This window comes from Sycon ciliatum, chromosome 2 (assembly GCF_964019385.1).
Source record: "Sycon ciliatum chromosome 2, ocSycCili1.1, whole genome shotgun sequence".
Lineage (NCBI taxonomy): Eukaryota > Metazoa > Porifera > Calcarea > Leucosolenida > Sycettidae > Sycon > Sycon ciliatum.
In genome coordinates, this window is record NC_088644.1 from 33208243 (window position 1) to 33280331 (window position 72089).

Below are 72089 nucleotides of genomic sequence, written 5' to 3' on the forward strand. Positions count from 1 at the left end.
AGCAGGACAAACTGAGTCTTGGACGGGTTTAACACCAGTCCCTTCTGATCTAGGTAGCGATCCAGAGCGGCAAGGTCAGCACTCAGCTGGGTTGTGATGATCTGGATGGACTTGTGCCTGATATAGAGTGTGATATCATCGGCATAAAGTTGATTTAATGCATGTTGGAAGCACTGTGGTGCATCACGGGTGTAAATGCAAAATAGCAATGGGCCGAGCACGGAGCCTTGTGGGACGCCTCTTGTGCAAGGGCGGGCCCCACTTAGCTGTTGTCCTACTCGTACTCGCTGGACGCGTCTGGTCAGGTAGCTTGCAAACCAAGCAAGTTAGAATAACCCCATAAGATAAATGAACAAAACGTAGCCTGCAGGACCTATCCAGAAAGGAGAATAAAGGGGAGGGCGGGTGGGAAACTACAACGAAAAGAGAAAGACCACGATGAAGAGAAACGTTTGAGAACATGATTCTACCATAATATCACTTTAATGTTCAGCGATGGAGCTTGCAATCACATTTTGAGCAAAGCCAAGGTGTTCATTGATCTCATTGACCACTTGGTCCATGTTCACACGTTCAGCTGCTTTGTGTCGTATCAAATAAAAAATCAGCTTGTTCGCAAAGTGGGGCAGGCTAGAAGTAGACAAGCCTATGAATTTGAGAGGCTCAATATATGAACGGCTCTTCATAAGGCCATTCACCAATATGAAATCCATGTACAATTCGTCATGCGGTACAGCTTCACTCCATAATGAGTGGAAGCTTCGCCGAGTCATTACTTCTAGAATGCACAGTCCAAACCTCCAGGAGTCTGCTGATGGATTTACCATCACCCAATCGTGTCCTGTGTGGGCTAGGTCCAGGCGTGGGAAGAGTTCAGGCGGACTATATGCAGGAGTATCATCCATATGGCACCTATTGATGAACTCGCCTGCAAATTTAGCAGAGCCTAGGTCGATCAACTTCGCGATCCTTGTGCCGTCGGCTCGCATGCTAACGCAGAAGTTTGAAGGCTTTACGTCAGAATGCATAATACCTAGAGAGTTGAGGAATTGAAGACCTTCAGCAGCATCCCGCAGTAAACCGAGTCGCTCATTATCATGCAGCAGAGTGCTGGGCATCTGCGCTAGTGAGCCTTCTGGAAAATATTCAAGTTCAAAACCATGGTAGCTATTGAACATATACCAATAAGGCTTGCAGGTTGCAATGAACCGATCTCGTTTGTTCTGTCGAATTTCTTCCTCGCATCTCTGTACATACTGGGTAATCCGCAGTTCTTTATACAACAATTTCCTTCTGTACCTCTCTCCAACACCAGGATAAATCTTGCGTAGTTTCAGTACCGTTGTAGTTCCGGCGCTTCCTGTTTCCACCTTGATGACACGTCTTCTTTCTGTAGCATAAATGCAGTAGCCTGGAACCTCCATTTCCTCCACATCATCAGTAGTTGCGATAGTAATAGTTGTGCCGAAGTGGCATATAGACTTCGCTCGTGCCAACTCATCCGCGTCTACAAAGTTCTTGCTAAACTTTGTGAAATATTCCTCGAAGAAGGACTCCTCCACTGTGCGCGGATCTTCCGTTGCCATTACTTCTACTGCTTGTATTCCTGCTGACATTGCCTGGTCGTTATTAACTCCTCAGAAATACTTTCCCTCCAACAGGAGCAGAAGGGAACAGCAGCACGTCACGTTTCAAACCCTATCTTCAAATCACGCTCGGGAGAGTTCGCAAAGGCTGCTGCGGCGTGACGGAATACTCAACAAGCGAAGAGAAAAACTCTGTCTCTCACCACTAACTCAAATGCAAAGCGAAGTGAAAGAGTTTTGTCTCGCTCGGTATTTATGCTACATCTTTGAAATGCTCCACCCTTCAGCGTGCAGTTGCAGCAACGGTGCAGACTAAAGGCAACGGTGCACACTTGCAGCCTCCACACCACGGTCGGCACGGAGGCAGGAGGAGTGACTGCCCACCTAACTGTGGACGCTAAGGACCTCACCCTAGTCATAACTGAGAATTATTATTTCTGGCCAAGGGCAAGGCCCCTGTACGCGAGGCCATGGCACAGCCAAGACTGGCTCCACAGCAGTCGAACGACACGTGCAGGCGAATATGCAGAGGACATGTGCCACATGGCATGAGGTCGTGGCCGAGGCAGGCCCAGAATGTTATGGCTTGAATGTTTTTTTTTTTTTTTTTTTTTTTTTTACGAGAAACCACGAACCTCGAGAACAGAATACTGCATGGTAGAGGTGGTTGCAGACGCAACTGTGGTGGTGAAAACTGGAGCATCTCCGCCGACCTGAGGTCTCGGCTTCAGCGACACTTCAGAGCACCAAAAACTGGGGAGGAGTAGGCACAGGGGGAGGGGAGGGGGGGGGGTACATTTATATAGAGGAAGGAAAAACGGAAAGTTGATACATGTGATAGAGGAAGAAAATAAAAAAAAAATAATAAAAAAATAAAATGATAAAAAAAAAAAAAAAAAAAGGGGGGAGCCAGGGTGCAAGCAGAGAGGGTGTTCAGGGAGTGTTCAGAGGGCATCTGTGGCTGAACGCCAGTCTCGGCTGCGGAGCGACTTGTAGGCGCCTTCCTTGAATGCCTGCATTCCCTTCTGCGTGGGAAGGTTGCGTAGCAGGGCAGATGGGAGACGATTCCAGTCTTGGATCGTGGCATGGGGGAATGATCGGAGAGCACTATTACGGGCTCCGGCGGGCAGTGTCGGTGCTAGTTGGTGCTGGTGCTGGTTCTTTTGCTGGTGGCGAGTGGAGCGCCGGTGCTGGTTTGCAACTGCCCTCGGTGGTGTCATGGTGGTCAGGATTGGGGGACCGTCGATCCAATGCAGCTTGTACAGGAATGTGAGTGCTGCGACTTGACGCCGAACAGTGAGGCTTGGGAGGTATGACCCTGGGCCGATGAGCTTTAGGGCTCGGTGCTGTACCCGGTCCAGCTGGTTCAGGGTGGACTGGGACGCACCCAACCATGAAAGCGGGCAGTACTCAAGTACTGGGCGGACGAAGCCGCGATACACTGCATACTTGGCCTTGCTGTCGAGAATGGGCAGGGCCTTCCTCATGAAGCCAAGACGTTGGTGACCACGGACTGCAACCTGTCGAATGTGGGAGCGAAAGGAGAGGCTCCGATCAAAGAGCACTCCGAGCAACTTCAGCTCCTCCACTTCCTCTATGGCCACCCCATTGAAAGTGGCTGGAGGAATCGGCCAGGGTTGACGGTGATGCGAAATTGTCAAGACTTGCGACTTTGTCGGCTCGAATGCGATCTTCCAGCTCTGGCCCCATTCAGCTAAGGCATCCACAGCAGTCTGGAGCTGCGCTAGGCCAACTGGGAGAGCGGTCAGGGATGGGATGCACTGATAAAACGTGGTGTCATCTGCATATATGGCGAGCTGGGTTGTGGCTGGGAGGTGGTCCTCCATGTCATTGACATATAGGAGGAACAGAGTGGGGCCCAGTATGCTCCCTTGCGGCACACCTGAGCTGATTCGGAATTTAGGTGAGGTTTGTCCACTCAAAACGGCCTGGATTCGTCTATCCGCCAGGTAGCTGTGGAGCCACTTGAGGAGGTTCCCGGACACTCCGTAAGCCTTTGCCTTGTGAAGGACACCTGCGTGGGAGACTTTATCGAAGGCCCCCGCAATGTCGACGGCAACAATACGTACAGCACCGCCAGCAGCTGCTATCTTGCTCCATTGGTGGTGTAGTCCTGTTAGGAGATCAGCAGGTCCTAACCCTCGACGAAAACCGAACTGGTGGTTTGAGAGTATATTATTTCGTTCGAGAAAGTTGGTGAGAGCACGGTTAACAACTGCTTCCATTGTCTTGGAGATGAGCGACAGGAGGGAAATGGGCCGATAGTTCGATGGGGCTGACTTTGACCGTTTCTTATGGACTGGGACGACACTTGCCACTTTCCAAGACTGTGGTTGTGTCCCCGACGTCATGCACTGGCGGAAGAGCAAGCATAGTGGCACTGCAAGGTGCTCAGCGTTGGCTTTGAGGACTCTGCCCGGAACTGCATCAGGGCCTGATGCTTTCGAAGGATCAAGGGCCCTCAGCAATTTACGGACCGGGGATGTTCGGTTAACGTAGGCGTTAACCGTTGTTAAAGGGAAACTGAACGCTAAAAATAAGTATGGCTTATCCGAAGGAGAATTGGGCACTGATTCCGATGAGCTATGTCTCGAGCCGATCAGAGAAGAGGAACCGTGTCAAATTTCATAAATAACACCTTCCATATTTGGAAATTGGGCTTGATGACGTGCGTACTGCTTAGCTGTCACCATGCTGTGCATGCTCACTTGCTCAGCAGTGTAATTGAATGGAAGAAACCAATTACTTTGGTGTTTTGCAGCTCTGTTTCGTTCGTTGTTAAAGGGAAACTGAACGCTAAAAATAAGTATGGCTTATCCGAAGGAGAATTGGGCACTGATTCCGATGAGCTATGTCTCGAGCCGATCAGAGAAGAGGAACCGTGTCAAATTTCATAAATAACACCTTCCATATTTGGAAATTGGGCTTGATGACGTGCGTACTGCTTAGCTGTCACCATGCTGTGCATGCTCACTTGCTCAGCAGTGTAATTGAATGGAAGAAACCAATTACTTTGGTGTTTTGCAGCTCTGTTTCGTTCCCTGACGGTAACCAAATCTAGATGTAGGAATCTGTTGAGCAGGAGAGTGACACATGTCTTCCCAAAGGCTGTCCAGGCTGCAGGGGTGATGAAGAAGACACGATCATCACCCCGAGATCGATTGTAGTGAATTGGAAAACTCATGGTGAATTTGCTTCCACTCCAAGGCAATGTCGAGGTATGAAGGGTGCTTGTACTGCCTTCCAAAGTGAAGAGGAGATGAACATGGCTTTGCATAGCTGTTGTTCTATGCCAACTTACCTACTCTTGCTGGTACCGTAGTGGCATATTGCAAATTTCGTGGACGAACAACTCTAGTCACTAGTGGCTAGTGAGCAACACTAACAGGTGAGATTTTTCAATTCGACAAAAAATGTTTTTGTTTGAGAACAGACAGTGGCAGTCATTAGACTCAGTAGGTGTCTCTCTGCTGCTTCTTTCCCTTCATCCGCGATTGGCCCATATGTTGTAGTCTTTTGGACGCTGAGTCGACTGGTTTTGGTCCGAAAAGGCTGCGATGCAGCGTTCCTCCTTTATTCCCAATCGAACATGGTGTAACGAGTGGTCACGTGCTCCTGCGTACACCAGTCAGCTGGTCACCGTGCCTGCAGGGTACAACTTACTAGCCTGTTTGACCTTTTTTGGGTGCAGTCCTGTCACTCGAGTTGAACTCGAGTTGAACCTTGGTGTGAAAGTTGTCGCCTGCTGGCGTGGTGACCAGGTGATTTGGGCACCCAGGAGCACGTGACCGCTTGTTCAACTATGTTCGATTGGGAATAAAGGAGGAACGCTGCATCGTAGCCTTTTCGGACCAAAACCAGTCGACTCAGCGTCCAAAAGACTACAACATATGGGCCAATCGCGGTCATCCGTGCTTTGATAAGAACGAAACGGCGCTTTTAGTGGCATTTTGCATACAAATCCCCATCTAGTAGGGCGCAGTCACCCAGTTTCGGTGGAAGTGCGCGAGTTAGATTGGGATTCAAGTAGGAAGGGAGCGTCTCAGCCTTCTCGGACCAAGACCATTCGACTCAGCACCCCGAAGACTACAACTGGTGAAATTTTAATTTTTGCCTTAACTTCCCCTTTAACAGTCACGTACCATTGCTTCGCTGTTGCAGTGTTGCATAACCCTCCTTAGTGGATTACGTATGTGCACAATCTTGCTCTCTCTACATACTGACTACATGCCCACGCTCTGCGCATGCGCAGATTTCCTGTGCGCACAACAGTCAACAGAGCTTGCTGTCTTTCCAGTTTCTTTGCCTGCAGAGTGCAGTCAGCTTTCAAATTCTGAACTCAAAAATTCTGATTTCTGATTTGAGTTTGCCCCCGTCCCGCTTCAGAGTGTCAGTCCTAGTTCTGCCGATTGGCTGCCGTCTTTAGTGTTCGCTTTCCTTGTTCTCTCTCAGCTCAGTCCCGTCACGCTACGTGTCTTCAGCGGCCAGAGATTATTTGAGTATTATATTCTCACGATGGCTCGTTTCTCGACCAGACAAAAGACGCCATCGGCCAAAGTGGCAGCTCAACCTTCGGATACAGGACGTAATGTGCGTGTGCGGCGAAATCCTGTTCATCTTCAACCGCCCAGAACTCCAATACCTCCCCACTCGGATTCTGTTGTCTCCGACGTGGCGCCGTCAGTTTCTTCTGCCGCCGCCTTGAATGTGGCCCCTGCACAGCGGTGGGCTTCGCCCGCCGCCGTGCAGCCCAATACGTGGCTAAAACACGTGATTTTTTAGGACTATTTGGACTTGGAGCAAAATTCTGCACACTTTCGCGTGTTTCCGTGATCCGACAAGTTGCGCACGGTCTGCTCAGATTCAAATACAGTGCTGCCAAGAAATGACAGCGTGCAACAAAAAAATCTTTCCTTGCAAGGGCACATTTTCGGCCATAACTCTTGAAAAGCGGTGTTTCGGGCAACATTACCAACGCAGGCCAAGACCAGCACGTCGATGGATAATTTTGTTGCCAAAATCTCTGCTCAATTATAGGTTTCATGTATATCCTGCTGGTTTGTCTCCTCCTTTGCCTTTATCACCTTTAGAACCTTTCTCACCCTCAACTTCTTTGGGTATGCCACTTTCTATGTAGAAAGTGCGCAATTGCGCCACTATACCCTATAAATATACTCACTCCTTTAACTTCTATTTATTCGTTATCTACCTCCACCGAGTAGCTCTTAATGAGCGAAACAGCTGTCTGGAGGAAATGGAACATCTACGGAAAGAACGAACTTCCTCGCTATGGAGTGTGTTGTGAATGAGGGCCAAGAGCGCAGCGTGGAGAGGTGGACGGTTAGGATTTATCGTCACTGTGAATGTAAAACCTCCCTTAACATCTTGGCTATAACATTGATTGTTTTGGTTTCCTAATTTAGTGACGACTTTCAACTGATAAGTGTCACGACATTTCTCGCTATACATATCCTGGCACACACTGAGACATAGACAGCATTAGCAACAACACACACTGTTTTTGCCAGCTAGCCGGCCTCTGCGTACACCACAGATAAACCCACACACAACAGAAAGATACAGATCACAGTAGTAGTGTGGTCTTTGTTCACTCACGGTGGAAGATGGAAGAGCTTAGCGTAGTGTATACATGAGCAAGAAGAAGGGCATGCCAGCTCACACATATATGTACAGGAATGTACCAGACCAACATGATGCAAAATGTGAATCACTGTGGTGAATGGGGCCGCCGGATAATTAACCAGCCCGAAGCTGGCGGAAAAAACCTCAGTACCCCGGCGGAGGCACAACCCTGAGGAAAAACCGGTTAGAATAACCCCATAAGATAAATGAACAAAACGTAGCCTGCAGGACCTATCCGGAAAGTGAGAATAGGGTGGGAAACTACAACGAAAAGAGAAAGACCACGATGAAGAGAAAAGTTTGAAAACACTGACAGAAAACCAGCTGACGCAATCCTGGTGCCGTAACTATGGTGAAAATGCTGGCAAAAAATACATTTTTCGTTTCATTCCCTACGCTCAGCCAACGAAAAATAACACTACATTGAAAAACACTTTAATGTTCAGGGATGGAAAAAATTAAGGAAGAATACAGTACAAAAGTCAAGGTAGGAGTTTACATGATTGTACCATAAAATCACTTTAATGTTCAGCGATGGAGCTTGCAATCACATTTTGAGCAAAGCCAAGGTGTTCATTGATCTCCTTGACCACTTGGTCCATGTTCACACGTTCAGCTGCTTTGCTTAGACAGCATTAGCAACAACACACACTGTTTTTGCCAGCTAGCCGGCCTCTGCGTACACCACAGATAAACCCACACACAACAGAAAGATACAGATCACAGTAGTAGTGTGGTCTTTGTTCACTCACGGTGGAAGATGGAAGAGCTTAGCGTAGTGTATACATGAGCAAGAAGAAGGGCATGCCAGGTCACACATATATGTACAGGAATGTACCAGACCAACATGATGCAAAATGTGAATCACTGTGGTGAATGGGGCCGCCGGATAATTAACCAGCCCGAAGCTGGCGGAAAAAACCTCAGTACCCCGGCGGAGGCACAACCCTGAGGAAAAACCGGTTAGAATAACCCCATAAGATAAATGAACAAAACGTAGCCTGCAGGACCTATCCGGAAAGTGAGAATAAGGTGGGAAACTACAACGAAAAGAGAAAGACCACGATGAAGAGAAAAGTTTGAAAACACTGACAGAAAACCAGCTGACGCAATCCTGGTGCCGTTACTATGGTGAAAATGCTGGCAAAAAATACATTTTTCGTTTCATTCCCTACGCTCAGCCAACGAAAAATAACACTACATTGAAAAACACTTTAATGTTCAGGGATGGAAAAAATTAAGGAAGAATACAGTACAAAAGTCTAGGTACGAGTTTACATGATTGTACACTAAAATCACTTTAATGTTCAGCGATGGAGCTTGCAATCACATTTTGAGCAAAGCCAAGGTGTTCATTAATCTCCTTGACCACTTGGTCCATGTTCACACGTTCAGCTGCTTTGTGTCGTATCAAATAAAAAATCAGCTTGTTCGCACAATGGGGCAGGCTAGAAGTACACAAGCCTATGAATTTGTGAGGCTCAATATATGAACGGCTCTTCATAAGGGGTCGTCCACAATTATCGAACTTTTTTCACGAAACGAAATAATTTCGTTATGGGGTGGGAGGGGGTTGACCAATTTCGTTTCAGAAAAGTTCGATACATGCACATGGCCATAGGAGAAGTGACACACTAGCGACTTTTGTTGTATATGCATGTATATGTCAACAATTTTTACGTTCTGAGGGGGAGGGAGGGAGGGGTTGGGTCTAAACTAAAATAATTCGTTTGGTGAAAAAAGTTCGATATTTACGGACGGCCCCTAAGGCCATTCACCAATATAAACTCCTTGTACAATTCGTCTTGCTGTGTAGCTTCACTCCATAATGAGTGGAAGCTTCGCCGAGTCATTACTTCTAGAATGCACAGTCCAAACCTCCAGGAGTCTGCTGATGGATTTACCATCACCCAATCGTGTCCTGTGTGGGCTAGGTCCAGGCGTGGGAAGAGTTCAGGCGGTCTATATGCAGAAGTATCATCCATGTGGCACCTATTGATGAACTCGCCCTCAAATTTAGCAGAACCTAGGTCGATCAACTTCGCGATCCTTGTACCGTTGGCTCGCATGCTTACGCAGAAGTTTGAAGTCTTTACGTCAGAATGCATAATACCTAGAGAGTTGAGGAATTGAAGACCTTGAGCAGCATCCCGCAGTAAACCGAGTCGCTCATTATCATGCAGCACAGTGCTGGGCATCTGCGCTAGTGAGCCTTCTGGAAAATATTCAAGTTCAAAACCATGGTAGCTATTGAACATATACCAATAAGGCTTGCAGGTTGCAATGAACCGATCTCGTTTGTTCTGTCGAATTTCTTCCTCGCATCTCTGTACATACTGGGTTATTAACAGTTCTTTATACAACAACTTCCTTTTGTACCTTTCCTCAATACCAGGATAAATCTTGCGTAGTTTCAGTACGCTTGTAGTTCCGGCGCTTCCTGTTTCCACCTTGATGACACGTCTTCTTTCTGTAGCATAAATGCAGTAGCCTGGAACCTCCATTTCCTCCACATCATCAGTAGTTGCGATAGTAATAGTTGTGCCGAAGTGGCATATAGACTTCGCTCGTGCCAACTTATCCGGGTCTACAAAGTTCTTGCTAAACTTTGTGAAATAGTCCTTGAAGAAGGACTCCTCCACTGTGCGCGGATCTTCCGTTGCCATTACTTCTACTGCTTGTATTCCTGCCGACATTGCCTGGTCGTTATTAACTCCTCAGAAATACTTTCCCTCCAACGGGAGCAGAAGGGAACAGCAGCACGTCACGTTTCTAAACCTATCTTCAAATCACGCTCGGGAGAGTTCGCAAAGGCTGCTGCAGCGTGACGGAATACTCAACAAGCGAAGAGAAAAACTCTCTCTCTCTCACCACTAACTCAAATGCAAAGCGAAGTGAAAGAGTTTTGTCGCACCTCGGTATTTATGCTACATCTTTGCGTGGCTATGCCGCGCTTAATTCAGCTACACCAGGTCATGACATGTTGGTTTTCTCGAATTGTACTAAGTCTTGACAAAGCAGTTGAAGTACAATTCGAATCAGCGCAACAGCTAATTGCTTTGGACGATGACGAGACCAGTAAGATACTTGACTATACCAACCAAAAGAATGGAAAAGCTGACAGGATTTTCTTTTCTACTTGACCCGAGCCGTACCTTCAAAGACAGCTAGCGTGATGTGTTTCTTGCCGGCCCTATGGCTCCCTACAGGCAAGGCTAAGGACCACTAGGGATGTTAAGTCGCACGTAATCCGTGTGTACTTGACGTGAGTGTACCACCGCTGAACCGAAGTCCAACCGAGCTTTGTTGATTGGCAATAGCCCACGTTACGTGCGACATCACAGTGGCGTGTCCAGGATTTGGCTGAGGGGGGGTTGCGGCCGGGATCAAGGCGGGATGGGGTGGGGGTAGATGACATCATGCTACTGTCCCAGGTCATTTTGAAAACCGATGTCAAGAAGCTCCTCCTGTAGCCCCCTTCTTCAACAGTTATTCACCCGAACGGCCCCAGAGACTGTTCCGGAGGATCAGCGCACCACACGGGGACAAGTGTCGAACTTTCTTCAAGTTCCCTTTCTTCGTGGGCCTGCGGGACGATCGACCATGATGTTTCGGGGAAGCATTCTCTGGAACGCTCTCCCCTCTGATTTTAGAGTGATACGTGTCCCTGGTCCCTTCCGAAAAGCTCTTTCTGCCATTGGTATACTTACTTTGTGAATATCCTCGTTAAACTTTTATTATCTGTCATAAATTCCAACCTTCTCATCTATCACATTTGTGCATGCATGTCTATAAAATCAACCACGTGTTCCTGACTCCATGAGATTGTCTTTCTATTCTTTGACTCCATGAAATTATTGTCTTTCTATTTCTGACTCCATGAAATTGTCTTCATATAAATTTTTCCTTTTCTTCTTTTGGTCCTTTCTGTCTTATAATTATTATAATATCATTTCTTGTTTTCCCTTGCATATCATCCCTTCATCATTCTGTGAGAACCTGTCCTATGGGCAGGTGAGAAGGCATCTCTGCCTGCTCATTTGGTGAAGTAAAATAAACAACAACAACAAGCCGTAAATCTCACACACCACGAGCAGTATTTCTGTACACGCAGCAACAATGTACATTGTAAACTTCAAATTTGCCGTTAGGTGAGCGAATCAACTGCAATTATTTATGCGAGTCCAACAATTTCTCACCGCTCTCAAAGAGTCAAAGCATCCTTTACATAGGCAGCGGCACTTGTCACTGTGCGCTGTTCTTCATGTTCTGGCTACTACCTGACAACAGATTCTTCCGCGTCTGGCGGAGTGTGACTGTCAGTCCGCTCCGAAAGTTCAACTGGAATAACAGCGACTTCATCACTCCCACTGTTTCCTGTTGGAGCGGCAGCAGGAGTTGCGCCGCCACAGGAACGCTTTACAAAAATTCCAGGCTCTGCTGGCTAGAGCTTGGCCTTTTGGGATGTCCCTGAGACATCGAAGAAAAGCCTTCGAGTCAACCAAAACACGATTCGAACGAGGATGATCGCCTGACCCCTCGGCATTCGAATCGTGTTTTGGTTGACTCGATCGAAGACTTTTCTTCGATGTTTGTACCGTTGAAGACGCGTCGAGCGCGTCCCAGCAGGGATCACACTGTACAACAGTACACAGTCAGGTCACCGTGTTTCTGTGGTAGGCGTTGGAGACTTCTGTGATGATCACAGAAGTCTCCAACGCCTACCACAGCATTGTACGTGACCCGTCCAGCACAGCTTCACATTCGTGTTGGTGCACAGCCCCAAGACTCTAGTCTATGCTGACCTTGCAGTCAACTACCTCAGATGACGTCAAGTTCCTTGGAGGCTCCTAGAACGGATAAATCCCTGCAAAGCCATATGCAGTGATGTCATCCCTGGATGTTTGCTAATGGCTTGCGCTGAGCAGTTGCCTTGGTTGGTTGGTTGGTTTATTTTAATTCGCACAATAAACGGGAACTAGGCCCAATGATAATCTAAAGGCGAATGGATAAAACCCATTTAGAAAAGAGAGGACAGGAATTAGAAAATTACGAAAGAAGAAGTATCTGACACAGGAGTCAAGTGGGTATCAGGGGTGACAGGGTGGTCGAGAAGAGCTAGAGGGAGGACTAGTCTGAGCAACAATATGGTAGGCAACTTATGCTAAACCTTTCCTGTCTAGCTATGGTCCGAACGTCATCCGGCAGCAGGTTCCAGTGTGCAGATCCTGCGACGGACGGCCGAGAAGCGCCAGAGCGAGTGGAGGATGGCTGACTGAGCAGACCACTGGACCTCTGATGACGGGTTCTTCTGCCAGCAGATCTGACGAACAGTACAGACAACGTGGCACTAGCTTTCCCATGAAGGCACCTCCAGGCAAACACTAGTAGTAGCTTGCGCTTGCCGAGTTCGCCTATCCGGTGCAAGCCGTGCTGCACCAGTAGGGGATGCACGGTTGTCTAGGGTGGATGGCCGTCGATAGTTGATAACATTTGGTGTACATTTGCAGAATGATTCATAGACCCTTTTCTCAGTTTCTCATTAAAAAAATCCGTTTGCGGGTTTTACGCCTCCCCACTTTGTAGGCCTACTATACTTGATGTCATAGGCACCTCAAAATTCACTTCCTCATCTTGTACTGTCGCAGATATACGAATCTCAAAATTGTTTCATCAAACTTCAACAAAACCGATATAGTGAAGAAAAAACATCTTTCAAGTACCATGCCCGGCGCCCGCATGGTGCCAAACATTTCACTGTAGCCTGGACTGGCAAAAAATATGGAATGCTTCACGAATTTGCGTGTCATCCTTGCGCAGGGGCCATGCTAATCTTCTCTGTATCGTTCCGATTTTAGTATATCTAACACCGAAGTGATACAACATTATTATCATCAGGGTTGGCTTATATACTGTCTACGCCTTTGCAAGTGGGTATGATCAGGAAACGCGTTACGGACAATACGAATGGACACTATAATTATAACCTAGGAATTTAGCGAATGCATGATCTGCAAACAAGAATGATTTCCTTGGCTTGTGGTGTCTCGCGTGGTGCCCGCCTACTGCGTCGTCATGGCAACTGCCAGTGTAAACCAATCACAGGTCAGAATGTTTTAAAAGTTGCTGTTGACTTAGGGCATGAATGGTGTATAATTATTTTGTAGACAGCATCCACGATTCTTGGTAGCAGCCTACCCAAAAATTTCATATGGCATTCAATTGACCGTAACTTTGGTGTCTCTCCATGGATTTGAGTGAATTTTCACCACACACTCCTACCACTATGCTGGCCCTCTGGACATGACTTACAAGTTCTTGCGCCTCACTAACAGGCTTTTGAGGCCGGAAAAAATTCCGGCATAGTGCGACGGTGTAGGCCTCGACCAAATATGCTAAAAAAAAGAGCATATTATGCTCGTCGCATTTCAGGGAAAACGTCCATAATATGCCAAAGATTTAGCAAGATATGCAAAAAGATATGCCAAAATATTCCAAAATATGCTCGACATAAGCAGGAAGTGTAGATCATTTCAGTAAAATTACAACCTTGGAATAGTCAATGGCTTCACGGCTATCATGCTTATGGTGCAAATCAAACCACATGCGGAATTGTATGGCTGGAATGTGTCCCCAGCAACAGTAGCGATAGTGTTCATCCATGCGGAAATGTAGCAAACGCCTCAACCATTCCAAATTCATCCATAAAAGGCATTTCTGAACGCATTTTGTTCATAATATGAATGTTTTGTCCTCATTTTCTTCAGAATATTTGAATTATATGCTGGCTTCATTCCAATATTCCCTTTGTCGCTCAATATGCCATATATGAACTGTCTCACAAAATATACTGAAATATGCGCAAGCATATTTGGTCGAGGCCTACCACGGTGTGTGAGCCACCCAGGAGCCAACAAAATGCATTCACAAGTTTTTTTCACATTTTCCTGCCCATTCTGTCCGTGCGCGGGACCCAAACCTAAAAAAAGGTCCAGAAGCAGCCATGGGTGGTGGGATAGGGCCCCTCAACGTGGCCCTGGAATCTGTCACTACAGCACAAGTGGGCGTTCTCTCACAGACTCCCACAGACCGAAGTCAATTTTTGAATTTTTGAAGGTTTAGGGCGTGCTACGAGATCGTACCTTTGACACAACATCCAGTGCTGGTATGGGACCTCCACAGCAAGCCATTTCCACAGCGCTGCAAACCAAATCCAGGATACCCTCCAAACTCGGCAAAGACTACCACTCACGTTCCACTACTGCCTAGTACTGACTCCTACCTGACTTCTTGACACGACTCAAACTTGCCAAAGTCACTAAATCAACGTCAACTACAATCATCAAGCCACATATCTGGAACGTCACGAGGGTGCTGGCAAAAGTCCTGCTACACCTAGTGAAGCATCGGCGAAGGTCCTACACGGGAAGTCTAAAACATAACAACCACGCACTCACAAGCAAGGAGAGTTCCAAGTTCTTTAACCTGACCGGTTTCTGTGACATGAGTCACTTCATCAGAGGAATGAGGATAAATGACAATGTGGAACTCAATATAACCAGCGAACTGGACAGACAGGCGTTGAGCACTGTCGAGTAATTAGCGCGAAAAAAAACAATTTAGCGATTTAGCGCGAAAGAAAGCGTGAACAAAACACGGGGTTGCTTGCGAGGCGAAAAAACAAACACGAGGTTGAGTGCAAGGCATGGCATGGAGGTAAAAAATACCTATACCCATCGTGAATGTGGTTTCCTAAAACATAAGTTAGCGCGAAAAGAATTTTGCAGGGTGCGTTGAAGGCTGAGGAGGCCAGGGTGATAGTCAGTAACAAAAACTGTGGGGCAAGATGCAGAAGCTTGCACAGAACTAGCTGGAGGTATGAGTTGACAGCTAGCTGGGGTATCACTGAACGCGTCGATCGTGGAGAAACCTAGGAGGGTAACCACGCTTGCGAAGCCTGGTCCAGAAAGCATCACGTATAGCGAGCAGCAGTGGCGGGTTTAGGGGGGGGGGGGCGCGGGGGGCGCGCGCCCCCCCCCCCCCCTCAAAAATTTCGACCTAGGTTTCGAAAAATAATACTAGGCAGGGCGCTATAGGGCGCCGGGTCGATCGAGCTACATGTACATTGTAGACTAGGCTCGTCGGGGCGCGCGCGGCCTGAAACGATTGTCCAAAAGCGGTTGCACGGTCGAGCTGGTGTTGATTGTACACACTACAGACTAGTACAGTACAGTCTTTTGAGTACGAGTCTACGTACAGTGAGCATGCACGGCGCGGCTACAGAAACACGGTGACCTGACTGTGTACTGTTGTACAGTGTGATCCCTGCTGGGAAGCGCTCGACGCGTCTTCAACGGTACAAACATCGAAGAAAAGTCTTCGATCGAGTCAACCAAAACACGATTCGAATGCCGAGGGCTCAGGCGATCATCCTCGTTCGAATCGTGTTTTGGTTGACTCGAAGGCTTTTCTTCGATGTCTCAGGGACATCCCAAAAGGCCAAGCTCTAGCCAGCAGAGCCTGGAATTTTTGTAAAGCGTTCCTGTGGCGGCGCAACTCCTGCTGCCGCTCCAACAGGAAACAGTGGGAGTGATGAAGTCGCTGTTATTCCAGTTGAACTTTCGGAGCGGACTGACAGTCACACTCCGCCAGACGCGGAAGAATCTGTTGTCAGGTAGTAGCCAGAACATGAAGAACAGCGCACAGTGACAAGTACCGCTGCCTATGTAAAGGATGCTTTGACTCTTTGAGAGCGGTGAGAAATTGTTGGACTCGCATAAATAATTGCAGTTGATTCGCTCACCTAACGGCAAATTTGAAGTTTACAATGTACATTGTTGCTGCGTGTACAGAAATACTGCTCGTGGTGTGTGAGATTTACGGCTTGTTGTTGTTGTTTATTTTACTTCACCAAATGAGCAGGCAGAGATGCCTTCTCACCTGCCCATAGGACAGGTTCTCACAGAATGATGAAGGGATGATATGCAAGGGAAAACAAGAAATGATATTATAATAATTATAAGACAGAAAGGACCAAAAGAAGAAAAGGAAAAATTTATATGAAGACAATTTCATGGAGTCAGAAATAGAAAGACAATAATTTCATGGAGTCAAAGAATAGAAAGACAATCTCATGGAGTCAGGAACATGTGGTTGATTTTATAGACATGCATGCACAAATGTGATAGATGAGAAGGTTGGAATTTATGGCAGATAATAAAAGTTTAACGAGGATATTCACAAAGTAAGTATACCAATGGCAGAAAGAGCTTTTCGGAAGGGACCAGGGACACGTATCACTCTAAAATCAGAGGGGAGAGCGTTCCAGAGAATGCTTCCCCGAAACATCATGGTCGATCGTCCCGCAGGCCCACGAAGAAAGGGAACTTGAAGCAAGTTCGACACTTGTCCCCGTGTGGTGCGCTGATCCTCCGGAACAGTCTCTGGGGCCGTGCTCGTCCGTCGCTCTCTGTACTACCTGATAAACTCCGTGGGCGAATTGAACGCCGCGAGTTTATTGATTTCGATGACCTCCTCCCCGACCGGCTGGGTGTGGAGCCCGATGTGGTCCAGCTAGCTGTGGGGGCTAACCGCTCTGTCCAACTTGTACAGAAGCCAACTCAGGCCCAGCGCCGCCATGTCCACGATGTAGCGTCATGGCTCGAGGCGTTTACTGTCTACACGAGAGTAATTGTGGCGGCGGCTCCAGATAGGGCAAATGATTTGCTGGCATATCAGGCCACTATTCTGGATGCAAATAACTCGTATCATGTGGACGCATGGCTAAGTTCTGACAGGCGTTTCCGGCGCGCCATAGCCTCCCAACCACTGTCGTACGACTGGGCTATCATCGACTCTAATTTGTGGCAGTCGTCATTCACCAGCCGTGGTCGCCCGCCATGTTCGCGCTGTTCTCTGGTGCACCCAGTGGCCCAGGCCCGATGTCCCTTTAGACCAGGGCCTCCATCCGACGGCGCTGGGAGTGGAGGTCCGCCGCAGTCCAGCGCACCAACCCATCTTGGGAAGCTTATCTGCCGCAACTTCAACAGGGACCAGTGCAACAACTCATTCTGTTATCGTGCCCACGTGTGCCTTCAATGCCGCGGGAAGCACCCAGAAGTCAAATGTGGCAGGGGACAGTCCGCCACCTCAGCGTCTGCTCCGTAAACATTCTGTGGATACCCCATCAATGTTAGCCGATTAGCCGGGCTCCTTAACCGTCATTCTGATCACTCCTTCTCTCACTTTGTGTTGCATGGGTTGTGTGACGGTTTCACGATAGGCCATTCTGCTGCTATATCTGGTTGCGTTCTCAAACGCGAACTCGCCTCACTCCTGGGCCACCTCTTGTTCGCTTCCAGAGCAATTCCGGCCGCCCGTACATTCTTCCGCCCCCTGTATGACCTCGACAAGGCCACATCTGAGATGTCATCTCACCGAATGCTGCATCTGTCAGCCTCAGCCAAGGGCGACCTGAGCTGGTGGCACCAGACTGTCAACATGGAACGGAAAGTCATTTTTCCTGCTAGAGAAGTGGATGCCCAGCGCTGACCTCCAGTCGCAAACCGACGCAAGTGGCACCATTGGATTTGGAGCCTTCTTCAATGGTCACTGGTTCAGAGGTGACTTGTCCCCGCAGCAACTGGAACTAAGCATTACCTACAAGGAGCTCTTCGCCATTGACGTGGCCTGCGCCACATGAGGGATCGAGTGGCTGCGCGTGGAGTTTCAGTGCGACAACCAAGCTGTCGTGGAGTGCCTGAAGACGGGCACGAGCCGGTCTCCTGCAGTCATGGCACTCATCCGCACCCTGTACTCAATCTGTGTGAAGCACAATTTCCTGATCCGAGCATCGCACCTGCCAAGAATTTCCAATACCATCGCTGATGCCCTGTCCCGGAACAAGATGGATGCTTTCAGGACCATTCCTCCTACAGCTGCGGAGCGGCCTGACACCATGGTCCAGCCGATCACTGAGTAAGTGCAAAGACATTCACTTAGGATGCAGATAGCGTTCTCTGTCGATCCTAATCCACAATATCAGTCTGACTTTATGCCTCTAGAACAACGCTCTTGTGCAATACATACTTACCATCTATATTGGCTGTTATCACCCGCTATCTCCTCTGGCCCTAATGGGAATGTCGGCATGGGCACTCCTCCGCAACTGGCCTCTCGCGCACTACTATTAAACTCGCATGGGCCATAAACCGCTCCTGCTCAACGCAGGCCGACCCACCAGCTCGCATGGGTCACAAACCGCTTCTGCTCAGCGCAGGCCGACCCACTTGGTCATATATAGCTCCTGCCCTCGGTAGGCCGACCACACGATTCGTTAACGCGCACTCAATTGAGGCCAGCTACTCTGCCCGACATTCCCAGTCTTCCAAACTCACTCTTGTGTCTTTTGGTGTGTCGCATCCCGCACACGTGTGTGTCTACTCTATACTCTAGCATGGGGAGTAGGATGTTAATCATATTATTTCATGGACTGCACCTGACGTGTAGTCCTTGCTAGCTGCTGCACGCGCTCGCTTGTTCATGCTTGCTCTGTGACGCCCCGACGGCCTTAGGGCTATGGGCTTGTGATGATGATGATGATGATGATGATGATGATGATGATGTGCCACATGTATGGGTTTGACCAGCTCGTCCATGAGCCAACTCGTGGTCGCAACACCTTGCACCTCGTGATGTCAGATTTACCAGGCAGAATCGTCACGCCTGCTGGGCATCTGCGCCAGTGAGCCTTCTGGCAAATATTCAAGTTCAAAACCATGGTAGCTATTGAACATATACCAATAAGGCTTGCAGGTTGCAATGAACCGATCTCGTTTGTTCTGTCGAATTTCTTCCTCGCATCTCTGTACATACTGGGTTATTAACAGTTCTTTATGCAAGAACTTCCTTTTGTACCTCTCTTCAATACCAGGATAAATCTTGCGTAGTTTCAGCACGCTTGTAGTTCCAGCTCTTCCTGTTTCCACCTTGATGACACGTCTTCTTTCTGTAGCATAAATGCAGTAGCCTGGAGCCTCCATTTCCTCCACATCATCAGTAGTTGCGATAGTAATAGTTGTGCCGAAGTGGCATATAGACTTCGCTCGTGCCAACTTATCCGGGTCTACAAAGTTCTTGCTCAACTTTGTGAAATATTCCTCGAAGAAGGACTTCTCCACTGCGCGGATCTTCCGCTGCCAGCTGCTGCAGCGTGATGGAATACTGAACAAGCCAAGAGAAAAATTCTCTCTCACACCACTAACTCAAATGCAAAGCGAAGTGAAAGAGTTTTGTCGCGCCTTGGTATTTATGCTACATCTTTGCGTGGCTTTGCCGAGCTTAATTCAGCTACACCAGGTCATGACATGGTTTTCTCGAATGGTACTAAGTCTTGACAAAGCAGTTGAAGTACAATTCGAATCAGCGCAACAGCTAATTGCTCTGGACGATGACGAGACCAGTAAGAATTAGATACTTGACTATACCAACAAAAAGAATGGAAAAGCTGACAGGATTTTCTTTTCTACTTGCCCCGAGCCGTACTTTCAAAGACAGCTAGCGTGATGTGTTTCTTGCCAGCCCTATGACTCCCTACAGTCAAGGCTAAGGACCACTAGGGAGGTTAAGTCGCACGTAATTCGTGTGTACCTGACGTATGTGTACCACCGCTGAACCAAAGTCCAACCGAGCTTTGTTGATTGGCAATAGCCGACGTTACGTGCGACATCACAGAAGTCTCCAACGCCTACCACAGCATTGTAAGTGACCCGTCAGCCACAGCTTCACATTCGTGTTGGTGCACAGCCGCAAGACTCTATGCTGACCTTGCAGTCAACCACCTCAGATGACGTCAAGCTCCTTGGAGGCTCCTAGAACTGATAAATAATTCCTGCGAAGCCATATGCAGTGATGTCATCCCTAGTTGTTTGCTACGTGCTTGCGCTGAGCAGTTGCCTTGGTTGGTTGGTTGGTTTATTTTAATTCGCACAATAAACGGGAACTAGGCCCAATGATAATCTAAAGGCGAATGGATAAAACCCATTTAGAAAAGAGAGGACTGGAATTAGAAAACTACGGAAGAAGAAGTATCTGACACAGGAGTCAAGCGGGTATCAGGGGTGACAGGGTGGTCGAGGAGAGCTAGGGGGAGGGCTAGTCTCAGCAAAAATTATGGTAGGCAACTTTTGCTAAACTTTTCCTGTCTTGCTATTGTCCGAACGTCATCCGGCAGCAGGTTCCAGTGTGCAGATCCTGCGACGGACGGCCGAGAAGCGCCAGAGCGAGTGGAGGATGGCTGACTGAGCAGACCACTGGACCTCTGATGGCGGGTTCTCCTGCCAGCAGATCTGACGAACAGTACAGACAACGTGGCACTAGCTTTCCCGTGAAGGCACCTCCAGGCAAACACTAGTAGTAGCTTGCGCTTGCCGAGTTCGCCTATCCGGTGCAAGCCGTGCTGCACCAGTAGGAGATGCACGGTTGTCTAGGGTGGATGGCAGTCGATAGTTGATAATATTTGGTGTACATTTGCAGAATGATTCATACTCATAGACCCTTTTCTCAGTTTCTCATTAAAAAAAATCCGTTTGCGGGTTTTACGCCTCCCCACTTTGTTGGCCTACTATACTTGATGTCATAGGCACCTCAAAATTCACTTCCTCATCTTGTACTGTCGCAGATATACGAATCTCAAAATTGTTTCATCAAACTTCAACAAAACCTATAATAGTGAAGAAAAAACATCTTTCAAGTACCATGCCCGGCGCCCGCATGGTGCCAAACACTTCACTGTAGCCTGGACTGGCAAAAATATGGAACGCTTCACGAATTTGCGTGTCATCCTTGCGCAGGGGCCATGCTAATCTTCTCTGTATCGTTCCAATTTTAGTATATGTAACACCGAAGTGATACAATATTATTATCATCGGGAGTGGCTTATATACTGCCTACGCCTTTGCAAGTGGGTATGATCATGAAACGCGTTACGGACAATACGAATGGACACTATAATTATTATAACCTAGGAATTTAGCGAATGCATGATCTGCGAACAAGAAAGATTTCCTTGGCTTGTGGTGTCTCGCGCGATGCCCGCCTACTGCGTCGTCATGGCAACTGCCAGTGTAAACCAATCACAGGTCAGAATGTTTTAAAAGTTGCTGTTGACTTAGGGCATGAATGGTGTATATTTTGTAGACAGCATCCACGATTCTTGGTAGCAGCCTACCCAAAAATTTCATATGTCATTCAATTGACCGTAACTTTGGTGTCTCCCCATGAATTTGAGTGAATTTTTCACCACACACTCCTGCCACTATGCTGGCCCTCTGGACATGACTTACAAGTTCTTGCGCCTCACTGACAGGCTTTTGAGGCCGGAAAAAATTCCGGCATAGTGCGACGGTGTAGGCCTCGACCAAATATGCTAAAAAAAGAGCATATTATGCTCGTCGCATATCAGGGAAAACGTCCATAATATGCCAAAGATTTAGCAAGATATGCAAAAAGATATGCCAATATATTCCAAAATATGCTCGACATAAGCAGGAAGTGTAGATCATTTCAGTAAAATTACAACCTTGGAATAGTCAATGGCTTCACGGCTATCATGCTTATGGTGCAAATCAAAACACATGCGGAATTGTATGGATGGGGTGTGTCCCCAGCAACAGTAGCGATAGTGTTCATCCATGGGGAAATGTAGCAAACGCCTCAACCATTCCCGGCAAATTTATCCATAAAAGGCATTTCTGAACGCATTTTGTTCATAATATGAATGTTTTGTCCTCATTTTCTTCAGAATATTTGAATTATATGCTGGCTTCATTCGAATATTCCCTTTGTCGCTCAATATGCCATATATGAACTGTCTCACAAAATATACTGAAATATGCGCAAGCATATTTGGTCGAGGCCTACCACGGTGTGTGAGCCACCCAGGAGCCAACAAAATGCATTCACAAGTTTTTTCACATTTTCTTGCCCATTCTGTCCGTGCGCGGGACCCAAACCTAAAAAAAAGGTCCAGAAGCAGCCATGGGTGGTGGGATAGGGCCCCTCAACGTGGCCCTGGAATCTGTCACTACAGCACAAGTGGGCGTTCTCTCACAGACTCCCACAGACCGAAGTCAATTTTTGAATTTTTGAAGGTTTAGGGCGTGCTACGAGATCGTACCTTTGATACAACATCCAGTGCTGGTATGGGACCTCCACAGCAAGCCATTTCCACAGCGCTGCAAACCAAATCCAGGATACCCTCAAAACTCGGCAAAGACTACCACTCACGTTCCACTACTGCCTAGTACTGACTCCTACCTGACTTCTTGACACGACTCAAACTTGCCAAAGTCACTAAATCAACGTCAACTACAATCATCAAGCCACATATCTGCAACGTCACGAGGGTGCTGGCAAAAGTCCTGCTACGGCGGTGGGCTTCGCCCGCCGCCGTGCAGCCCAGTACGTGGCTAAAGCGGGATTCACAGAAGCTTTTTTGCGATGCGACACGCGATGCGACGCGATCTGCGATGGATGCGTGCGATGCGAACTCGCGAAATACCATTCACAGAAGAAGTCAGCGATGCGACAAAGTTTTGCTGATTTGGGTACGTCACCATGATATTCGCGCGGTTTGACACAACTTGTAAAAATTTATAGGCAACTCTTGCACCTTTGTACAACTTTGCTGTAGAAAAGGTCAAAATCGTACACCAAATCGCTTGTAGCATCGCATCGCATCGCAAAAGTTGAGCCAAGCTCAACTTCTGCGATGGCCTGCGATGGCCCAGTTGCGGCAGTTGCGTGGGGTGCGACATGGCTGCGATTTGGGGTTTTCCCCGTTTCGCGTCTGTCGCATCGCAAAAAAGCTTCTGTGAATCCCGCTTAAAACACGTGATTATTTTGGACTTTTTTTGGACTTGGAGCAAAATTCTGCGCACATTCGCGTGTTTCCAAGAGCGCAGCGTGGAGAGGTGGACGGTTAAGATTTATCGTCACTGTGAATGTAAAAACTCCCTAAAAATTTTGGTTATAACATTGATTGTTTTGGTTTCCTAATTTAGTGACGACTTTCAACTGATAAGTGTCACGACATTTCTCGCTACACATATCCTGGCACACACTGAGACATAGACAGCATTAGCAACAACACACAATGTTTTTGCCAGCTAGCTGGCCTCTGCGTACACCACAGACACACCCACACACCACAGAAAGATACAGATCACAGTAGTAGTGTGGTCTTTTTCACTCACGGTGGAAGATGGAAGAAGAGCTTAGCATTGTGTATACTTGAGCAAGAAGAAGGGCATGCCACCTCACACATATACATGTATACATGTACACGTATGTACCAGACCAACATGATGCAAAAAGTGAACCGCTGTGGTGAATGGGGCCGCCGGATAATTAACCAGCCCGAAGCTGGCGGAAAAAACCTCAGGACCCCGGCGGAGGCACAACCCTGAGGAAAAACCGGTTAGAATAACCCCATAAGATAAATGAACAAAACGTAGCCTGCAGGACCTATCCAGAAAGGAGAATAAAGGGGAGGGCGGGTGGGAAACTACAACGAAAAGAGAAAGACCACGATGAAGAGAAAAGTTTGAGAACATGATTCTACCATAAAATCACTTTAATGTTCAGCGATGGAGCTTGCAATCACATTTTGAGCAAAGCCAAGGTGTTCATTGATCTCATTGACCACTTGGTCCATGTTCACACGTTCAGCTGCTTTGTGTCGTATCAAATAAAAAATCAGCTTGTTCGCACAATGGGGCAGGCTAGAAGTAGACAAGCCTATGAATTTGAGAGGCTCAATATATGAACGGCTCTTCATAAGGCCATTCACCAATATGAAATCCATGTACAATTCGTCATGCGGTACAGCTTCACTCCATAATGAGTGGAAGCTTCGCCGAGTCATTACTTCTAGAATGCACAGTCCAAACCTCCAGGAGTCTGCTGATGGATTTACCATCACCCAATCGTGTCCTGTGTGGGCTAGGTCCAAACGTGGGAAGAGTTCAGGCGGTCTATATGCAGGAGTATCATCCATATGGCACCTATTGATGAACTCGCCTGCAAATTTAGCAGAGCCTAGGTCGATCAACTTCGCGATCCTTGTGCCGTCGGCTCGCATGCTAACGCAGAAGTTTGAAGGCTTTACGTCAGAATGCATAATACCCAGAGAGTTGAGGAATTGAAGACCTTGAGCAGCATCCCGCAGTAAACCGAGTCGCTCATTATCATGCAGCAGAGTGCTGGGCATCTGCGCTAGTGAGCCTTCTGGAAAATATTCAAGTTCAAAACCATGGTAGCTATTGAACATATACCAATAAGGCTTGCAGGTTGCAATGAACCGATCTCGTTTGTTCTGTCGAATTTCTTCCTCGCATCTCTGTACATACTGGGTAATCCGCAGTTTTTTATACAACAATTTCCTTCTGTACCTCTCTCCAACACCAGGATAAATCTTGCGTAGTTTCAGAACGCTTGTAGTTACAGCTCTTCCTGTTTCCACCTTGATGACACGTCTTCTTTCTGTAGCATAAATGCAGTAGCCTGGAACCTCCATTTCCTCCACATCATCAGTAGTTGCGATAGTAATAGTTGTGCCGAAGTGGCATATAGACTTCGCTCGTGCCAACTTATCCGCGTCTACAAAGTTCTTGCTAAACTTTGTGAAATATTCCTCGAAGAAGGACTCCTCCACTGTGCGCGGATCTTCCGTTGCCATTACTTCTACTGCTTGTATTCCTGCTGACATTGCCTGGTCGTTATTAACTCCTCAGAAATACTTTCCCCTCCAACGGGAACAGAAGGGAACAGCAGCACGTCTCGTTTCAAAACCTATCTTCAAATCACGCTCGGGAGAGTTCGCAAAGGCTGCTGCAGCGTGACGGAATACTCAACAAGCGAAGAGAAAAACTCTGTCTCTCACCACTAACTCAAATGCAAAGCGAAGTGAAAGAGTTTGGTCGCGCCTCGGTATTTATGCTACATCTTTGAAATGCTCCACCCGGCAGCGTGCAGTTGCAGCAACGGTGCACACTTACAGCAACGGTGCGCACTTGCAGCCTCCACACCACGGTCGGCACGGAGGCAGGAGGAGTGACTGCCCACCTAACTGTGGACGCTAAGGACCTCACCCTTGTCACAACTGAGAATTATTATTTCTGGCCAACGCCCCTGTACGCGAGGCCATGGCACAGCCAAGACTGGCTCCACAGCAGTCGAACGACACGTGCAGGCGAATATGCAGAGGACATGTGCCACATGGCATGAGGTCGTGGCCGAGGCAGGCCCAGAATGTTATGGCTTGAATGTTCGGTTAACGTAGGAGTTAACCGTTGTTAAAGGGAAACTGAACGCTAAAAATAAGTATGGCTTATCCGAAGGAGAATTGGGCACTGATTCCGATGAGCTATGTCTCGAGCCGATCAGAGAAGAGGAACCGTGTCAAATTTCATAAATAACACCTTCCATATTTGGAAATTGGGCTTGATGACGTGCGTACTGCTTAGCTGTCACCATGCTGTGCATGCTCACTTGCTCAGCAGTGTAATTGAATGGAAGAAACCAATTACTTTGGTGTTTTGCAGCTCTGTTTCGTTCCCTGACGGTAACCAAATCTAGATGTAGGAATCTGTTGAGCAGGAGAGTGACACATGTCTTCCCAAAGGCTGTCCAGGCTGCAGGGGTGATGAAGAAGACACGATCATCACCCCGAGATCGATTGTAGTGAATTGGAAAACTCATGGTGAATTTGCTTCCACTCCAAGGCAATGTCGAGGTATGAAGGGTGCTTGTACTGCCTTCCAAAGTGAAGAGGAGATGAACATGGCTTTGCATAGCTGTTGTTCTATGCCAACTTACCTACTCTTGCTGGTACCGTAGTGGCATATTGCAAATTTCGTGGACGAAATTCCTCCTTTATTCCCAATCGAACATGGTGTAACGAGTGGTCAGTTGAACCTTGGTGTGAAAGTTGTCGCCTGCTGGCGTGGTGACCAGGTGATTTGGGCACCCAGGAGCACGTGACCGCTTCTTCAACTATGTTCGATTGGGAATAAAGGAGGAACGCTGCATCGTAGCCTTTTCGGACCAAAACCAGTCGACTCAGCGTCCAAAAGACCACAACATATGGGCCAATCGCGGTCATCCGTGCTTTGATAAGAACGAAACGGCGCTTTTAGTGGCATTTTGCATACAAATCCCCATCTAGTAGGGCGCAGTCACCCAGTTTCGGTGGAAGTGCGCGAGTTAGATTGGGATTCAAGTAGGAAGGGAGCGTCTCAGCCTTCTCGGACCAAGACCATTCGACTCAGCACCCCGAAGACTACAACTGGTGAAATTTTAATTTTTGCCTTAACTTCCCCTTTAACAGTCACGTACCATTGCTTCGCTGTTGCAGTGTTGCATAACCCTCCTTAGTGGATTACGTGTGTGCACAATCTTGCTCTCTCTACATACTGACTACATGCCCACGCTCTGCGCATGCGCAGATTTCCTGTGCGCACAACAGTCAACAGAGCTTGCTGTCTTTCCAGTTTCTTTGCCTGCAGAGTGTAGTCAGCTTTCAAATTCTGAACTCAAAAATTCTGATTTCTGATTTGAGTTTGCCCCCGTCCCGCTTCAGAGTGTCAGTCCTAGTTCTGCCGATTGGCTGCCGTCTTTAGTGTTCGCTTTCCTTGTTCTCTCTCAGCTCAGTCCCGTCACGCTACGTGTCTTCAGCGGCCAGAGATTATTTGAGTATTATATTCTCACGATGGCTCGTTTCTCGACCAGACAAAAGACGCCATCGGCCAAAGTGGCAGCTCAACCTTCGGATACAGGACGTAATGTGCGTGTGCGGCGAAATCCTGTTCATCTTGAACCGCCCAGAACTCCAATACCTCCCCACTCGGATTCTGTTGTCTCCGACGTGGCGCCGTCAGTTTCTTCTGCCGCCTTGAATGTGGCCCCTGCACAGCGGTGGGCTTCGCCCGCCGCCGTGCAGCCCAATACGTGGCTAAAACACGTGATTTTTTAGGACTATTTGGACTTGGAGCAAAAGCACACTTTCGCGTGTTTCCGTGATCCGACAAGTTGCGCACGGTCTGCTCAGATTCAAATACAGTGCTGCCAAGAAATGACAGCGTGCAACAAAAAAATCTTTCCTTGCAAGGGCACATTTTCGGCCATAACTCTTGAAAAGCGGTGTTTCGGGCAACATTACCAACGCAGGCCAAGACCAGCACGTCGATGGATAATTTTGTTGCCAAAATCTCTGCTCAATTATAGGTTTCATGTATATCCTGCTGGTTTGTCTCCTCCTTTGCCTTTATCACCTTTAGAACCTTTCTCACCCTCAACTTCTTTGGGTATGCCACTTTCTATGTAGAAAGTGCGCAATTGCGCCACTATACCCTATAAATATACTCACTCCTTTAACTTCTATTTATTCGTTATCTACCTCCACCGAGTAGCTCTTAATGAGCGAAACAGCTGTCTGGAGGAAATGGAACATCTACGGAAAGAACGAACTTCCTCGCTATGGAGTGTGTTGTGAATGAGGGCCAAGAGCGCAGCGTGGAGAGGTGGACGGTTAGGATTTATCGTCACTGTGAATGTAAAACCTCCCTTAACATCTTGGCTATAACATTGATTGTTTTGGTTTCCTAATTTAGTGACGACTTTCAACTGATAAGTGTCACGACATTTCTCGCTATACATATCCTGGCACACACTGAGACATAGACAGCATTAGCAACAACACACACTGTTTTTGCCAGCTAGCCGGCCTCTGCGTACACCACAGATAAACCCACACACAACAGAAAGATACAGATCACAGTAGTAGTGTGGTCTTTGTTCACTCACGGTGGAAGATGGAAGAGCTTAGCGTAGTGTATACATGAGCAAGAAGAAGGGCATGCCAGCTCACACATATATATGTACACGAATGTACCAGACCAACATGATGCAAAATGTGAATCACTGTGGTGAATGGGGCCGCCGGATAATTAACCAGCCCGAAGCTGGCGGAAAAAACCTCAGTACCCCGGCGGAGGCACAACCCTGAGGAAAAACCGGTTAGAATAACCCCATAAGATAAATGAACAAAACGTAGCCTGCAGGACCTATCCGGAAAGTGAGAATAGGGTGGGAAACTACAACGAAAAGAGAAAGACCACAATGAAGAGAAAAGTTTGAAAACACTGACAGAAAACCAGCTGACGCAATCCTGGTGCCGTTACTATGGTGAAAATGCTGGCAAAAAATACATTTTTCGTTTCATTCCCTACGCTCAGCCAACGAAAAATAACACTACATTGAAAAACACTTTAATGTTCAGGGATGGAAAAAATTAAGGAAGAATACAGTACAAAAGTCTAGGTACGAGTTTACATGATTGTACACTAAAATCACTTTAATGTTCAGCGATGGAGCTTGCAATCACATTTTGAGCAAAGCCAAGGTGTTCATTAATCTCCTTGACCACTTGGTCCATGTTCACACGTTCAGCTGCTTTGTGTCGTATCAAATAAAAAATCAGCTTGTTCGCACAATGGGGCAGGCTAGAAGTAGACAAGCCTATGAATTTGTGAGGCTCAATATATGAACGGCTCTTCATAAGGCCATTCACCAATATAAACGCCTTGTACAATTCGTCTTGCTGTGTAGCTTCACTCCATAATGAGTGGAAGCTTCGCCGAGTCATTACTTCTAGAATGCACAGTCCAAACCTCCAGGAGTCTGCTGATGGATTTACCATCACCCAATCGTGTCCTGTGTGGGCTAGGTCCAGGCGTGGGAAGAGTTCGGGCGGTCTATATGCAGAAGTATCATCCATATGGCACCTATTGATGAACTCGCCCTCAAATTTAGCAGAACCTAGGTCGATCAACTTCGCGATCCTTGTACCGTTGGCTCGCATGCTTACGCAGAAGTTTGAAGTCTTTACGTCAGAATGCATAATACCTAGAGAGTTGAGGAATTGAAGACCTTGAGCAGCATCCCGCAGTAAACCGAGTCGCTCATTATCATGCAGCAGAGTGCTGGGCATCTGCGCTAGTGAGCCTTCTGGAAAATATTCAAGTTCAAAACCATGGTAGCTATTGAACATATACCAATAAGGCTTGCAGGTTGCAATGAACCGATCTCGTTTGTTCTGTCGAATTTCTTCCTCACATCTCTGTACATACTGGGTAATTAACAGTTCTTTATACAAGAACTTCCTTTTGTACCTTTCTTCAATACCAGGATAAATCTTGCGTAGTTTCAGCACGCTTGTAGTTCCAGCTCTTCCTGTTTCCACCTTGATGACACGTCTTCTTTCTGTAGCATAAATGCAGTAGCCTGGAACCTCCATTTCCTCCACATCATCAGTAGTTGCGATAGTAATAGTTGTGCCGAAGTGGCATATAGACTTCGCTCGTGCCAACTTATCCGGGTCTACAAAGTTCTTGCTAAACTTTGTGAAATATTCCTCGAAGAAGGACTCCTCCACTTTGCGCGGATCTTCCGTTGCCATTACTTCTACTGCTTGTACACCTGCCGACATTGCCTGGTCGTTATTAACTCATCAGAAATACTTTCCCTCCAACGGGAGCAGAAGGGACCAGCAGCACTCACGTTTCAAAATCTATCTTCAAATCACGCCCGGGAGAGTTCGCAAAGGCTGCTGCAGCGTGATGGAATACTGAACAAGCGAAGAGAAAAACTCTCTCTCTCACCACTAACTCAAATGCAAAGCGAAGTGAAAGAGTTTTGTCGCGCCTCGGTTTTTATGCTACATCTTTGCGTGGCTTTGCCGCGCTTAATTCAGCTACACCAGGTGACATGTTGGTTTACTCGAATGGTGCTAAGTCTTGACAAAGCAGTTGAAGTACAATTCGAATCAGCGCAACACTAGCTAATTGCTCTGGACGATGACGACACCAGTAAGAATTAGATACTTGACTATACCAACCAAAAGAATGGAAAAGCTGACAGGATTTTCTTTTCTACTTGTCCCGAGCCGTACATTCAAAGACAGCTAGCGTGATGTGTTTCTTGCCGGCCCTTTGGCTCCCTACACTGGCTACAGTCAAGGCTAAGGTCTAATACTAAGGACCACTAGGGAGGTTAAGTCGCACGTAATCCGTGTGTACTTGACGTGTGTGTACCACCGCTGAACCGAAGTCCAACCGAGCTTTGTTGATTGGCAATAGCCGACGGCCGACGTTACGTGCCACATCACAGAAGTCTCCAACGCCTACCACGGCATTGTAAGTGACCCGTCCAGCACAGCTTCACATTCGTGTTGGTGCACAGCCGCAAGACTCTATGCTGACCTTGCAGTCAACCACCTCAGATGACGTCAAGTTACTTGGAGGCTCCTAGAACGGATAAATCCCTGCAAAGCCATATGCAGTGATGTCATCCCTGGGTGTTTGCTAAGGGCTTGCGCTGAGCAGTTGCCTTGGTTTTTTGGTTGGTTTATTTTAATTCGCACAATAAACGGGAACTAGGCCCAATGATATAAAGGCGAATGGATAAGACGCATTTAGAAAAGAGAGGACAGGAATTAGAAAATTACGAAAGAAGAAGTATCTGACACAGGAGCCAAGCGGGTATCAGGGGTGACAGGTTGGTCGAGAAGAGCTAGGTGGAGGGCTAGTCTAAGCAACAATATGGTAGGCAACTTATGCTAAACTTTTCCTGTCTTGCTATGGTCCGAACGTCATCCGGCAGCAGGTTCCAGAGTGCAGATCCTGCGACGGACGGCCGAGAAGCGCCAGAGCGAGTGGAGGATGGCTGACTGAGCAGACCACTGGACCTCTGATGACGGGTTCTCCTGCCAGCAGATCTGACGAACAGTACAGACAACGTGGCACTAGCTTTCCCGTGAAGGCACCTCCAGGCAAACACTAGTAGTAGCTTGCGCTTGAGGAGTTCGCCTATCAGGTACAAGCCGTGCTGCACCAGTAAGGGATGCACAGTTGTCTAGGGTGGATGGCAGTCGATAGTTGATAACATATGGTGTACATTTGCAGAATGATTCATAGGCCCTTTTCTCAGTTTCTCATTAAAAAATCCGTTTTCGGGTTTTACGCCTCCCCACTTTGTTGGCCTCCTATACTTGATGACGTCATAGGCACCTCAAAATTCACTTCCTCATCTTGTACTGTCGCAGATAAACGAATCTGAAAATTGTTTCATCAAACTTGAACAAAACCGATAATATAGTGAAGAAAAAGCATCTTTCAAGTACCATGCCCGGCGCCCGCATGGTGCCAAGCACTTCACTGTAGCCTGGACTGGCAAAAATTATGGAACGCTTCACGAATTTGCGTGTCATCCTTGCGCAGGGGCCATGCTAATCTTCTCTGTATCGTTCCAATTTTAGTATATGTAACACCGAAGTGATACAACATTATTATCATCGGGGGTGGCTTATATACTGCCTACGCCTTTGCAAGTGGGTATGATCAGGAAACGCGTTACGGACAATACGAATGGACACTATAATTATTATAACCTCGGAATTTAGCGAATGCATGATCTGCAAACAAGAAAGATTTCCTTGGCTTGTGGTGTCTCGCGTGGTGCCCGCCTACTGCGTCGTCATGGCAACTGCCAGTGTAAACCAATCACAGGTCAGAATGTTTTAAAGCTGCTGTTGACTAAGGGCATGAATGGTGTATAATTATTTCGTAGACAGCATCCACGATTCTTGGTAGCAGCCTACCCAAAAATTTCATATGGCATTCAATTGACCGTAACTTTGGTGTCTCTCCATGGATTTGAGTGAATTTTCACCACACACTCCTACCACTATGCTGGCCCTCTGGACATGATTTACAAGTTCTTGCGCCTCACTAACAGGCTTTTGAGGCCGGAAAAAATTCCGGCATAGTGCGACGGTGTAGGCCTCGACCAAATATGCTAAAAAAAGAGCATATGATGCTCGTCGCATATCAGGGAAAACGTCCATAATATGCCAAAGATTAAGCAAGATATGCAAAAAGATATGCCAAAATATTCCAAAATATGCTCAACATAAGCAGGAAATGTAGATCATTTCAGTAAAATTACAACCTTGGAATAGTCAATGGCTTCACGCTATCATGCTTATGGTGCAAATCAAAACACATGCGGAATTGTATGGCTGGGGTGTGTCCCCAGCAACAGTAGCGATAGTGTTCATCCATGGGGAAATGTAGCAAACGCCTCAACCATTCCAAATTCATCCATAAAAGGCATTTCTGAACGCATTTTGCTCATAATATGAATGTTTTGTCCTCATTTTCTTCAGAATATTTGAATTATATGCTGGCTTCATTCCAATATTCCCTTTGTCGCTCAATATGCCATATATGAACTGTCTCAGAAAATATGCTGAAATATGCGCAAGCATATTTGGTCGAGGCCTACCACGGTGTGCGAGCCACCCAGGACTGCAGGAGCCAACAAAATGCATTCACAAGTTTTTCACATTTTCTTGCCCATTCTGTCCGTGCGCGGGACCCAAACCTAAAAAAAGGTCCAGAAGCAGCCATGGGTGGTGGGATAGGGCCCCTCAACGTGGCCCTGGAATCCGTCACTACAGCACAAGTGGGCGTTCTCTCACAGACTCCCACAGACCGAAGTAATTTTTTAAATTTTTGAAGGTTTAGGGCGTGCTACGAGATCGTACCTTTGATACAACATCCAGTGCTGGTGTGGGACCTCCACAGCAAGCCATTTCCACAGCGCTGCAAACCAAATCCAGGATACCCTCAAAACTCGGCTAAGACTACCACTCACGTTCCACTACTGCCTAGTAGTAGTACTGAAGTGTCACGACATTTCTCGCTACACATATCCTGGCACACACTGAGACATAGACAGCATTAGCAACAACACACAATGTTTTTGCCAGCTAGCTGGCCTCTGCGTACACCGCAGACACACCCACACACCACAGAAAGATACAGATCACAGTACAGTCGTCCCTCTCTAATCCGGCACTTTATAATCCAGCACCCTCGATAAACCGGCACAATTTTCAGTAGCCAAATGTCCTCTTCATGCACATTGCAGCAATAGATCAGATTTGTTAATCCAGCACCCTCCCTAATCCAGCAGATTTTCGTGGCACAAATGGTGCCGGATTATAGAGGGACCACTGTAGTGGTGAGGTCTTTGTTCACTCACGGTGGAAGATGGAAGAAGAGCTTAGCGTTGTGTATACATGAGCAAGAAGAAGGGCATGCCACCTCACACATATACAAGTATACATTTACACGTATGTACCAGACCAACATGATGCAAAAAGTGAACCGCTGTGGTGAATGGGGCCGCCGGATAATTAACCAGCCCGAAGCTGGCGGAAAAAACCTCAGGACCCCGGCGGAGGCACAACCCTGAGGAAAAACCGGTTAGAATAACCCCATAAGATAAATGAACAAAACGTAGCCTGCAGGACCTATCCAGAAAGGAGAATAAAGGGGAGGGCGGGTGGGAAACTACAACGAAAAGAGAAAGACCACGATGAAGAGAAAAGTTTGAGAAAATGATTCTACCATAAAATCACTTTAATGTTCAGCGATGGAGCTTGCAATCACATTTTGAGCAAAGCCAAGGTGTTCTTTGATCTCATTGACCACTTGGTCCATGTTCACACGTTCAGCTGCTTTGTGTCGTATCAAATAAAAAATCAGCTTGTTCGCACAATGGGGCAGGCTAGAAGTAGACAGGCCTATAAATTTGAGAGGCTCAATATATGAACGACTCTTCATAAGGCCATTCACCAATATGAAATCCTTGTACAATTCGTCATGCGGTACAGCTTCACTCCATAATGAGTGGAAGCTTCGCCGAGTCATTACTTCTAGAATGCACAGTCCAAACCTCCAGGAGTCTGCTGATGGATTTACCATCACCCAATCATGTCCTGTGTGGGCTAGGTCCAGGCGTGGGAAGAGTTCAGGCGGTCTATATGCAGGAGTATCATCCATATGGCACCTATTGATGAACTCGCCTGCAAATTTAGCAGAGCCTAGGTCGATCAACTTCGCGATCCTTGTGCCGTCGGCTCGCATGCTAACGCAGAAGTTTGAAGGCTTTACGTCAGAATGCATAATACCCAGAGAGTTGAGGAATTGAAGACCTTGAGCAGCATCCCGCAGTAAACCGAGTCGCTCATTATCATGCAGCAGAGTGCTGGGCACCTGCGCTAGTGAGCCTTCTGGAAAATATTCAAGTTCAAAACCATGGTAGCTGTTGAACATATACCAATAAGGCTTGCAGGTTGCAATGAACCGATCTCGTTTGTTCTGTCGAATTTCTTCCTCGCATCTCTGTACATACTGGGTAATCCGCAGTTCTTTATACAACAATTTCCTTCTGTACCTCTCTCCAACACCAGGATAAATCTTGCGTAGTTTCAGCACGCTTGTAGTTCCGGCGCTTCCTGTTTCCACCTTGATGACACGTCTTCTTTCTGTAGCATAAATGCAGTAGCCTGGAACCTCCATTTCCTCCACATCATCAGTAGTTGCGATAGTAATAGTTGTGCCGAAGTGGCATATAGACTTCGCTCGTGCCAACTTATCCGGGTCTACAAAGTTCTTGCTAAACTTTGTGAAATATTCCTCGAAGAAGGACTCCTCCACTGTGCGCGGATCTTCCGTTGCCATTACTTCTACTGCTTGTATTCCTGCTGACATTGCCTGGTCGTTATTAACTCCTCAGAAATACTTTCCCTCCAACAGGAGCAGAAGGGAACAGCAGCACGTCACGTTTCAAACCCTATCTTCAAATCACGCTCGGGAGAGTTCGCAAAGGCTGCTGCAGCGTGACGGAATACTCAACAAGCGAAGAGAAAAACTCTGTCTCTCACCACTAACTCAAATGCAAAGCGAAGTGAAAGAGTTTTGTCGCGCCTCGGTATTTATGCTACATCTTTGAAATGCTCCACCCGGCAGCGTGCAGTTGCAGCAACGGTGCACACTTACGGCAACGGTGCACACTTGCAGCCTCCACACCACGGTCGGCACGGAGGCAGGAGGACTGACTGCCCACCTAACTGGGGACGCTAAGGACCTCACCCTAGTCACGACTGAGAATAATTATTTCTGGCCAAGGCCCCTGTACGCGAGGCCATGGCACAGCCAAGACTGGCTCCACACAGCAGTCGAACGACACGTGCAGGCGAATATGCAGAGGACATGTGCCCCATGGCATGAGGTCGTGGCCTAGGCAGGCCCAGAATGTTATGGCTATGTTCGGTTAACGTAGGAGTTAACCGTTGTTAACAGTCACGTACCATTGCTTCGCTGTTGCCGTGTTGCATAACCCTCCTTAGTGGATTACGTGTGTGCACAATCTTGCTCTCTCTACATACTGCTGTGTATCATAGACTACATGCCCACGCTCTGCGCATGCGCAGATTTCCTGTGCGCACAACAGAGCTTGCTGTCTTTCCAGTTTCTTTGCCTGCAGAGTGCAGTCAGCTTTCAAATTCTGAACTCAAAAATTCTGATTTTTGATTTGAGTTTGCCCCCGTCCCGCTTCAGAGTGTTAGTCCTAGTTCTACCGATTGGCTGCCGTCTTTAGTGTTCGCTTTCCTTGTTCTCTCTCAGCTCAGTCCCGTCACACTACGTGTCTTCAGCGGCCAGAGATTATTTGAGTATTACAATCCTGTTCGTCTTCAACCGCCCAGAACTCCAATACCTCCCCACTCGGATTCTGTTGTCTCCGACGTTGCGCCGTCAGTTTCTTCTGCCGCCGCCTTGAATGTGCCAGGCCCCTGATCCCGGGGCGGCAACTCAAACTTCGGCTGCAGGCAGTAATGCGCGTGCGAGGCCGTTTACTCGCAGTTATTAGTATCCTATTCTCTTACTATGTGCTTCCATAGCTTTTACTATGTTCTTCCATAGCCACTTCTAGGCTAAGCCTTCGCCGTCATTTTATTGGGTCGTCATCCCGTTTGAATGTGCGAAGTGAAATAAAATAAAAAAACCAACCAACCAGGCCAACTCCTGTTCGTCGTCAACCAACCGGGACTCCATTATCTTCCTCCGCGGCCTCTGTTGTCTCCGACGTTGCGCCGTCAGTTTCTTCTGCCGCCGCCTTTGAGTGTGGCCCGTGATGTACTTGCTTCGGCTGTTTCTCAGGTCGTCGGCCAGGTCCTCCAGCCCCTGATGGAGCGAGTAGAGCAGTTGGAATCTGCTGCAGCCGTCGTGCCGCCTGTCAACTCCAGCTCCGTTCATGCAGTGGGCCATCCGCCGGCTGCTCGTCCGTCGCTCTCTGTACTACCTGATAAACTCCGCGGGCGAATTGAACGCGGCGAGTTTATTGATTTCGACGACCTCCTCCCGGACGAGCTGGGTGTGGAGCCCGATGTGGTCCAGCTAGCTGTGGGGGCTAACCGCTCTGTCCAACTTGTACAGAAGCCAACTCAGGCCCAGCGCCGCCATGTCCACGATGTAGCGTCATGGCTCGAGGCGTTTACTGTCTACACGAGAGTAATTGTGGCGGCGGCTCCAGATAGGGCAAATGATTTGCTGGCGTATCAGGCCACTATTCTGGATGCAAATAACTCGTATCATGTGGACGTATGGCTAAGTTCTGACAGGCGTTTCCGGCACGCCATAGCCTCCCAACCACTGTCGTACGACTGGGCTATCATCGACTCTAATTTGTGGCAGTCGTCATTCACCAGCCGTGGTCGCCCGCCATGTTCGCGCTGTTCTCTGGTGCACCCAGTGGCCCAGGCCCGATGTCCCTTTAGACCAGGGCCTCCATCCGACGGCGCTGGGAGTGGAGGTCCGCCGCAGTCCAGCGCGCCAACCCATCTTGGGAAGCTTATCTGCCGCAACTTCAACAGGGACCAGTGCAACAACTCATTCTGCTATCGTGCCCACGTGTGCCTTCAATGCCGCGGGAAGCACCCAGAAGTCAAATGTGGCAGGGGACAGTCCGCCACCTCAGCGTCTGCTCCGTAAACATTCTGTGGATACCCCATCAATGTTAGCCGATTAGCCGGGCTCCTTAACCGTCATTCTGATCACTCCTTCTCTCATTTTGTGTTGCATGGGTTGTGTGACGGTTTCACGATAGGCCATTCTGCTGCTATATCTGGTTGCGTTCTCAAACGCGAACCCGTCTCACTCCTGGGCCCCCTCTCGTTCGCTTCCAGAGCAATTCCGCCCCCCCCCCCCGTACATTCTTCCGCCCCCTGTATGACCTCGACAAGGCCACATCTGAGATGTCATCTCACCGAATGCTGCATCTGTCAGCCAAGGGCAACCTGAGCTTGTGGCACCAGACTGTCAACATGGAACGGAAAGTCATTTTTCCTGCTAGAGAAGTGGATGCCCAGCGCTGACCTCCAGTCGCAAACCGACGCAAGTGGCACCATTGGATTTGGAGCCTTCTTCAATGGTCACTGGTTCAGAGGTGGCTGGTCCCCGCAGCAACTGGAACTAAGCATTACCTACAAGGAGCTCTTCGCCATTGACGTGGCCTGCGCCACATGAGGGATCAAGTGGCTGCGCGTGGAGTTTCAGTGCGACAACCAAGCTGTCGTGGAGTGCCTGAAGACGGGCACGAGCCGGTCTCCTGCAGTCATGGCACTCATCCGCACCCTGTACTCAATCTGTGTGAAGCACAATTTCCTGATCCGAGCATCGCACCTGTCAAGAATTTCCAATACCATCGCTGATGCCCTGTCCCGGAACAAGATGGATGCTTTCAGGACCATTCCTCCTACAGCTGCGGAGCGGCCTGACACCATGGTCCAGCCGATCACTGAGTAAGTGCAAAGACATTCACTTAGGATGCAGATAGCGTTCTCTGTCGATCCTAATCCCCAATATCAGTCTGACTTTATGCCTCTAGAACAACGCTCTTGTGCAATACATACTTACCATCTATATTGGCTGTTATCACCCGCTATCTCCTCTGGCCCTAATGGGAATGTCGGCATGGGCACTCCTCCGCAACTGGCCTGTCGCGCACTACTATTAAACTCGCATGGGTCATAAACCGCTCCTGCTCAACGCAGGCCGACCCACCAACTCGCATGGGTCACAAACCGCTTCTGCTCAGCGCAGGCCGACCCACTTGGTCATATATAGCTCCTGCCCTCGGAAGACCGACCACACGATTCGTTACCGCGCACTCAATTGAGGCCAGCTACTCTGCCCGACATTCCCAGTCTTCCAAACTCACTCTCGTGTCTTTTGGTGTGTCGCGTCCTGCACACGTGTGTGTCTACTCTATACTCTAGCATGGGGAGTAGGATGTTAATCATATTATTTCATGGACTGCACCTGACGTGTAGACTGTAGTCCTTGCTAGCTGCTGCACGCGCTCGCTTGTTCATGCTTGCTCTGTGACGCCCCGACGGCCTTAGGGCTATGGGCTTGTGATGATGATGATGATGATGATGATGATGATGATGATGATGATGATGATGATGATGATGTGCCACATGTATGGTTTTGAGCAGCTCGTCCATGAGCCAACTCGTGGTCGCAACACCTTGGACCTCGTGATGTCAGATTTACCAGGCAGAATCGTCACGCCTGCTGGGCATCTGCGCCAGTGAGCCTTCTGGAAAATATTCAAGTTCAAAACCATGGTAGCTATTGAACATATACCAATAAGGCTTTCAGGTTGCAATGAACCGATCTCGTTTGTTCTGTCGAATTTCTTCCTCGCATCTCTGTACATACTGGGTTATTAACAGTTCTTTGTACAAGAACTTCCTTTTGTACCTCTCTTCAATACCAGGATAAATCTTGCGTAGTTTCAGCACGCTTGTAGTTCCAGCTCTTCCTGTTTCCACCTTGATGACACGTCTTCTTTCTGTAGCATAAATGCAGTAGCCTGGAGCCTCCATTTCCTCCACATCATCAGTAGTTGCGATAGTAATAGTTGTGCCGAAGTGGCATATAGACTTCGCTCGTGCCAACTTATCCGGGTCTACAAAGTTCTTGCTCAACTTTGTGAAATATTCCTCGAAGAAGGACTTCTCCACTGCGCGGATCTTCCGCTGCCAGCTGCTGCAGCGTGATGGAATACTGAACAAGCCAAGAGAAAAATTCTCTCTCACACCACTAACTCAAATGCAAAGCGAAGTGAAAGAGTTTTGTCGCGCCTTGGTATTTATGCTACATCTTTGCGTGGCTTTGCCGAGCTTAATTCAGCTACACCAGGTCATGACATGGTTTTCTCGAATGGTACTAAGTCTTGACAAAGCAGTTGAAGTACAATTCGAATCAGCGCAACAGCTAATTGCTCTGGACGATGACGAGACCAGTAAGAATTAGATACTTGACTATACCAACAAAAAGAATGGAAAAGCTGACAGGATTTTCTTTTCTACTTGTCCCGAGCCGTACCTTCAAAGACAGCTAGCGTGATGTGTTTCTTGCCGGCCCTATGGCTCCCTACAGTCAAGGCTAAGGACCACTAGGGAGGTTAAGTCGCACGTAATTCGTGTGTACCTGACGTATGTGTACCACCGCTGAACCAAAGTCCAACCGAGCTTTGTTGATTGGCAATAGCCGACGTTACGTGCGACATCACAGAAGTCTCCAACGCCTACCACAGCATTGTAAGTGACCCGTCAGCCACAGCTTCACATTCGTGTTGGTGCACAGCCGCAAGACTCTATGCTGACCTTGCAGTCAACCACCTCAGATGACGTCAAGCTCCTTGGAGGCTCCTAGAACTGAAAAATAATTCCTGCGAAGCCATATGCAGTGATGTCATCCCTAGTTGTTTGCTACGTGCTTGCGCTGAGCAGTTGCCTTGGTTGGTTGGTTGGTTTATTTTAATTCGCACAATAAACGGGAACTAGGCCCAATGATAATCTAAAGGCGAATGGATAAAACCCATTTAGAAAAGAGAGGACTGGAATTAGAAAACTACGGAAGAAGAAGTATCTGACACAGGAGTCAAGCGGGTATCAGGGGTGACAGGGTGGTCGAGGAGAGCTAGGGGGAGGGCTAGTCTCAGCAAAAATTATGGTAGGCAACTTTTGCTAAACTTTTCCTGTCTTGCTATTGTCCGAACGTCATCCGGCAGCAGGTTCCAGTGTGCAGATCCTGCGACGGACGGCCGAGAAGCGCCAGAGCGAGTGGAGGATGGCTGACTGAGCAGACCACTGGACCTCTGATGGCGGGTTCTCCTGCCAGCAGATCTGACGAACAGTACAGACAACGTGGCACTAGCTTTCCCGTGAAGGCACCTCCAGGCAAACACTAGTAGTAGCTTGCGCTTGCCGAGTTCGCCTATCCGGTGCAAGCCGTGCTGCACCAGTAGGAGATGCACGGTTGTCTAGGTTGGATGGCAGTCGATAGTTGATAATATTTGGTGTACATTTGCAGAATGATTCATACTCATAGACCCTTTTCTCAGTTTCTCATTAAAAAAAATCCGTTTGCGGGTTTTACGCCTCCCCACTTTGTTGGCCTACTATACTTGATGTCATAGGCACCTCAAAATTCACTTCCTCATCTTGTACTGTCGCAGATATACGAATCTCAAAATTGTTTCATCAAACTTCAACAAAACCTATAATAGTGAAGAAAAAACATCTTTCAAGTACCATGCCCGGCGCCCGCATGGTGCCAAACACTTCACTGTAGCCTGGACTGGCAAAAATATGGAACGCTTCACGAATTTGCGTGTCATCCTTGCGCAGGGGCCATGCTAATCTTCTCTGTATCGTTCCAATTTTAGTATATGTAACACCGAAGTGATACAATATTATTATCATCGGGAGTGGCTTATATACTGCCTACGCCTTTGCAAGTGGGTATGATCATGAAACGCGTTACGGACAATACGAATGGACACTATAATTATTATACCCCCCCCCCTTCTCATTGGTCTCGGCTTCCGCAGGAGGTAAAGTCTCGTGACACCTTCGCTGCATTTTGTTCCATTCTGCCCGCGCCTAAGTTGAATTGAATTGAATTCGTTGTTTTCCATTGCTAGCCTAATCTTCATACTGCTCTCTCCAGGTTCCTATAGTACTCCTTTTGTTTTCTTTTCTTTTCTCTTTTTCTTCTCCTTCTTTTTCTCAGTTGTCCCCACCATGGCTGGTTAAAATCGCCCGCATCACATGCTTATTGGCACTATGTCATCGTGATTGTGAAATAATAATAATAATAATAACCTAGGAATTTAGCGAATGCATAATCTGCGAACAAGAAAGATTTCCTTGGCTTGTGGTGTCTCGCGTGGTGCCCGCCTACTGCGTCGTCATGGCAACTGCCAGTGTAAACCAATCACAGGTCAGAATGTTTTAAAAGTTGCTGTTGACTTAGGGCATGAATGGTGTATATTTTGTAGACAGCATCCACGATTCTTGGTAGCAGCCTACCCAAAAATTTCATATGTCATTCAATTGACCGTAACTTTGGTGTCTCTCCATGAATTTGAGTGAATTTTTCACCACACACTCCTGCCACTATGCTGGCCCTCTGGACATGACTTACAAGTTCTTGCGCCTCACTGACAGGCTTTTGAGGCCGGAAAAAATTCCGGCATAGTGCGACGGTGTAGGCCTCGACCAAATATGCTAAAAAAAGAGCATATTATGCTCGTCGCATATCAGGGAAAACGTCCATAATATGCCAAAGATTTAGCAAGATATGCAAAAAGATATGCCAATATATTCCAAAATATGCTCGACATAAGCAGGAAGTGTAGATCATTTCAGTAAAATTACAACCTTGGAATAGTCAATGGCTTCACGGCTATCATGCTTGTGGTGCAAATCAAAACACATGCGGAATTGTATGGATGGGGTGTGTCCCCAGCAACAGTAGCGATAGTGTTCATCCATGGGGAAATGTAGCAAACGCCTCAACCATTCCCGGCAAATTTATCCATAAAAGGCATTTCTGAACGCATTTTGTTCATAATATGAATGTTTTGTCCTCATTTTCTTCAGAATATTTGAATTATATGCTGGCTTCATTCCAATATTCCCTTTGTCGCTCAATATGCCATATATGAACTGTCTCACAAAATATACTGAAATATGCGCAAGCATATTTGACTACCACTCACGTTCCACTACTGCCTAGTACTGACTCCTACCTGACTTCTTGACACGACTCAAACTTGCCAAAGTCACTAAATCAACGTCAACTACAATCATCAAGCCACATATCTGCAACGTCACGAGGGTGCTGGCAAAAGTCCTGCTACGGCGGTGGGCTTCGCCCGCCGCCGTGCAGCCCAGGCCCAGTACGTGGCTAAAGCGGGATTCACAGAAGCTTTTTTGCGATGCGACACGCGATGCGACGCGATCTGCGATGGATGCGTGCGATGCGAACTCGCGAAATACCATTCACAGAAGAAGTCAGCGATGCGACAAAGTTTTGCTGATTTGGGTACGTCACCATGATATTCGCGCGGTTTGACACAACTTGTAAAAATTTATAGGCAACTCTTGCACCTTTGTACAACTTTGCTGTAGAAAAGGTCAAAATCGTACACCAAATCGCTTGTAGCATCGCATCGCATCGCAAAAGTTGAGCCAAGCTCAACTTCTGCGATGGCCTGCGATGGCCCAGTTGCGGCAGTTGCGTGGGGTGCGACATGGCTGCGATTTGGGGTTTTCCCCGTTTCGCGTCTGTCGCATCGCAAAAAAGCTTATGTGAATCCCGCTTAAAACACTTGATTTTTTGGACTTTTTTTGGACTTGGAGCAAAATTCTGCGCACATTCGCGTGTTTCCAAGAGCGCAGCGTGGAGAGGTGGACGGTTAAGATTTATCGTCACTGTGAATGTAAAAACTCCCTAAACATTTTGGTTATAACATTGATTGTTTTGGTTTCCTAATTTAGTGACGACTTTCAACTGATAAGTGTCACGACATTTCTCGCTACACATATCCTGGCACACACTGAGACATAGACAGCATTAGCAACAACACACAATGTTTTTGCCAGCTAGCTGGCCTCTGCGTACACCACAGACACACCCACACACCACAGAAAGATACAGATCACAGTAGTAGTGTGGTCTTTTTCACTCACGGTGGAAGATGGAAGAAGAGCTTAGCATTGTGTATACATGAGCAAGAAGAAGGGCATGCCACCTCACACATATACATGTATACATGTACACGTATGTACCAGACCAACATGATGCAAAAAGTGAACCGCTGTGGTGAATGGGGCCGCCGGATAATTAACCAGCCCGAAGCTGGCGGAAAAAACCTCAGGACCCCGGCGGAGGCACAACCCTGAGGAAAAACCGGTTAGAATAACCCCATAAGATAAATGAACAAAACGTAGCCTGCAGGACCTATCCAGAAAGGAGAATAAAGGGGAGGGCGGGTGGGAAACTACAACGAAAAGAGAAAGACCACGATGAAGAGAAAAGTTTGAGAACATGATTCTACCATAAAATCACTTTAATGTTCAGCGATGGAGCTTGCAATCACATTTTGAGCAAAGCCAAGGTGTTCATTGATCTCATTGACAACTTGGTCCATGTTCACACGTTCAGCTGCTTTGTGTCGTATCAAATAAAAAATCAGCTTGTTCGCACAATGGGGCAGGCTAGAAGTAGACAAGCCTATGAATTTGAGAGGCTCAATATATGAACGGCTCTTCATAAGGCCATTCACCAATATGAAATCCATGTACAATTCGTCACGCGGTACAGCTTCACTCCATAATGAGTGGAAGCTTCGCCGAGTCATTACTTCTAGAATGCACAGTCCAAACCTCCAGGAGTCTGCTGATGGATTTACCATCACCCAATCGTGTCCTGTTTGGGCTAGGTCCAGGCGTGGGAAGAGTTCAGGCGGTCTATATGCAGGCGTATCATCCATATGGCACCTATTGATGAACTCGCCTGCAAATTTAGCAGAGCCTAGGTCGATCAACTTCGCGATCCTCGTGCTGTCGGCTCGCATGCTAACGCAGAAGTTTGAAGTCTTTACGTCAGAATGCATAATACCCAGAGAGTTGAGGAATTGAAGACCTTGAGCAGCATCCCGCAGTAAACCGAGTCGCCCATTATCATGCAGCAGAGTGCTGGGCATCTGCGCTAGTGAGCCTTCTGGAAAATATTCAAGTTCAAAACCATGGTAGCTATTGAACATATACCAATAAGGCTTGCAGGTTGCAATGAACCGATCTCGTTTGTTCTGTCGAATTTCTTCCTCGCATCTCTGTACATACTGGGTAATCCGCAGTTCTTTATACAACAATTTCCTTCTGTACCTCTCTCCAACACCAGGATAAATCTTGCGTAGTTTCAGCACGCTTGTAGTTCCAGCTGTTCCTGTTTCCACCTTGATGACACGTCTTCTTTCTGTAGCATAAATGCAGTAGCCTGGAACCTCCATTTCCTCCACATCAGTAGTTGCGATAGTAATAGTTGTGCCGAAGTGGCATATAGACTTCGCTCGTGCCAACTTATCCGCGTCTACAAAGTTCTTGCTAAACTTTGTGAAATATTCCTCGAAGAAGGACTCCTCCACCGTGCGCGGATCTTCCGTTGCCATTACTTCTACTGCTTGTATTCCTGCTGACATTGCCTGGTCGTTATTAACTCCTCAGAAATACTTTCCCTCCAACGGGAGCAGAAGGGAACAGCAGCACGTCACGTTTCAAAACCTATCTTCAAATCACGCTCGGGAGAGTTCGCAAAGGCTGCTGCAGCGTGACGGAATACTCAACAAGCGAAGAGAAAAACTCTGTCTCTCACCACTAACTCAAATGCAAAGCGAAGAGAAAGAGTTTGGTCGCGCCTCGGTATTTATGCTACATCCTTGAAATACTCCACCCGGCAGCGTGCAGTTGCAGCAACGGTGCACACTTACGGCAACGGTGCGCACTTGCAGCCTCCACACCACGGTCGGCACGGAGGCAGGAGGAGTGGCTGCCCACCTAACTGTGGACGCTAAGGACCTCACCCTAGTCACAACTGAGAATTATTATTTCTGGCCAAGGCCCCTGTACGCGAGGCCATGGCACAGCCAAGACTGGCTCCACAGCAGTCGAACGACACGTGCAGGCGAATATGCAGAGGACATGTGCCACATGGCATGAGGTCGTGGCCTAGGCAGGCCCAGAATGTTATGGCTTGAATGTTCGGTTAACGTAGGAGTTAACCGTTGTTAACAGTCACGTACCATTGCTTCGCTGTTGCCGTGTTGCATAACCCTCCTTAGTGGATTACGTGTGTGCACAATCTTGCTCTCTCTACATACTGCTGTGTATCATAGACTACATGCCCACGCTCTGCGCATGCGCAGATTTCCTGTGCGCACAACAGAGCTTGCTGTCTTTCCAGTTTCTTTGCCTGCAGAGTGCAGTCAGCTTTCAAATTCTGAACTCAAAAATTCTGATTTTTGATTTGAGTTTGCCCCCGTCCCGCTTCAGAGTGTTAGTCCTAGTTCTACCGATTGGCTGCCGTCTTTAGTGTTCGCTTTCCTTGTTCTCTCTCAGCTCAGTCCCGTCACACTACGTGTCTTCAGCGGCCAGAGATTGTTTGAGTATTACATTCTCACGATGGCTCGTTTCTCGACCAGACAAAAGACGCCATCGGCCAGAGTGGCAGCTCAACCTTCGGATACAGGACGTAATGTGCGTGTGCGGCGAAATCCTGTTCGTCTTCAACCGCCCAGAACTCCAATACCTCCCCACTCGGATTCTGTTGTCTCCGACGTTGCGCCGTCAGTTTCTTCTGCCGCCGCCTTGAATGTGCCAGGCCCCTGATCCCGGGGCGGCAACTCAAACTTCGGCTGCAGGCAGTAATGCGCGTGCGAGGCCGTTTACTCGCAGTTATTAGTATCCTAATCTATTACTATGTGCTTCCATAGCTTTTACTATGTTCTTCCATAGCCACTTCTACGCTAAGCCTTCGCCGTCATTTTATTGGTTCGTCATCCCGTTTGAATGTGCGAAGTGAAATAAAATAAAATAAACCAACCAACCAGGCCAACTCCTGTTCGTCGTCAACCAACCGGGACTCCATTATCTTCCTCCGCGGCCTCTGTTGTCTCCGACGTTGCGCCGTCAGTTTCTTCTGCCGCCGCCTTTGAGTGTGGCCCCTGATGTACTTGCTTCGGCTGTTTCTCAGGTCGTCGGCCAGGTCCTCCAGCCCCTGATGGAGCGAGTAGAGCAGTTGGAATCTGCTGCAGCCGTCGTGCCGCCTGTCAACTCCAGCTCCGTTCATGCATTGGGCCATCCGCCGGCTGCTCGTCCCTCGCTCTCTGTACTACCTGACAAACTCCTCGGGCGAATTGAACGCTTCGAGTTTATTGATTTCGACGACCTCCTCCCGGACCAGCTGGGTGTGGAGGCCGATGTGGTTCAGCTAGCTGTGGGGGCTAACCGCTCTGTCCAACTTGTACAGAAGCCAACACAGGCCCAGCACCGCCATGTCCACGATGTAGCGTCATGGCTCGCGGCGTTTACTGTCTACACGAGAGTAATTGTGGCGGCGGCTCCAGATAGGGCAAATGATTTGCTGGCGTATCAGGCCACTATTCTGGATGCAAATAACTCGTATCATGTGGACGTATGGCTAAGTTCTGACAGGCGTTTCCGGCACGCCATAGCCTCCCAACCACTGTCGTACGACTGGGCCATCATCGACTCTAATTTGTGGCAGTCGTCATTCACCAGCCGTGGTCGCCCGCCATGTTCGCGCTGTTCTCTGGTGCACCCAGTGGCCCAGGCCCGATGTCCCTTTAGACCAGGGCCTCCATCCGACGGCGCTGGGAGTGGAGGTCCGCCGCAGTCCAGCGCGCCAACCCATCTTGGGAAGCTTATCTGCCGCAACTTCAACAGGGACCAGTGCAACAACTCATTCTGCTATCGTGCCCACGTGTGCCTTCAATGCCGCGGGAAGCACCCAGAAGTCAAATGTGGCAGGGGACAGTCCGCCACCTCAGCGTCTGCTCCGTAAACATTCTGTGGATACCCCATCAATGTTAGCCGATTAGCCGGGCTCCTTAACCGTCACTCTGATCACTCCTTCTCTCACTTTGTGTTGCATGGGTTGTGTGACGGTTTCACGATAGGCCATTCTGCTGCTATATCTGGTTGCGTTCTCAAACGCGAACTCGTCTCACTCCTGGGCCCCCTCTCGTTCGCTTCCAGAGCAATTCCGGCCCCCCGTACATTCTTCCGCCCCCTGTATGACCTCGACAAGGCTACATCTGAGATGTCATCTCACCGAATGCTGCATCTGTCAGCCAAAGGCAACCTGAGCTTGTGGCACCAGACTGTCAACATGGACCGGAAAGTCATTTTTCCTGCTAGAGAAGTGGATGCCCAGCGCTGACCTCCAGTCGGAAACCGACGCAAGTTGCACCATTGGATTTGGAGCCTTCTTCAATGGTCACTGGTTCAGAGGTGACTGGTCCCCGCAGCAACTGGAACTAAGCATTACCTACAAGGAGCTCTTCGCCATTGACGTGGCCTGCGCCACTTGAGGGATCGAGTGGCTGCGCGTGGAGTTTCAGTGCGACTACCAAGCTGTCGTGGAGTGCCTGAAGACGGGCACGAGCCGGTCTCCTGCAGTCATGGCACTCATCCGCACCCTGTACTCAATCTGTGTGAAGCACAATTTCCTGATCCGAGCATCGCACCTGCCAAGAATTTCCAATACCATCGCTGATGCCCTGTCCCGGAACAAGATGGATGCTTTCAGGACCATTCCTCCTACAGCTGCGGAGCGGTCTGACACCATGGTCCAGCTGATCACTGAGTAAGTGCAAAGACATTCACTTAGGATGCAGATAGCGTTCTCTGTCGATCCTAATCCACAATATCAGTCTGACTTTATGCCTCTAGAACAACGCTCTTGTGCAATACATACTTACCATCTATATTGGCTGTTATCACCCGCTATCTCCTCTGGCCCTAATGCGAATGTCGGCATGGGCACTCCTCCGCAACTGGCCTCTCGCGCACTACTATTAAACTCGCATGGGTCATAAACCGCTCCTGCTCAACGCAGGCCGACCCACCAACTCGCATGGGTCACAAACCGCTTCTGCTCAGCGCAGGCCGACCCACTTGGTCATATATAGCTCCTGCCCTCGGAAGGCCGACCACACGATTCGTTAACGCGCACTCAATTGAGGCCAGCTACTCTGCCCGACATTCCCAGTCTTCCAAACTCACTCTCGTGTCTTTTGGTGTGTCGCGTCCTGCACACGTGTGTGTCTACTCTATACTCTAGCATGGGGAGTAGGATGTTAATCATATTATTTCATGGACTGCACCTGACGTGTAGACTCGCTTGTTCATGCTTGCTCTGTGACGCCCCGACGGCCTAAGGGCTATGGGCTTGTGATGATGATGATGATGATGATGATGATGATGATGTGCCACATGTATGGTTTTGAGCAGCTCGTCCATGAGCCAACTCGTGGTCGCAACACCTTGGACCTCGTGATGTCAGATTTACCAGGCAGAATCGTCACGCCTGCTGGGCATCTGCGCCAGTGAGCCTTCTGGAAAATATTCAAGTTCAAAACCATGGTAGCTATTGAACATATACCAATAAGGCTTGCAGGTTGCAATGAACCGATCTCGTTTGTTCTGTCGAATTTCTTCCTCGCATCTCTGTACATACTGGGTAATCCGCAGTTCTTTATACAACAATTTCCTTCTGTACCTCTCTCCAACACCAGGATAAATCTTGCGTAGTTTCAGAACGCTTGTAGTTCCAGCTCTTCCTGTTTCCACCTTGATGACACGTCTTCTTTCTGTAGCATAAATGCAGTAGCCTGGAACCTCCATTTCCTCCACATCATCAGTAGTTGCGATAGTAATAGTTGTGCCGAAGTGGCATATAGACTTCGCTCGTGCCAACTTATCCGGGTCTACAAAGTTCTTGCTCAACTTTGTGAAATATTCCTCGAAGAAGGACTTCTCCACTGCGCGGATCTTCCGCTGCCAGCTGCTGCAGCGTGATGGAATACTGAACAAGCCAAGAGAAAAATTCTCTCTCACACCACTAACTCAAATGCAAAGCGAAGTGAAAGAGTTTTGTCGCGCCTTGGTATTTATGCTACATCTTTGCGTGGCTTTGCCGAGCTTAATTCAGCTACACCAGGTCATGACATGTTGGTTTCTCGAATGGTACTAAGTCTTGACAAAGCAGTTGAAGTACAATTCGAATCAGCGCAACAGCTAATTGCTCTGGACGATGACGAGACCAGTAAGAATTAGATACTTGACTATACAAACCAAAAGAATGGAAAAGCTGACAGGATTTTCTTTTCTACTTGTCCCGAGCCGTACCTTCAAAGACAGCTAGCGTGATGTGTTTTTTGCCGGCCCTATGACTCCCTACAGTCAAGGCTAAGGACCACTAGAGAGGTTAAGTCGCACGTAATCCGTGTGTACCTGACGTATGTGTACCACCGCTGAACCAAAGTCCAACCGAGCTTTGTTGATTGGCAATAGCCGACGTTACGTGCGACATCACAGAAGTCTCCAACGCCTACCACAGCATTGTAAGTGTCCCGTCAGCCACAGCTTCACATTCGTGTTGGTGCACAGCCGCAAGACTCTATTCTGACCTTGCAGTCAACCACCTCAGATGACGTCAAGCTCCTTGGAGGCTCCTAGAACTGATAAAATAATTCCTGCGAAGCCATATGCAGTGATGTCATCCCTAGTTGTTTGCTACGTGCTTGCGCTGAGCAGTTGCCTTGGTTGGTTGGTTGGTTTATTTTAATTCGCACAATAAACGGGAACTAGGCCCAATGATATAAAGGCGAATGGATAAGACGCATTTAGAAAAGAGAGGACTGGAATTAGAAAATTACGAAAGAAGAAGTATCTGACAGAGGAGTCAAGCGGGTATCAGGGGTGACAGGGTGGTCGAGGAGAGCTAGGGGGAGGGCTAGTCTCAGCAACAATATGGTAGGCAACTTTTGCTAAACTTTTCCTGTCTTGCTATTGTCCGAACGTCATCCGGCAGCAGGTTCCAGGGTGCAGATCCTGCGACGGACGGCCGAGAAGCGCCAGAGCGAGTGGAGGATGGCTGACTGAGCAGACCACTGGACCTCTGATGGCGGGTTCTCCTGCCAACAGATCGGACGAACAGTACAGACAACGTGGCACTAGCTTTCCCGTGAAGGCACCTCCAGGCAAACACTAGTAGCTTGCGCTTGCCGAGTTCGCCTATCCGGTGCAAGCCGTGCTGCACCAGTAGGGGATGCACGGTTGTCTAGGGTGGATGGCAGTCGATAGTTGATAATATTTGGTGTACATTTGCAGAATGATTCATACTCATAGACCCTTTTCTCAGTTTCTCATTAAAAAAAATCCGTTTGCGGGTTTTACGCCTCCCCACTTTGTTGGCCTACTATACTTGATGTCATAGGCACCTCAAAATTCACTTCCTCATCTTGTACTGTCGCAGATATACGAATCTCAAAATTGTTTCATCAAACTTCAACAAAATCTATAATAGTGAAGAAAAAACGTCTTTCAAGTACCATGCCCGGCGCCCGCATGGTGCCAAACACTTCACTGTAGCCTGGACTGGCAAAAAATATGGAACGCTTCACGAATTTGCGTGTCATCCTTGCGCAGGGGCCATGCTAATCTTCTCTGTATCGTTCCAATTTTAGTATATGTAACACCGAACGGTGATACAACATTATTATCATCGGGGGTGGCTTATATACTGCCTACGCCTTTGCAAGTGGGTATGATCAGGAAACGCGTTACGGACAATACGAATGGACACTATAATTATAACCTTGGAACTTAGCGAATGCATGATCTGCAAACAAGAATGATTTCCTTGGCTTGTGGTGTCTCGCGTGATGCCCGCCTACTGCGTCGTCATGGCAACTGCCAGTGTAAACCAATCACAGGTCAGAATGTTTTAAACGTTGCTGTTGACTTAGGGTATGAATGGTGTATATTTTGTAGACAGCATCCACGATTCTTGGTAGCAGCCTACCCAAAAATTTCATACGGCATTCAATTGTTGGTTGGTTGGTTGGTATAATTATTTTATTTTACTTCGCCAGAATGAACAGGCATTGCTGCCTTCTTGCCTGGACAAGTGGATTGTCCAAGCTCTCACAAAAAGACGAAGAAAGGAAAGAAATATTACATGAGAGTGTGAAGCATGCAATCTTATAAAATAAAATAAAAAAATAAAATTTCCATGAGAGTGTGACGCATGCATGATGAGAGAGGAGAGATAGATATAGATAGAGAGAGAGAGAGAGACTGCTTTATTGCCTGGACAAGTGAACTGTCGAGGCTCTTACAAAATGATCAACAACAACAGCAACGGCGACAACAACAGCGACAGCGACAACAACAACAGACCAACAACAACAGCAACGGCAACACCACAGCAGCAGCAGCAACAACAACAAGAGAGAGAGAGAGAGAGAGAGAGAGAGAGAAATAGAGAGAGGGAGAGAGAGAGAGAGAGAGAGAGAGAGAGAGAGAGAGAGAGAGAGAGAGAGAGAGAGAGAGAGAGAGAGAGAGAGAGAGAGAGAGAGAGAGAGAGAGAGGAGAGGAGAGAGACGCTTTACTACCTGGACAGGGAATTGTACAAGCTGTCACAAAATGACCAACAACAACAACAACAACAACAACAACAACAACAACAACAACAACAACAACAACAACAACAACAACAACAACAACAACAACAACAACAACAACAACAACAACAACAACAACAACAACAACAACAATAACAACAACAGAGAGAGATAGATAGATAGATAGATAGAGGGAGAGAGAGAGAGAGAGAGAGAGAGAGAGAGTGTGTGTGTGTGTGTCAGAGACAGAGAGAGGGGGGGGGGAGGAGGAGAGATATGCGGATTGTTAAAATGGATTTCGACATGAAGTTAGGTACAGAGAATGTTAATATGGGTAAAGGCTGGGCAAGTCGAGAGCCGTGGCTAGAGCTTTAAATGTCTGCCAATCACCTTCCGTACGGACTGCAACTGGGAGAGCATTCCACAGAATGCTGCTAACAAACTGAATTGAACGACGTCCAGCAGGACCAGGGAGGAACGGAACTCTCAGCAGGCTTGACACTTGACCCCGTGTCGTCCTCAGCTGAGGTGTGGCAGGGTCGTTGATCGGCACGAACAGATTCTTTAACAGGGGACTTGTCTTGTCATTTAAACATTTGAAAACGAAGATGGCAAGCTTCTGGAAGAGAAGCTGTGGCAAGCTTTGCACACCCAGTAGCTCGAGAAGGGGGGCAGTTGGGACCAGAGTCCTTTGCTGCAGGGTCGCTCTGACACCGGATTTTGACAGGCGGTGGAGTTTATCCAGGAGCTGCTTGGAAAGACTGCAGAAGAAACAGTTGGATCCATAGGACAGATGAGCCTGTATCATGCTGACATACCAGACTTGGCGTGCTCTTAGGCTCAGGGACCTGCCGTGTCGCCATAGCTGTCCAATTACTGGCCCGATCTTGCGTGTTACATGGCTGATATGTGCCTGCCAGGAGAGGTCATTGTCGATTACAACACCCAGGTATTTCGCAGATGTTGTTGATTCCAGGGATTGTCCTCGACAACGTACGTGTTCTTGAACATCAGCACCGCCTCATGGCTTTACAAACAGAACTTGGGTTTTCTGGGCATTCAGAAGTAGGCCGATGTCATCTAGCCACTTGGCGAGGTTGGTCACTGCAGACGACAGAGACTCGCAGACTTGCTTGGGACACGCGTTGGAGCAATCGAGAGCGATGTCATCAGCGAATTCCTGATCTGCCACATCCGGAGGCATCGTTGACTTGACGTCAGCAGTGTAAATTACAAACAGGAGTGGGCCTAAGACACTGCCCTGCGGAACACCGCGAGAGCAAGGAACAGTCCCTGACAACTGATCCTGCAATTTGATCTGCTGTGTCCGGCCAGACAGGTAACTGCAGAACCAGTTGAGTGCAGTTCCCGAGATGCCTAGCTTAAACAGTTCGGTAACGAGTCGCTCATGCCTGACGTGGTCAAAGGCCTTTGACATGTCGACAAACACGATGCCGGTATACTTGCGCTCTGCCCGTGCCATTTGCCATCGATCAACAGCATACGTTAAGGCATCTTCTGTGGAGTGAAGCTTTCGGTAGGCGAACTGACCGTAACTTTGGTGTCTCTCCATGAATTTGAGTGAATTTTTCACCACACACTCCTGCCACTATGCTGGCCCTCTGGACATGACTTACAAGTTCTTGCGCCTCACTGACAGGCTTTTGAGGCCGGAAAAAATTCCGGCATAGTGCGACGGTGTAGGCCTCGACCAAATATGCTAAAAAAAAGAGCATATTATGCTCGTCGCATATCAGGGAAAACGTCCATAATATGCCAAAGATTTAGCAAGATATGCAAAAAGATATGCCAAAATATTCCAAAATATGCTCGACATAAGCAGGAAGTGTAGATCATTTCAGTAAAATTACAACCTTGGAATAGTCAATGGCTTCACGGCTATCATGCTTATGGTGCAAATCAAAACACATGCGGAATTGTATGGATGGGGTGTGCCCCCAGCAACAGTAGCGATAGTGTTCATCCATGGGGAAATGTAGCAAACGCCTCAACCATTCCAAACTCATCCATAAAAGGCATTTCTGAACGCATTTTGTTCATAATATGAATGTTTTGTCCTCATTTTCTTCAGAATATTTGAATTATATGCTGGCTTCATTCCAATATTCCCTTTGTCGCTCAATATGCCATATATGAACTGTCTCACAAAATATGCTGAAATATGCGCAAGCATATTTGGTCGAGGCCTACCACGGTGTGCGAGCCACCCAGGAGCCAACAAAATGCATTCACAAGTTTTTTTCACATTTTCTTGCCCATTCTGTCCGTGCGCGGGACCCAAACCTAAAAAAATGTCCAGAAGCAGCCATGGGTGGTGGGATAGGGCCCCTCAACGTGGCCCTGGAATCTGTCACTACAGCACAAGTGGGCGTTCTCTCACAGACTCCCACAGACCGAAGTCAATTTTTTAATTTTTGAAGGTTTAGGGCGTGCTACGAGATCGTACCTTTGATACAACATCCAGTGCTGGTATGGGACCTCCACAGCAAGCCATTTCCACAGCGCTGCAAACCAAATCCAGGATACCCTCCAAACTCGGCAAAGACTACCACTCACGTTCCACTACTGCCTAGTACTGACTCCTACCTGACTTCTTGACACGACTCAAACTTGCCAAAGTCACTAAATCAACGTCAACTACAATCATCAAGCCACATATCTGCAACGTCACGAGGGTGCTGGCAAAAGTCCTGCTACACGGCAGTGGGCTTCGCCCGCCGCCGTGCAGCCCAGTACGTGGCTAAAACACGTGATTTTTTTGGACTTTTTTTGGACTTGGAGCAAAATTCTGCACACATTCGCGTGTTTCCAAGAGCGCAGCGTGGAGAGGTGGACGGTTAAGATTTATCGTCACTGTGAATGTAAAAACTCCCTAAACATTTTGGCTATAACATTGATTGTTTTGGTTTCCTAATTTAGTGACGACTTTCAACTGATAAGTGTCACGACATTTCTCCCTACACATATCCTGGCACACACTGAGACATAGACAGCATTAGCAACAACACACAATGTTTTTGCCAGCTAGCTGGCCTCTGCGTACACCACAGACACACCCACACACCACAGAAAGATACAGATCACAGTAGTAGTGAGGTCTTTTTCACTCACGGTGGAAGATGGAAGAAGAGCTTAGCGTTGTGTATACTTGAGCAAGAAGAAGGGCATGCCACCTCACACATATACATGTATATGTACCAGACCAACATGATGCAAAAAGTGAACCGCTGTGGTGAATGGGGCCGCCGGATAATTAACCAGCCCGAAGCTGGCGGAAAAAACCTCAGGACCCCGGCGGAAGCACAACCCTCAGGAAAAACCGGTTAGAATAACCCCATAGGATAAATGAACAAAACATAGCCTGCAGGACCTATCCAGAAAGGAGAATAAAGGGGAGGGCGGGTGGGAAACTACAACGAAAAGAGAAAGACCACGATGAAGAGAAAAGTTTGAGAACATGATTCTACCATAAAATCACTTTAATGTTCAGCGATGGAGCTTGCAATCACATTTTGAGCAAAGCCATGGTGTTCATTGATCTCATTGACCACTTGGTCCATGTTCACACGTTCAGCTGCTTTGTGTCGTATCAAATAAAAAATCAGCTTGTTCGCACAATGGGGCAGGCTAGAAGTAGACAAGCCTATGAATTTGAGAGGCTCAATATATGAACGGCTCTTCATAAGGCCATTCACCAATATGAAATCCATGTACAATTCGTCACGCGGTACAGCTTCACTCCATAATGAGTGGAAGCTTCGCCGAGTCATTACTTCTAGAATGCACAGTCCAAACCTCCAGGAGTCTGCTGATGGATTTACCATCACCCAATCGTGTCCTGTGTGGGCTACGTCCAGGCATGGGAAGAGTTCAGGCGGTCTATATGCAGGAGTATCATCCATATGGCACCTATTGATGAACTCGCCTGCAAATTTAGCAGAGCCTAGGTCGATCAACTTCGCGATCCTTGTGCCATCGGCTCGCATGCTAACGCACAAGTTTGAAGGCTTTACATCAGAATGCATAATACCCAGAGAGTTGAGGAATTGAAGGCCTTGAGCAGCATCCCGCAGTAAACCGAGTCGCTCATTATCATGCAGCAGAGTGCTGGGCATCTGCGCTAGAGAGCCTTCTGGAAAATATTCAAGTTCAAAACCATTGTAGCTGTTGAACATATACCAATAAGGCTTGCAGGTTGCAATGAACCGATCTCGTTTGTTCTGTCGAATTTCTTCCTCGCATCTCTGTACATACTGGGTAATCCGCAGTTCTTTATACAACAATTTCCTACTGTACCTCTCTCCAACACCAGGATAAATCTTGCGTAGTTTCAGTACGCTTGTAGTTCCGGCGCTTCCTGTTTCCACCTTGATGACACGTCTTCTTTTTGTAGCATAAATGCAGTAGCCTGGAACCTCCATTTCCTCCACATCATCAGTAGTTGCGATAGTAATAGTTGTGCCGAAGTGGCATATAGACTTCGCTCGTGCCAACTTATCCGCGTCTACAAAGTTCTTGCTAAACTTTGTGAAATATTCCTCGAAGAAGGACTCCTCCACTGTGCGCGGATCTTCCGTTGCCATTACTTCTACTGCTTGTATTCCTGCTGACATTGCCTGGTCGTTATTAACTCCTCAGAAATACTTTCCCTCCAACAGGAGCACAAGGGAACAGCAGAACGTCACGTTTCAAACCCTATCTTCAAATCACGCTCGGGAGAGTTGGCAAAGGCTGCTGCAGCGTGACGGAATACTCAACAAGCGAAGAGAAAAACTCTGTCTCTCACCACTAACTCAAATGCAAAACGAAGTGAACGAGTTTTGTCGCGCTCGGTATTTATGCTACATCTTTGAAATGCTCCACCCGGCAGCGTGCAGTTGCAGCAACGGTGCACACTTACGGCAACGGTGCACACTTGCAGCCTCCACACCACGGTCGGTACGGAGGCAGGAGGAGTGACTGCCCACCTAACTGTGAACGCTAAGGACCTCACCCTAGTCACAACTGAGAATAATTATTTCTGGCCAAGGCCCCTGTACGCGAGGCCATGGCACAGCCAAGACTGGCTCCACAGCAGTCGAACGACACGTGCAGGCGAATATGCAGAGGACATGTGCCCCATGGCATGAGGTCGTGACCGAGGCAGGCCCAGAATGTTATGGCTTGAATGTTCGGTTAACGTAGGAGTTAACCGTTGTTAACAGTCACGTACCATTGCTTCGCTGTTGCCGTGTTGCATAACCCTCCTTAGTGGATTACGTGTGTGCACAATCTTGCTCTCTCTACATACTGCTGTGTATCATAGACTACATGCCCACGCTCTGCGCATGCGCAGATTTCCTGTGCGCACAACAGAGCTTGCTGTCTTTCCAGTTTCTTTGCCTGCAGAGTGCAGTCAGCTTTCAAATTCTGAACTCAAAAATTCTGATTTCTGATTTGAGTTTGCCTCCGTCCTGCTTCAGAGTGTCAGTCCTAGTTCTGCCGATTGGCTGCCGTCTTTAGTATTTGCTTTCCTTGTTCTCTCTCAGCTCAGTCCCGTCACACTACGTGTCTTCAGCGGCCAGAGATTATTTGAGTATTATATTCTCACGATGGCTCGTTTCTCGACCAGACAAAAGACGCCATCGGCCAGAGTGGCAGCTCAACCTTCGGATACAGGACGTAACGTGCGTGTGCGGCGAAATCCTGTTCGTCTTCAACCGCCCAGAACTCCAATACCTCCCCACTCGGATTCTGTTGTCTCCGACGTTGCGCCGGCAGTTTCTTCTGCCGCCGCCTTGAGTGTGGCCCCTGATCGCGGGGCGGCAACTCAAACTTCGGCTGCAGGCAGTAATGCGCGTGCGAGGCCGTTTACTCGCAGTTATTAGTGTCCTATTCTCTTACTATGTGCTTCCATAGCTTTTACTATGTTCTTCCATAGCCACTTCTAGGCTAAGCCTTCGCCGTCATTTTATTGGGTCGTCATCCCGTTTGAATGTGCGAAGTGAAATAAAAAAAAACCAACCAACCAACCAGGCCAACTCCTGTTCGTCGTCAACAAACCGGGACTCCATTATCTTCCTCCGCGGCCTCTGTTGTCTCCGACGTTGCGCCGTCAGTTTCTTCTGCCGCCGCCTTTGAGTGTGGCCCCTGATGTACTTGCTTCGGCTGTTTCTCAGGCCGTCGGCCAGGTCCTCCAGCCCCTGATGGAGCGAGTAGAGCAGTTGGAATCTGCTGCAGCCGTCGTGCCGCCTGTCAACTCCAGCTCCGTTCATGCAGTGGGCCATCCGCCGGCTGCTCGTCCGTCGCTCTCTGTACTATCTGATAAACTCCGCGGGCCAATTGAACGCGGCGAGTTTATTGATTTCGACGACCTCCTCCCGGACCAGCTGGGTGTGGAGCCCGATGTGGTCCAGCTAGCTGTGGGGGCTAACCGCTCTGTCCAACTTGTACAGAAGCCAACTCAGGCCCAGCGCCGCCATGTCCACGATGTAGCGTCATGGCTCGAGGCGTTTACTGTCTACACGAGAGTAATTGTGGCGGCGGCTCCAGATAGGGCAAATAATTTGCTGGCATATCAGGCCACTATTCTGGATGCAAATAACTCCTATCATGTGGACGCATGGCTAAGTTCAGACAGGCGTTTCCGGCGCGCCATAGCCTCCCAACCACTGTCGTACGACTGGGCTATCATCGACTCTAATTTGTGGCAGTCGTCATTCACCAGCCGTGGTCGCCCGCCATGTTCGCGCTGTTCTCTGGTGCACCCAGTGGCCCAGGCCCGATGTCCCTTAAGACCAGGGCCTCCATCCGACGGCGCTGGGAGTGGAGGTCCGCCGCAGTCCAGCGCGCCAACCCATCTTGGGAAGCCTATCTGCCGCAACTTCAACAGGGACCAGTGAAACAACTCATTCTGCTATCGTGCCCACGGGTGCCTTCAATGCCGCGGGAAGCACCCAGAAGTCAAATGTGTCAGGGGACAGTCCGCCACCTCAGCGTCTGCTCCGTAAACATTCTGTGGATACCCCATCAATGTTAGCCGATTAGCCGGGCTCCTTAACCGTCATTCTGATCACTCCTTCTCTCACTTTGTGTTGCATGGGTTGTGTGACGGTTTCACGATAGGCCATTCTGCTGCTATATCTGGTTGCGTTCTCAAACGCGAACTCGCCTCACTCCTGGGCCACCTCTCGTTCGCTTCCAGAGCAATTCCGGCCGCCCGTACATTCTTCCGCCCCCTGTATGACCTCGACAAGGCCACATCTGAGATGTCATCTCACCGAATGCTGCATCTGTCAGCCTCAGCCAAGGGCGACCTGAGCTGGTGGCACCAGACTGTCAACATGGAACGGAAAGTCATTTTTCCTGCTAGAGAAGTGGATGCCCAGCGCTGACGTCCAGTCGCCAACCGACGCAAGTGGCACCATTGGATTTGGAGCCTTCTTCAATGTCACTGGTTCGTAGGTGACTGGTCCCCGCAGCAACTGGAACTAAGCATTACCTACAAGGAGCTCTTCGCCATTGACGTGGCCTGCGCCACATGAGGGATCGAGTGGCTGCGCGTGGAGTTTCAGTGCGACTACCAAGCTGTCGTGGAGTGCCTGAAGACGGGCACGAGCCGGTCTCCTGCAGTCATGGCACTCATCCGCACCCTGTACTCAATCTGTGTGAAGCACAATTTCCTGATCCGAGCATCGCACCTGCCAAGAATTTCCAATACCATCGCTGATGCCCTGTCCCGGAACAAGATGGATGCTTTCAGGACCATTCCTCTTACAGCTGCGGAGCGGCCTGACACCATGGTCCAGCCGATCACTGAGTAAGTGCAAAGACATTCACTTAGGATGCAGATAGCGTTCTCTGTCGATCCTAATCCACAATATCAGTCTGACTTTATGCCTCTAGAACAACGCTCTTGTGCAATACATACTTACCATCTATATTGGCTGTTATCACCCGCTATCTCCTCTGGCCCTAATGCGAATGTCGGCATGGGCACTCCTCCGCAACTGGCCTCTCGCGCACTACTATTAAACTCGCATGGTCCATAAACCGCTCCTGCTCAACGCAGGCCGACCCACCAACTCGCATGGGTCACAAACCGCTTCTGCTCAGCGCAGGCCGACCCACTTGGTCATATATAGCTCCTGCCCTCGGAAGGCCGACCACACGATTCGTTAACGCGCACTCAATTGAGGCCAGCTACTCTGCCCGACATTCCCAGTCTTCCAAACTCACTCTCGTGTCTTTTGGTGTGTCGCGTCCTGCACACGTGTGTGTCTACTCTATACTCTAGCATGGGGAGTAGGATGTTAATCATATTATTTCATGGACTGCACCTGACGTGTAGCTGTAGTCCTTGCTAGCTGCTGCACGCGCTCCCTTGTTCATGCTTGCTCTGTGACGCCCCGGCGGCCTTAGGGCTATGGGCTTGTGATGATGATGATGATGTGCCACATGTATGGGTTTGACCAGCTCGTCCATGAGCCAACTCGTGGTCGCAACACCTTGGACCTCGTGATGTCAGATTTACCAGGCAGAATCGTCACGCCTGCTGGGCATCTGCGCCAGTGAGCCTTCTGGAAAATATTCAAGTTCAAAACCATGGTAGCTATTGAACATATACCAATAAGGCTTGCAGGTTGCAATGAACCGATCTCGTTTGTTCTGTCGAATTTCTTCCTCGTATCTCTGTACATACTGGGTTATTAACAGTTCTTTATGCAAGAACTTCCTTTTGTACCTCTCTTCAATACCAGGATAAATCTTGCGTAGTTTCAGCACGCTTGTAGTTCCAGCTCTTCCTGTTTCCACCTTGATGACACGTCTTCTTTCTGTACCATAAATGCAGTAGCCTGGAACCTCCATTTCCTCCACATCATCAGTAGTTACGATAGTAATAGTTGTGCCGAAGTGGCATATAGACTTCGCTCGTGCCAACTTATCCGGGTCTACAAAGTTCTTGCTCAACTTTGTGAAATATTCCTCGAAGAAGGCTGCGCAGATCTTCCGCTGCCAGCTGCTGCAGCGTGATGGAATACTGAACAAGCCAAGAGAAAAATTCTCTCTCACACCACTAACTCAAATGCAAATCTCTCTCTCTCTCTCTCTCTCTCTGTCTCTCTCTCTCTCTCTGTCTCTCTCTGTCTCTCTCTCTCTCTCTCTCTCTCTCTCTCTCTCTCTCTCTCTCTCTCTCTCTCTCTCTCTCCCTCTCTCTCTCTCTCTCTCTCTCGCTCTCCCTCCCCACCCACTCTTGGTGCGTCTAGGTGGCTATGAAGTCGAGACCCTAGGTCGGCGGAGCTCCCTAAACCTCACCACCACTGCCACGATTCAGGTTGTGCGTGCTTCCCCTAGCTGCATCTCATGTTTGGCATTAAGTGGTCTTTGAAAAAAAAAAAAAAAAAAAAGCGAAGTGAAAGAGTTTTGTCGCGCCTTGGTATTTATGCTACATCTTTGCGTGGCTTTGCCGAGCTTAATTCAGCTACACCATACCAGGTCATGACATGGTTTTCTCGAATGGTACTAAGTCTTGACAAAGCAGTTGAAGTACAATTCGAATCAGCGCAACAGCTAATTGCTCTGGACGATGACGAGACCAGTAAGAATTAGATACTTGACTATACCAACCAAAAGAATGGAAAAGCTGACAGGATTTTCTTTTCTACTTGTCCCGAGCCGTACCTTCAAAGACAGCTAGCGTGATGTGTTTCTTGCCGGCCCTATGGCTCCCTACAGTCAAGGCTAAGGACCACTAGGGAGGTTATGTCGCACGTAATCCGTGTGTACTTGACGTGTGTGTACCACCGCTGAACTGAAGTCCAACCGATCTTTGTTGATTGGCAATAGCCGACGTTACGTGCGACATCACAGAAGTCTCCAACGCCTACCACAGCATTGTACGTGACCCGTCCAGCACAGCTTCACATTCGTGTCTGTGCACAGCCGCAAGACTCTATGCTGACCTTTCAGTCAACCACCTCAGATGACGTCAAGTTCCTTGGAGGCTCCTAGAACGGATAAATCCCTGCAAAGCCATATGCAGTGATGTCATCCCTGGGTGTTTGCTAATGGCTTGCGCTGAGTAGTTGCCTTGGTTGGTTGGTTGGTTTATTTTAATTCGCACAATAAACGGGAACTAGGCCCAATGATATAAAGGCGAATGGATAAGACGCATTTAGAAAAGAGAGGACAGGAATTAGAAAATTACGAAAGAAGAAGAATCTGACACAGGAGTCAAGCGGGTATCAGGGGTGACGGGGTGGTCGAGAAGAGCTAGGGGGAGGGCTAGTCTGAGCAACAATAATTATGGTAGGCAACTTATGCTAAACTTTTCCTGTCTTGCTATGGTCCGAACGTCATCCGGCAGCAAGTTCCAGTGTGCAGATCCTGCGACGGACGGCCGAGAAGCGCCAGAGCGAGTGGAGGATGGCTGACTGAGCAGACCACTGGACCTCTGATGGCGGGTTCTCCTGCCAGCAGATCTGACGAACAGTACAGACAACGTGGCACTAGCTTTCCCGTGAAGGCACCTCCAGGCAAACACTAGTAGTAGCTTGCGCTTGCCCAGTTCGCCTATCCGGTGCAAGCCGTGCTGCACCAGTAGGAGATGCACGGTTGTCTAGGGTGGATGGCACTCGATAGTTGATAATATTTGGTGTACATTTGCAGAATGATTCATACTCATAGACCCTTTTCTCAGTTTCTCATTAAAAAAAATCCGTTTGCGGGTTTTACGCCTCCCCACTTTGTTGGCCTACTATACTTGATGTCATAGGCTCCTCAAAATTCACTTCCTCATTTTGTACTGTCGCAGATATACGAATCTCAAAATTGTTTATTCAAACTTCAACAAAACCTATAAGGCCACACGTTTTTATTTCTATGTTTCTCGTCACCCGCGCGCATACGATTCAGGAGTCTGGAAGAAAAAAAGAAAAAAAACTGTGCTGCACTGACTGTGCATGTGGGGACCAGCACACTCATGCACATGTACATAATGTGGCCTGGCCTGCGTGACACATGATGCAAGAAGGCATTTTTGTGCGCAATGTAGCTGCACATGCTCAGAATGTGACAGAAGCTCCTACCACATACTACAGTCCATTCATCGGAAACTGGCCCGCTGGCTTTTGAAAGTCGGATTTGCGCCGAATTGAGGATCAAAAACCCACTTTAAATCTCAAAAATCTGGGTTTGGGATCTGCTTCTCCGTACATTTTGCCATGGCATACCTGTCCTAATTTTGTAAAACCTGGCTGAATTTCTATTTCCCTGTTCTTGGACTTTTCTCCGGGCCTCAAATGTGGCAAGGAGTAATTGCACGGGTCACAGAATGCAGGATGTACTGTTGTTTTCACGATATCTACAACTATGTGAGAGAGACACCAAAAAGTTAGGGTGCCAGTTTCCAATGAATGGACTGTAGTTGCTAACTATGGATGCTATTTTGCGTGGTGTATTGGTGGATTTTAGTGTGAACAAAGGTCTAATAAACTTTTTTTATTTTTCGGTCATTTTTTATTTTTTTCCACCTCTCGCATACGTTTTTAGATTTTCAGGTGACGAGAAACATAGAAATAAAAACGTGTGGCCTAATAGTGAAGAAAAAACATCTTTCAAGTACCATGCCCGGCGCCCGCATGGTGCCAAACACTTCACCACGCCTACCACGGTGTGCGAGCCACCCATGCCCAGGAGCCAACAAAATGCATTCACAAGTTTTTTCACATTTTTTTGCCCATTCTGTCCGTGCGCGGGACCCAAACCTAAAAAAAAGGTCCAGAAGCAGCCATGGGTGGTGGGATAGGGCCCCTCAACTTGGCCCTGGAATCTGTCACTACAGCACAAGTGGGCGTTCTCTCACAGACTCCCACAGACCGAAGTCAATTTTTTAATTTTTGAAGGTTTAGGGCGTGCTACGAGATCGTACCTTTGATACAACATCCAGTGCTGGTATGGGACCTCCACAGCAAGCCATTTCCACAGCGCTGCAAACCAAATCCAGGATACCCTCCAAACTCGGCAAAGACTACCACTCACGTTCCACTACTGCCTAGTACTGACTCCTACCTGACTTCTTGACACGACTCAAACTTGCCAAAGTCACTAAATCAACGTCAACTACAATCATCAAGCCACATATCTGCAACGTACGTCACGAGGCAGCTGGCAAAAGTCCTGCTACACGTACACGGCGGTGGGCTTCGCCCGCCGCCGTGCGGCCCAGTACGTGGCTAAAACACGTGATTTTTTTGGACTTTTTGTGACTTGGAGCAAAATTCTGCACACATTCGCGTGTCTCCAAGAGCGCAGCGTGGAGAGGTGGACGGTTAAGATTTATCGTCACTGTGTCTGTGAATGTAAAAACTCCCTAAAAATTTTGGCTATAAGTATAACATTGATTGTTTTGGTTTCCTAATTTAGTGACGACTTTCAACTGATAAGCGTCACGACATTTCTCGCTACACATATCCTGGCACACACTGAGATATAGACAGCATTAGCAACAACACACAATGTTTTTGCCAGCTAGCTGGCCTCTGCGTACACCACAGACACACCCACACACCACAGAAAGATACAGATCACAGTAGTAGTGTGGTCTTTGTTCACTCACGGTGGAAGATGGAAGAAGAGCTTAGCATTGTGTATACTTGAGCAAGAAGAAGGGCATGCCACCTCACACATATACCTGTATACATGTACACGTATGTACCAGACCAACATGATGCAAAAAGTGAACCGCTGTGGTGAATGGGGCCGCCGGATAATTGACCAGCCCGAAGCTGGCGGAAAAAACCTCAGGACCCCGGCGGAGGCACAACCCTGAGGAAAAAACCGGTTAGAATAACCCCATAAGATAAATGAACAAAACGTAGCCTGCAGGACCTATCCAGAAAGGAGAATAAAGGGGAGGGCGGGTGGGAAACTACAACGAAAAGAGAAAGACCACGACGAAGAGAAGAGTTTGAGAACATGATTCTACCATAAAATCACGTTAATGTTCAGCGATGGAGCTTGCAATCACATTTTGAGCAAAGCCAAGGTGTTCATTGATCTCATTGACCACTTGGTCCATGTTCACACGTTCAGCTGCTTTGTGTCGTATCAAATAAAAAATCAGCTTGTTCGCACAATGGGGCAGGCTAGAAGTAGACAAGCCTATGAATTTGAGAGGCTCAATATATGAACGGCTCTTCATAAGGCCATTCACCAATATGAAATTCAAGTACAATTCGTCACGCGGTACAGCTTCACTCCTTTATGAGTGGAAGCTTCGCCGAGTCATTACTTCTAGAATGCACAGTCCAAACCTCCAGGAGTCTGCTGATGGATTTACCGTCACCCAATCGTGTCCTCTGTGGGCTAGGTCCAGGCGTGGGAAGAGTTCAGGCGGTCTATATGGAGGCGTATCATCCATATGGCACCTATTGATGAACTCGCCTGCAAATTTAGCAGAGCCTAGGTCGATCAACTTCGCGATCCTCGTGCCGTCGGCTCGCACGCTAACGCAGAAGTTTGAAGGCTTTACGTCAGAATGCATAATACCCAGGGAGTCGAGGAAATGAAGACCTTGAGCAGCATCCCGCAGTAAACCGAGTCGCTCATTATCATGCAGCAGAGTGCTGGGCATCTGCGCTAGTGAGCCTTCTGGAAAATATTCAAGTTCAAAACCATGGTAGCTATTGAACATATACCAATAAGGCTTGCAGGTTGCAATGAACCGATCTCGTTTGTTCTGTCGAATTTCTTCCTCGCATCTCTGTACATACTGGGTAATCGGCAGTTCTTTATACAACAATTTCCTTCTGTACCTCTCTCCAACACCAGGATAAATCTTGCGTAGTTTCAGCACGCTTGTAGTTCCGGCGCTTCCTGTTTCCACCTTGATGACACGTCTTCTTTCTGTAGCATAAATGCAGTAGCCTGGAACCTCCATTTCCTCCACATCATCAGTAGTTGCGATAGTAATAGTTGTGCCGAAGTGGCATATAGACTTCGCTCGTGCCAACTTATCCGCGTCTGCAAAGTTCTTGCTAAACTTTGTGAAATGTTCCTCGAAGAAGGACTCCTCCACAGTGCGCGGATCTTCCGTTGCCATTACTTCTACTGCTTGTATTCCTGCTGACATTGCCTGGTCGTTATTAACTCCTCAGAAATACTTTCCCTCCAACAGGAGCAGAAGGGAACAGCAGCACGTCACGTTTCAAACCCTATCTTCAAATCACGCTCGGGAGAGTTCGCAAAGGCTGCTGCAGCGTGACGGAATACTCAACAAGCGAAGAGAAAAACTCTGTCTCTCACCACTAACTCAAATGCAAAGCGAAGTGAAAGAGTTTTGTCGCGCTCGGTATTTATGCTACATCTTTGAAATGCTCCACCCTTCAGCGTGCAGTTGCAGCAACGGTGCAGACTAACGGCAACGGTGCACACTTGCAGCCTCCACACCACGGTCGGCACGGAGGCAGGAGGAGTGACTGCCCACCTAACTGTGGACGCTAAGGACCTCACCCTAGTCATAACTGAGAATTATTATTTCTGGCCAAGGCCCCTGTACGCGAGGCCATGGCACAGCCAAGACTGGCTCCACAGCAGTCGAACAACACGTGCAGGCGAATATGCAGAGGACATGTGCCACATGGCATGAGGTCGTGGCCGAGGCAGGCCCAAAATGTTATGGCTTGAATGTTCGGTTAACGTAGGAGTTAACCGTTGTTAAAGGGAAACTGAACGCTAAAAATAAGTATGGCTTATCCGAAGGAGAATTGGGCACTGATTCCGATGAGCTATGTCTCGAGCCGATCAGAGAAGAGGAACCGTGTCAAATTTCATAAATAACACCTTCCATATTTGGAAATTGGGCTTGATGACGTGCGTACTGCTTAGCTGTCACCATGCTGTGCATGCTCACTTGCTCAGCAGTGTAATTGAATGGAAGAAACCAATTACTTTGGTGTTTTGCAGCTCTGTTTCGTTCCCTGACGGTAACCAAATCTAGATGTAGGAATCTGTTGAGCAGGAGAGTGACACATGTCTTCCCAAAGGCTGTCCAGGCTGCAGGGGTGATGAAGAAGACAGGATCATCACCCCGAGATCGATTGTAGCGAATTGCAAAACTCATGGTAAATTTGCTTCCACTCCAAGGCAATGTCGAGGTATGAAGGGTGCTTGTACTGCCTTCCAAAGTGAAGAGGAGATGAACATGGCTTTGCATAGCTGTTGTTCTATGCCAACTTACCTACTCTTGCTGGTACCGTAGTGGCATATTGCAAATTTCGTGGACGAACAACTCTAGTCACTAGTGGCTAGTGAGCAACACTAACAGGTGAGATTTTCAATTCGACAAAAAATGTTTTTGTTTGAGAACAGACAGTGGCAGTCATTAGACTCAGTAGGTGTCTCTCTGCTGCTTCTTTCCCGAGTGGTCACGTGCTCCTGCGTACACCAGTCAGGTGGTCACCGTGCCTGCAGGGTACAACTTACTAGCCTGTTTGACCTTTTTTGGGTGCAGTCCTGTCACTCGAGTTGAACTCGAGTTGAACCTTGGTGTGAAAGTTGTCGCCAGCTGGCGTGGTGACAGGTGATTTGAGTGTCAGTCCTAGTTCTGCCGATTGGCTGCCGTCTTTAGTGTTCGCTTTCCTTGTTCTCTCTCAGCTCAGTCCCGTCACACTACGTGTCTTCAGCGGCCAGAGATTATTTGAGTATTATATTCTCACGATGGCTCGTTTCTCGACCAGACAAAAGACGCCATCGGCCAAAGTGGCAGCTCAACCTTCGGATACAGGACGTAATGTGCGTGTGCGGCGAAATCCTGTTCATCTTCAACCGCCCAGAACTCCAATACCTCCCCACTCGGATTCTGTTGTCTCCGACGTGGCGCCGTCAGTTTCTTCTGCCGCCGCCTTGAATGTGGCCCCTGCACAGCAGTGGGCTTCGCCCGCCGCCGTGCAGCCCAATACGTGGCTAAAACACGTGATTTTTTAGGACTTTTTTGGACTTGGAGCAAAATTCTGCACACTTTCGCGTGTTTCCGTGATCCGACAAGTTGCGCACGGTCTGCTCAGATTCAAATACAGTGCTGCCAACAAATGACAGCGTGCAACAAAAAAATCTTTCCTTGCAAGGGCACATTTTCGGCCATAACTCTTGAAAAGCGGTGTTTCGGGCAACATTACCAACGCAGGCCAAGACCAGCACGTCGATGGATAATTTTGTTGCCAAAATCTCTGCTCAATTATAGGTTACATGTATATCCTGCTGGTTTGTCTCCTCCTTTGCCTTTATCACCTTTAAAACCTTTCTCACCCTCAACTTCTTTGGGTATGCCACTTTCTATGTAGAAAGTGCGCAATTGCGCCACTATACCCTATAAATATACTCACTCCTTTAACTTCTATTTATTCGTTATCTACCTCCAACGAGTAGCTCTTAATGAGCAAAACAGCTGTCTGGAGGAAATGGAACATCTGCGGAAAGAACGAACTTCCTCGCTATGGAGTGTGTTGTGAATGAGGGCCAAGAGCGCAGCGTGGAGAGGTGGACGGTTAAGATTTATCGTCACTGTGAATGTAAAACCTCCCTTAACATTTTGGCTATAACATTGATTGTTTTGGTTTCCTAATTTAGTGACGACTTTCAACTGATAAGTGTCACGACATTTCTCGCTATCCATATCCTGGCACACACTGAGACATAGACAGCATTAGCAACAACACACACTGTTTTTGCCAGCTAGCCGGCCTCTGCGTACACCACCGATAAACCCACACACAACAGAAAGATACAGATCACAGTAGTAGTGTGGTCTTTGTTCACTCACGGTGGAAGATGGAAGAGCTTAGCGTAGTGTATACATGAGCAAGAAGAAGGGCATGCCAGCTCACACATATAATTATATGTATACGAATGTACCAGACCAACATGATGCAAAATGTGAATCACTGTAGTGAATGGGGCCGCCGGATAATTAACCAGCCCGAAGCTGGCGGAAAAAACCTCAGTACCCCGGCGGAGGCACAACCCTGAGGAAAAACCGGTTGGAATAACCCCATAAGATAAATGAACAAAACGTAGCCTGCAGGACCTATCCGGAAAGTGAGAATAGGGTGGGAAACTACAACGAAAAGAGAAAGACCACGATGAAGAGAAAAGTTTGAGAACACTGACAGAAAACCAGCTGACGCAATCCTGGTGCCGTTACTATGGTGAAAATGCTGGCAAAAAATACATTTTTCGTTTCATTCCCTACGCTCAGCCAACGAAAATTAACACTACATTGAAAAACACTTGAATGTTCAGGGATGGAAAAAATTAAGGAAGAATACAGTACAAAAGTCTAGGTACGAGTTTACATGATTGTACACTAAAATCACTTTAATGTTCAGCGATGGAGCTTGCAATCACATTTTGAGCAAAGCCAAGGTGTTCATTAATCTCCTTGACCACTTGGTCCATGTTCACACGTTCAGCTGCTTTGTGTCGTATCAAATAAAAAATCAGCTTGTTCGCACAATGGGGCAGGCTAGAAGTAGACAAGCCTATGAATTTGTGAGGCTCAATATATGAACGGCTCTTCATAAGGCCATTCACCAATATAAACTCCTTGTACAATTCGTCTTGCTGTGTAGCTTCACTCCATAATGAGTGGAAGCTTCGCCGAGTCATTACTTCTAGAATGCACAGTCCAAACCTCCAGGAGTCTGCTGATGGATTAACCATCACCCAATCGTGTCCTGTGTGGGCTAGGTCCAGGCGTGGGAAGAGTTCAGGCGGTCTATATGCAGGAGTATCATCCATATGGCACCTATTGATGAACTCGCCTGCAAATTTAGCAGAGCCTAGGTCGATCAACTTCGCGATCCTTGTGCCGTCGGCTCGCATGCTAACGCAGAAGTTTGAAGGCTTTACGTCAGAATGCATAATACCCAGAGAGTTGAGGAATTGAAGACCTTGAGCAGCATCCCGCAGTAAACCGAGTCGCTCATTATCATGCAGCAGAGTGCTGGGCATCTGCGCTAGTGAGCCTTCTGGAAAATATTCAAGTTCAAAACCATGGTAGCTGTTGAACATATACCAATAAGGCTTGCAGGTTGCAATGAACCGATCTCGTTTGTTCTGTCGAATTTCTTCCTCGCATCTCTGTACATACTGGGTAATCCGCAGTTCTTTATACAACAATTTCCTTCTGTCCCTCTCTTCAATACCAGGATAAATCTTGCGTAGTTTCAGCACGCTTGTAGTTCCGGCGCTTCCTGTTTCCACCTTGATGACACGTCTTCTTTCTGTAGCATAAATGCAGTAGCCTGGAACCTCCATTTCCTCCACATCATCAGTAGTTGCGATAGTAATAGTTGTGCCGAAGTGGCATATAGACTTCGCTCGTGCCAACTTATCCGGGTCTACAAAGTTCTTGCTAAACTTTGTGAAATAGTCCTTGAAGAAGGACTCCTCCACTGTGCGCGGATCTTCCGTTGCCATTACTTCTACTGCTTGTATTCCTGCCGACATTGCCTGGTCGTTATTAACTCCTCAGAAATACTTTCCCTCCAACGGGAGCAGAAGGGAACAGCAGCACGTCACGTTTCTAAACCTATCTTCAAATCACGCTCGGGAGAGTTGGCAAAGGCTGCTGCAGCGTGACGGAATACTCAACAAGCGAAGAGAAAAACTCTGTCTCTCACCACTAACTCAAATGCAAAGCGAAGTGAAAGAGTTTTGTCGCACCTCGGTATTTATGCTACATCTTTGCGTGGCTTTGCCGCGCTTAATTCAGCTACAACAGGTCATGACATGTTGGTTTTCTCGAATGGTACTAAGTCTTGACAAAGCAGTTGAAGTACAATTCGAATCAGCGCAACAGCTAATTGCTCTGGACGATGACGAGACCAGTAAGATACTTGACTATACCAACCAAAAGAATGGAAAAGCTGACAGGATTTTCTTTTCTACTTGACCCAAGCCGTACCTTCAAAGACAGCTAGCGTGATGTGTATCTTGCCGGCCCTATGGCTCCCTACAGGCAAGGCTAAGGACCACTAGGGATGTTAAGTCGCATGTAATCCGTGTGTACTTGACGTGAGTGTACCACCGCTGAACTGAAGTCCAACCGAGCTTTGTTGATTGGCAATAGCCGACGTTACGTGCGACATCACAGAAGTCTCCAACGCCTACCACAGCATTGTACGTGACCCGTCCAGCACAGCTTCACATTCGTGTTGGTGCACAGCCCCAAGACTCTATGCTGACCTTGCAGTCAACCACCTCAGATGACGTCAAGTTCCTTGGAGGCTCCTAGAACGGATAAATCCCTGCAAAGCCATATGCAGTGATGTCATCCGTGGGTGTTTGCTAATGGCTTGCGCTGAGCAGTTGCCTTGGTTGGTTGGTTGGTTTATTTGAATTCGCACAATATACGGGAACTAAGCCCAATGATATAAAGGCGAATGGATAAGACGCATTTAGAAAAGAGAGGACAGGAATTAGAAAATTACGAAAGAAGAAGTATCTGACACAGGAGTCAAGCGGGTATCAGGGGTGACGGGGTGGTCGAGAAGAGCTAGAGGGAGGACTAGTCTGAGCAACAATATGGTAGGTCATTATGCTAAACCTTTCCTGTCTTGCTATGGTCCGAACGTCATCCGGCAGCAGGTTCCAGTGTGCAGATCCTGCGACGGACGGCCGAGAAGCGCCAGAGCGAGTGGAGGATGGCTGACTGAGCAGACCACTGGACCTCTGATGACGGGTTCTCCTGCCAGGAGATCTGACGAACAGTACAGACAACGTGGCACTAGCTTTCCCGTGAAGGCACCTCCAGGCAAACACTAGTACAGTCAACTTCGCTAATAACGACTGCGGATATAACGACAATTCGCGAATAACGACCGAATTTCCATGCCCAGAGCAAAGTCCCATCTAACTGTATACATTTAACTTCGGATATAACGACTATCTGAATAACGACAATTCGCGTATAGCGACATGCTTTTAGTGCCCCGAGGTCATATTCACTGCTTGAATAACGACTTTCTGGGCTTTTGACAGCTATTTCAAGTACCTGTCAGTCAAGTACATGTACCTGTCATGCAGAAGTACCAGAACCTTTGGTGATGGATATTATTCATAATTAATAATTATTATAAAGGCACACATGCAAGAAAATGCAGCCAAGGGGGAGGGGGCTTTTTCTTCCTTTTTTATGTTGGCTTCAAAATTGTTGGATTTACCAGCACACCTATATGTATACAATGTACATGTAGTGGTACATGATTGTACAGTAATCATCATACATGTACATGTACATGTCTC

General features: G+C 47.9%; 5 non-coding genes across 5 annotated transcripts; all 5 read right to left on the reverse strand.

The window, feature by feature from the left end:
- Window positions 1–13025: 13025 nt before the first annotated feature.
- On the reverse strand, window positions 13026–13130 carry LOC135811032 (U6 spliceosomal RNA). Its single transcript, XR_010552505.1, has one exon. It is a non-coding gene; the product is annotated as a U6 spliceosomal RNA (small nuclear RNA).
- Window positions 13131–21055: 7925 nt separating this feature from the next.
- LOC135811011 (U6 spliceosomal RNA) lies at window positions 21056–21161 on the reverse strand. Its single transcript, XR_010552486.1, has one exon. It is a non-coding gene; the product is annotated as a U6 spliceosomal RNA (small nuclear RNA).
- Window positions 21162–31540: 10379 nt separating this feature from the next.
- Window positions 31541–31646, reverse strand: LOC135811029 (U6 spliceosomal RNA). Its single transcript, XR_010552502.1, has one exon. It is a non-coding gene; the product is annotated as a U6 spliceosomal RNA (small nuclear RNA).
- Window positions 31647–40872: 9226 nt separating this feature from the next.
- Window positions 40873–40978, reverse strand: LOC135811012 (U6 spliceosomal RNA). The gene has a single exon (XR_010552487.1). It is a non-coding gene; the product is annotated as a U6 spliceosomal RNA (small nuclear RNA).
- A 9785-nt stretch (window positions 40979–50763) lies between these two features.
- On the reverse strand, window positions 50764–50871 carry LOC135811022 (U6 spliceosomal RNA). The gene has a single exon (XR_010552496.1). It is a non-coding gene; the product is annotated as a U6 spliceosomal RNA (small nuclear RNA).
- Between the last annotated feature and the right edge of the window lie 21218 nt (window positions 50872–72089).